The sequence below is a fragment of the Durio zibethinus genome, chromosome 6 (genome assembly GCF_047325235.1).
Source record: "Durio zibethinus cultivar Kanyao isolate XHJ-2024 chromosome 6, ASM4732523v1, whole genome shotgun sequence".
In the NCBI taxonomy this organism is placed as follows: domain Eukaryota; kingdom Viridiplantae; phylum Streptophyta; class Magnoliopsida; order Malvales; family Malvaceae; genus Durio; species Durio zibethinus.
This window is the reverse complement of record NC_143167.1, coordinates 29,887,792-29,958,407: the sequence shown is the minus strand read 5'-3', so window position 1 is coordinate 29,958,407 and position 70,616 is coordinate 29,887,792. Positions and strand designations below refer to the sequence as shown.

Sequence of the window (70,616 nt, the reverse complement as noted above, 5' to 3'; positions counted from 1 at the left end):
CTCTCAAAGAAAGGGGAGAAAGTTGGTTTCAAGCAAGGCTCTTTCGTTGAGGGAATCTTGAAGGGGTTAAATTTTGCTGAATCCCAGATTGTTAAATATCAGTCTCTGGAAGAACTTAATGATCTTTTTACCAAGGGAAGTGCCAATGGTGGTATCGCGGCTGCTTTGGACGAAATTCCTTATCTGAAGCTCTTTCTGGCGAAATATTGCGACAAATATACCACAGTCGAACCAACGTTTAAAACTGATGGCTTCGGTTTCGTGAGAATTTCCTCTCTCATTTTCAAATCTTTTCTCTACCTGCCGTATGCAATGTTTCTTTTTTGTTGATACTGTTCGCAATTTACAGGTGTTCCCTAGAGGTTCCCCTCTTGTGGCAGATGTTTCGAGGGCAATCCTTAATGTTACTGAGAGTGAGAAAATGAAGCAAATTGAAGATGCATGGTTCAAGAAGGAAAGTTGCCCTGATCCCAACACTTTGGTTTCTTCCAACAGTCTTGGTGTTGAGAGTTTTAGGGGCTTGTTCCTCATTGCTGGGGTCGCTTCACTATCAGCTCTTATCATATTTGCAGCAATGTTCTTGCATGAGCAAAGGCATGTCTTGTTGCGCTTCAATTCTGAAACTCCTATATGGAGAAGAATTCAAATAATTTCACGAATCTTCGATCAGAGAGACCTTAACTCCCATACTTTTAGAACAAGTGAACTCGGTGACAAAAGCGGAAATGATAATGTTCATACTATAGGCGTTGCAGGAGACTTCCCAAATACTAAATGCCCTCCAAGTCCATCAAGCTACTCAAACCAGACACAGCCAGACTTTGTGTTATTCGTAGATCAAGGAAGAGCAGCTGAAAATGGTGATCTAACTACAACAACTGTAGCATCTCTTGACATAATCCCATTTCCCGAAAGACGTTCTATTGAGCTTGATAACAAAAATGAACCCAGAGAACAATGGGTGTAGATATTCAAACTTCTTTTGCTTTTGATAAATGTATTTTATTATCCAACAAGGAGAAAAAAATTCTGCTACTGAAAAAAACTATACAACCAATGGAAGCTAATGTGCCCTCTCAATTGCTACAAAACAACCTAGTTGCAGGTGTACCAGGAAAATTAAAAACAGACCATCTAATTTTTACATAAAAAATAATATATTGTTATGTTTTTAATCATTACAATTACACAATAAACTGACTGAACAGCAAACTGGAAGTCTAGGTTATTGAAATGTTGGTTGAAATATAAAGGAGATAAGATTTGGCAACTTACCCTGTTGATGGTTCAAAATCTGATTCAGCAATATTTGAAGTTTGAGCTCCCAAGTCAGCTAATGATCAGGTTTTGTTTGGGAATATTGTTCAGATTACCATACATTTGTCATGGATGAAGGGATTATAACTTAAAATTCTCTTTTCCAACAACCATTTTGAATGGAAGGCAAAAACTAAAACAGATAACAAAGGATATATATTGTTAATTTTAACTATTGGATATATTAAAATGTTATAATGCATGATATAGCCTGGCTTCTCGGTATTAATTTTAACTTTATGTGCCATTATTTAAATTTCTTTCCCCAGTGGGAGGAAAAAACAGGTTATTACATTAGAACATTCCATTAGCTTCATTCAAGAAATAATTATGCAGCTTCCAAAAGACCAAGAGAAGAATACTTCATGATTTCATTGACACCCAATTACATGAATTTTAAATTTTGCACTATCATGATGATATTTATCTTCACTTGCCTTAATGTCCTAACTGCCAGCTCATTCCAGAAACTTAATCTGACCTCGCAGAAAAAGTTATTGGAGGCAGCATAAAACAAATGAAATATAACTATAAAATCTAATGAGATGCTAATGGCTGAGAAGAAGATGATACATTGACAAAACTTTCCTGACATGCTGCCATTTTTCCATTCACATGCATTAATTTACAAGAGGTATCATGGCAAATATTGTTCAAGACACTCTTTTAGTTTTTGGAAAGTTACGGGTTTTGAAACAAATGAGTCCATACCATTTGCAAAACACTGATCAGCACTCTCTGACAATGCATTTGCAGTCATCTGCATTTGTACAAACAAATTTTGTTAGTGTATGCATACAGAGTAACATATAGCCATTACAATAATGAACTTAATGTTGTGATTGCAGCTTATAAAGAATAATCAGAATCTATATGATTTTTGTGATAAAATGTGCAGCATTTGTAAGGAAACTGAAATAGGAAGAGAGAGAATAAAGTATATAAATTCAATTTGAGGGCAGTAAAGTGATGGGCTCACCGCAATTATGGGAATCCGCTTTGTTGGAGGTTTATAATCTGGTTGCAATGAATCAGAAGAAGGCAAACGTTGCTCTATCCCAGCCTTTGTTGCTGCATCCCATTTACCAGTTTCTTCAAAGGAACGAATCAATCTTGTTGCTTGAAGGCCATCCATGACTGGCATGCAGACATCCTGCAAGAGAAATGTTGTAAATGGTTACCAATAAACTCAAGTCAGTAAAGCAGCTTTTAGAATTCAAATGCATACAAGATATTTCATCTTCTCGAAATATGGAGCTAGCTTTTCTTTATGTTTTCATCATCACAGAAACAAATCATAAGGTTTATTGAAGACAGTAAAATTTGAGCAAATTTTAACCCACTAAGAAGAAAGTCATATCTGCGGGAGGGGAGGAAAGAGAGGAAGGAATTGAAAGATCCTGAAAGAATTACCATCAGGACGAGATCATAACTACAGCATTGAACGGCACGGACAGCTTCAAAGCCATTGTTCACAACATCTATTGTGTGGCCTAACTGCTTCATCATTGACTGTGTCACCATTACATTAATCTTATTATCTTCCACAAGTAGGATCCTAGGCTTTGAGATAGAATTTGATAATTCTCGACTGCTGTTTAATGTGGACTGGGAACCAATATCAGATTTCTCCTGCCTCTTAGATGGGAGCTGGGGCTCACTTATCTTCATTTTCACATCCACCTCTCTGCTTGTCTGTGAGAGACTTGACACATCTCTGGTAGAAACTTTGTTCTGAGCGTTTGCTTCATTTTGATGATGCTTGTCTCTGCAAATTGCACTTTCGTCATCAGGGTCTGGGCTGTGACTAAATGAACTTTCGGGCTCAGATGATATCTCTACGGCTTCAGCCACAGAACAAGCATCCTCGACTAAATCCATCTCCTTGGTTCGACCATTATTCATGGGAAATGAATAACAATTATCTGAGAACCCATTAAGTTTCTGCGAATTTGCATAGCCAATATTTTGTGGTATTAATTTTTGGGTTCTGCTAGATCCATTAGAAGAAAATAAAGAGCCCAAAGTGTGTGGCTGGAATTGGAAAAAGCCAGCACTTGCATCATCATTTGTAGCACCACGATCAGCCATATCTGAGAGATCATCTTGGTCATCACAATGATCACATGATAAAGAAACCTTGTAAGGTAGGATAAACGTAAATGTAGAACCACAATGCACTCGGCTAGACACGGTAAGACGGCCGCCCATTAGCTCAACCTATAGCAAATGGATGGAATGTTAGGACTTAGGTTTAGTACCAGCAAGAGTATCATTCAAATCTCTGCAATTATTGGCAACTTATATTTCTCAAGTACAAGAAAAACATACATAAAAGTCATAGAATCACAATCTTCCCAACTTTTTAATGATCTAGAATTTACCATTGTTGAGGGTAATGTGCTGTAAGCAAATTTCCCCTTTCCATACAAAATCTTAGCTTATAAATGTTTCAGATATTTTGGCATGTTCGGAGCAACAATGTATTAAAAAGGAACTAGAATAAGTTGAAAGCACTGAAACAAACTATTTATATTCACAATTATATGATTTTCGGTCCATTAACCACAGAACTAGGATGGATAGTTAAATTAATATTGAGATTTATATCACAATTATCTGACCTGCCAGACTTATTCTTTAAGCAGAAGTAAGAGGAGAGAAGGCAATTAAGCTACAAGCCACTTTAGATTAATCCTTCTTTGGCAGTATCAAATGCAGAAAGAAAATTCAAAACCAAATAAAACGTTATTATTGATGGAAGGGAGACTTCACCAGTTGTTTACAAATTGCAAGGCCCAGTCCTGTCCCACCATACTTTCGGGCATGATCAGCACTGACTTGCATGTACTTTTTAAAAAGAGTGGGTAAAGCATTTTCTGTCACAGTAAGGCAGGAAAATGTATCAAGTACTCCGCATCCTGAATCAACTTATATGTCTAATAAAATCTCAGATTTCTTGTGATAATGTAATGATTAAAAACAAGAATACGTATGTACCTGGTATTCCAATTCCAGTGTCATATACATCACAGTGTATCCACACTGTTGTTTCAGGTAACTCTGCTTGCTCCTCAATTCCATCTATTGTTCCATTCATGGCTGGAGTAACAGGTTCACTAAGTGAATGGTTTTGACAAGAACCTTCATGTTTCTTACCATGAAATCCTTTCTGATCACTGCTCGTTTGAGGTGTTGATGTACATGTCTCTTCTTTCGCTACATTAGTAGTAGATTGATTAGCAGTTGATCCATCAGATCCATGCTGAGATCCTTCTTTTGCGAAAGGGGGCTCCGGTACTACATAAAGTTTTACTCCTACCTTCCCTTCATGTGTAAACTTGATCGCATTGCTGAAGAAAGAAAAAGGTTTTAACCAACATACGAGAAATGAAAGTGATAAATAGTAAAAAATTCAAAAAGCTTTTCTCAGCAGAATTGTTAGAACCAGTAATTTCCAAAAGACTAAAACTACTTTCACACTTGCAGTAACGCATGTTATTTAATTCTCTGAACGATTCCTGACTAATGCTGCTAGTGCAACCTGTCTATTCCAAAAAATATTTTGATGATAATCTACAGAAATGAAACAGAAGTCGCGACTTTTCATAATTCAATACCTGATCAAGTTGGTGAGAATTTGTCGAATTCTCAGCACATCTCCAATAACCTGAAATCAATATATAAAGTTCCAACGAGTAGGAGAGGATGAAGAAAGGAACTTTAATGTGTAAATATAATACTGGATGGAAATGCGTCACAAAAGTCTCACCTCAATAGGAACATCATCTGCCACATTTCCTTCCAACGTAAGAATCTTTTGCAATGATGCTGCAGCTGTCTGAAGAACATGCTTTACCACCTCTCTTGGTCGGAATTTTGTAGTTTCCAACTTCATAACACCTAAAGAAACAGAGAAAAGAATATAAATTTAGAACTTCCAACAAATGAGAATGATAACCTGTCTATGATTGAGCAGAATATGAAAAATGATGTGATAGTGAATCAGAAACAGAATTTTCTAAACATGCTTTACAAGATCATTTTAAGACCAGATCTCTCACACATGTAGCTATATATACTACACTAAGTTCAACTTCTGATTCTTGTGTAATATTAGTATTATTATCATTCTCAAGAGTTGTGATGACAAAAACAATCAGCTCTAAGAAATTAATATACACAGTTGAAAATTGAAAACTAACATGAGGATAAGCTTTTCATGCAATTTGGGAGTAAAATCCAAACCTGATTCAACCTTTGAAAGATCAAGGATATCATTTATAAGTTGCAGGACCAAATCTCCTGAAGATAGCATGACATCTAACAATTGTCTTTGCTCTTGGTCAAGTTTTGTTGTGGCCAGGATCTCAGCCATGCTAACAACCCCAGATAGAGGGGATCTTATCTCGTGAGACATGGTTGCCAGCATCTGTTTTGCACGCATTGTCTCCTCTAGAGAAAGTGTAAAAGGGCAAGGCAGAGTTACTTCAGTGCTTTAAAAGGCAGCTAAAGAGAAATTCACAAATATTCAGTCGTCACAGAGTAAATGAAACCTGTTATGTGTATCGTTTTATTCAGTTCAGTTTCCTTTGCCTTTTGTACCGCAATCTCCTCCCGAAGCTTTGCCATCTTTTCCCTTTTCCTTACCTATTGTGCAATCAGAAACATAAATACCCATTCTTATCCATCTCAATTAATAGCTAGACAGCCAATATGAACAAAATGAATATACCTGATCTGTTATATCCATGCCCATATAATTTATACCAATAGTCTCCCCAGACTTGCTAAAAACAGGTTCCACGTATATCAAAAATGTCTTTGACCCAAATAGTTCTGTCTCAAATGTGATTTCCCTCTTAGCAGGTAAGCCTTTTTCCATCACTTCTTTTTTAAAATCCTGAGACTCCTTAACACCAGATCCAGTAAAAATTTCCACATCTGTTTTTCCTAAAATGTCCTGAAATAAGAACCCATTAAGTTTCTTATGTTACTTACTATAAATACAGGACTGCAGAAAGTGAGGGAGGAAGGCACAAAGGAAACAAAATTTTAATGAGGACAAAATAGGTGCTCGCAACCAACACTTCAACAAAAGATTATAAAACCTTGAATAAGAACTTCTGGTACAATAAATTACCTCCTCTTGTAAACTTGGAAAATGGTTATAAATAAAGCGATAACGTAGCTCTTTATCCTGAAAGTTGATCAAAGAAGTAGTTTCATTAGTTAAAAGATTATACAATATCTCATCGTACTCCAGCTAATTGTGGAATTTGTACTCGTTTGATATCTAGTTATAGGCAAAAGAAAAGCTAAAAATTGAGGATTTGAGTACTAGCTCAAGTCAGCATATGTGGATTCTTGGCTTAAATGATGCATCTGATGATTTCTCATTCAGCTCACAAGATAACATATTGAACAACTTTTAAATTGACATTACTCAACAACTTATGCAACGAATTAAGAATGTTAACGGAACACCGTTCAAAGTATAGGCTTAGATCACTAAAAGTTTATTTGTGAGGCACTAAATCTTCGTTACCTGATGACCAAAAACAACGGGTGCATTTTGAAGTACAAAATGTAAGAAATTATCTGCTCTTTTAAGAATCTGCGACAACTCTTCGACTGGTGAGGACTGTTTTTCCAGATTTTTTATGCTTTCCTGCAACTTTTCCTTAAGTAGCTGCTCTCTCTGCATGCTTGCTTCCAACATTTTCTCCAAATGCATGGCTAGCTGTTTCCAGTATACGACAGTGTCATATTCAGCATCAATTTCAACTCTTTTACTTGGAACCACAACATCATTTTTCCTACAAGGAACTTCTTGCCATATATCATAAACATCATCCAGTATGGAAACTGGGCGTTTATCACGTCCATATCTTTCCTCCTCAAAACGATGTTCCTCCAATATCTCCAATTTCTTAAGCCAAGATTCTTGCCTTTGCCTGCTTAGATTGTCAAGTTCTTCTCTAAGAAGACGAACAGCATTTGCTTGCTTATATTCCCAGTGTTTTGCAAGGTATGCTAACTGAGACGAGCCTTTGTCAGTATAACTAGTTAGCTCTAAAAGATGCTGGAAATCAAGTATACTTGGCTCCTCTACAATTGTAACCTCCTCCAACATATCTTGGTCACCTCTTGGCTTTTCTACATTAAACTGCTTTCCTGCTTCATGTTCAATATCTTCAGGCCACATTGAAGACAGGACTTCAATTTCCATGTCCTCAATTTGATCGGTCTCCATCTCACAAACCATGGAAGTTACTTAATTGCTACCTGTTTGAATTGTTCAGAACATAAATTACCATCAAAAGATCACCAAACTGCCCTGCAATACTCCCTTGTATACTTCTAGTATATCCAGTTATGTGTATAACGCATATTTTAATCAGAACAGAACCTGCAGGAGAATTTTAATTTAAGAATGTTATATTATATATCCATATTATGTTATAAGAAAGAAAAATAAAGCACCGAACTTTAGCCTTGAAAAGAAACGAATTGATTCTTTGATTTGTCCAGGCTTATTACTTCATTTCAAATCAAATGTTATTTGACAGAGAATTACATTATAAAGATGCGCAGTTCTTGGAACAGAGAAAGTTGTTAATAATAGCAAACCATGGGAAACAAAGAGAAAAAAATAAGATAGAAATGTTCACTAATGGGGAAAATCATCAATTGAAAAAGAAATGAACTGTGGAAATCTCTTTATTCTACGGAAGTCAAAAAATTCCAAAAGTTGATTGAGTTTTATATATTAAGAGATGAAAAGAAAAGTTTTTTTTTTTAGAATGTGATATCATTCAATTGAGGCTAACATCAATGAAAGTTCATATTTTTTAAGCCAATTGAATGATAGCCTCAATTAAAAAATATGAACTTTCATTGATGTTAGCCTCAATTGAATGATATTACATTCTAAAAAAAAATGTAAAAGGGATTCAAGAGAATGAAGATGGGATAAAAATGAGATCCATTGAACAGAACAAGCGAAAAACAGGACCAATAATAAAAAGGTGAAATCCAACCAATAACCACGATTTAACAACACATTAAACGTATTTGGTTTGAATGAAATTTAATCAGTCAATCAATTAAGATTAAGCAAACACAAACAAACACATTAGTAAGCTAACCTTTGAGATTGAACCACAACCAATCCTGCAAAGAACAGAATCTTCAGAAGAAGAAGAAGAAGAAGAAGCAAAAGGTTGGCAACAACAGCCAAAACTCAAAACACTCTTCACTGTAGATCTGAGGAATGTCTTTCTCTTCAACTATTGAGTCAATAGCCCTCAAATGCTAGTGAGAAACTCTTTTTTAATAAAAAAAAAAAAAGCCTGAAGCAGCTAAGTATTGAAAGGATAGAGAAAAACGAGAAGAGTTATTTTAAGAGAGAGGAAGGAGAGCATGTGATTGAAAAGAAAAACAAAAATGTGGGATAGAAGGGGAAGCTCAAGATGCCATGTGCGATCGGAGGTCAAAAACATTAGACAATTCTCTCATTCTTGGCATTTTTTCCTTCTTAATTACTTAGTATTTTATTTCTATGCCTTTGCCTCTCTTTGCTTTTTTTTTTTAGGTTATGTTCAAAGTTTCTTCTGCAAAAAAAAAAAAAAACCACTCAACATTGAACTGATTATCGTTGTTTGAGTGTTATTTGCGACTTCTCTTCTTCTTCTCTCCCTCGGGGAGAAAAAAAAAATCACTAAAATCAGAAAAATAAGTAACTTTGAGAGACAGACAGGGAGAGTTATTTTAAAACGAAGGAGGCCCGCCCTTTACTAGTCCTAGGTGACGTGTTGGGACGGCGTGTGGCTATGACGCGCAAAGGTGGTGACGATGATTATTCAATCTAGTAACTAATAGTAGTACATTTCTTTTTTGCTGTCTCGCAGCAGCACTGGGTATTTATTGGTTAGCCACCCATGCCATACTAAACTAAACTTTAGGAAAGCAAATGGAAATGGGATGGTGTGGAGAATCTTAGTATTTATAACCTTTTAGATTTAAACCTAGATTAGTTTTATTGCTTTGGGTTAGATCACCTTTATGGTTGGCTTTGTTATGATCTATGGTTTAAACAAATGTTTTCCTTTCTTTATGGTGTAATTAATTATTTGATCAACTAAAGTATAGCATGACTTTAACGGTTAAGCTTTGTTTATTAGGAAAGACGAAAAGGGATGAAGGTTAAAATTTTGATAATTTAATGATTAAGTTACAAAATTAAAAAAAAAAATTATAAACTTTTTTTATTAAATTAACAAATTTTTTATTCTCATTTTTTCCATCCTTTATATCAAACAAAACTCTAGTAAGACGGGCCATTCTCAACATTTCTTTTGTCTATTAGGTTCATGGTGCAGACTATGCAATAACTCATAAAAATTCATGAATAATTGATAGGTTCGACCATTGATGCAATAAAGCTACCCGAAAAAAAAAAGGGGGGGGGGGGTTTAATTCAGACAGTAAACTGCTATGATGTTTATTGGTTCATGATTTTCTGTGTAGGAGAAAGATGCATTGGTATCATGAGTTTGAACTGAATATTTAAGGTAAGTTTGATTGGTGAAAAATGAAATAAACCAATTATGCAATAAATAATTATAATCATGTTTAAGATTCCCTCATGAGTGGGTATGTGACTATAAGTAAAATAATAATGGTAGGATATTAGTTTTAGTGGCCATTTGTGTCGAAAGAAAAGGAAAAAAAACAAAAAACAAAAACAAAGGCAAAGAATTCAACATAATTTATGTGAAGTTGTGAACAGAACTGTTGATGGACAAGAAGTGGTATAACTTGGCCTGAATGCTCATAGTTTATGCAACTAAACAACTAAGCCCTTCCAACTTAATTTCATTTTTTTTTCTTCTCTTCGGAGACATTGTCTGGTAGTATACAGCAGCAGCTCCACGTGTGACAGCCTGCTGACCCACCCATAGGATGCAGCAGCAGCTCCCCATGGCAGGAGGTCAACAGTTAATGTAGGAGCAATTAACAAGGGAATCGGGTTCCATGAATTGGGTTCAAATTCATTATATTCTTTAGCATTGGCCTTCAAATAATCATGATTTTTATCATTCAAACTTTAAACAGCAAGCTACCTGTTTGGTGGGTGGGAGACTGGAGTGGGGGAGGAAGAATGGGAAGGGCGGTTTGCCAGCACATTTCCTACAGTTATTTATTTTATTAGGCCATATATAGCCTTTTACAATCAAACGCCAATCTAATTTCACTACAAATTAAGTTGCTTTCACTTCACATTATATTTAATTTAAGGCGACGGCACTAGAATATCGCAAGGTGATAGTAGATAAATATATCTTATAAATTAAGGAGAAAACCAAAAAAAAAAAAAATAAATAATAAAAACTTATTTACGCAAGATTTAGCCATCGATGTCTTTGTATACCGTTGTAAGTTGCAAACTAATAATTCAACGTTTTATGGTGAGACGACAAGAATTTGTAATGCATTAATGATTAGCTTTGGCAGAGCAAATTAAATAAATAAAAGGAGAGCGAAAGCGACGTACGGCACAACTCTTAAACCTGTGGCTAGCAATAAAAAACGTCTCTCCATTTTTTTGGACTTATATATATAGCATTAAAATTTGTAACTAATAAACGTATTTATATAAAACGCAGACAAGGAAAATGTTGTAGTGATTATGATACTTTTTAAGGGAATATATTACTTATAATTATTATAATATAATTAATCGATTTAATATTATATAAAATTTACAAAATATTACGTAAAATTCATATTTTTAAATATGAATCTTTATATATTGTCAGTTTTCAATTTTAATGTATAAACATATTCATATTATACTAGTATTAAATATTAGTAATATATGATTTATGAGATTGCGAATTATAAAATCAGTGCCCTGTAATTTTTATAATTAATACTCAAAAAATGTTTAATTAGAATTAAAAATAACTGGAAAACCCAAGTTATTGAAAATTAAATCTTTTTAATGATAATTACCAATCATAAATATCTAACGTCTAACATAATACTAATTTTATCTGTAGACTTCTATCTTGGTGACATGGCTGTTTTAAAACATATTTTTATTAATGTTCTTGTTTTTATTTTAAAACACATAAATCTATCTATACATGAAATCATATAATATTAATTATTCATAATTTTAATCATTTAATCATTTATGATATCAATGAACTTAATTAACCATGGATATATTTAACTATTCATGAATTCAAAAATTCATGGATTGATGGATTCTTGAACTCAATTAATAGTAGATGAATATATTTTTGTATTTTGTATCATTTAAATTTTGAGTCTAAATTCGTATATTTATTAACTAATCATAAATTAAATCTAAATTAAATGAATCTAATTATTCACTAATTTAATCATTAATAAATCTATGATATCTACGAACCCAATTAATTATAAATTAATATACTTAAAATGTATTTAATACATATAATTATGATAGAATAAAATAATATGATATTATGAGTATGATTAGATTAAATAATATTATTCTATATTATAAATACTATTAGATTAAATAATATTATTTTATCTTATATTTTATATGTATAAAGATTATAGTAATTTAATTTATTGATTACTCAAAATTATTTTTTCTTAAAATTTATATAATTAAAATTATTAATGTAATTTTTAAAAGTATAATAAGGCATATAAGTTTAATCGAATGAATTAAAAATAATTTTATTCATTTTAAGAGAATTGAATTATCATATACCCAAAAGATGATTAATTTTTTTAAATACAAATTAAATATAATATATAATGATTATCATTTATCTTACCAATTATTTTATGTTTCAAATATAATCTTAATATTCAATATAATTTAAATTTAACATATTTATTAGATAAATAAATATCTGATAATAAAATCAACGCATTAAAAAAATAATATCCCTCTCCAAATAAAAGCAAGGTCAGCTGCTTATCAACCCAATAAAAACTGAACGTGAGATATAATTAAGTACTGTAATGTTGGAATATAAAGAAAGAGGAGTAATTGGAGGAGACAGAATCCTTAATACACGGATTAGTTGAATCATAAACAAAATTTGATTAACGCGATACAGTCCATTTCACTACAAAATGTTTTATAATTGATATGTTTGGAGGATTTATTATTAGTTAGTGCAGATGATTACAGATATTATGTATTAAATTCAATTTTATGCGATTGAAAACTATATACGTTTTTGGCAGTGTGTAAGAGCTTTGAGTTCATCCATGTGCCCCCCGCCCCCACCCACCCAGCTGCAATTAGAAAATGCCCTGGCTCATAGTTATATGTAGCTTTGTCGTTATTTATATAGTTTTTCAAGGCTTAGCTAAAGTTTTGTTGCCACTTGTTCCTTTACTATAGGCTTAAAAATCATCATTAGAAATTTCTCGTCCCCAAGGCATCTATAAGTCATACTTCATTTGTTTCATAGGATAGGAAATCACTTAACTAGTTTATTTTTACATGTTTTTGCATACTACTATGAAATTTGATTTTTTTACCTGTAAAAAGACATAGTCCTTAAGGAAGAAAAGATGAGATTTTAGTTTTTTTTATATAATTTTTAAATTTTTTATCATTAAATTAAAATTTTAAAGTTTTTTATCATTAAAATAAAGATGGAAGATCTGAAATTTAAAATTTGAGTGTAATTTTTTTATGTATATTTTAAGTACGCAAAATCAATATTTAAGAATCGAATATGCACCAAACAAACAAAAAAAAAAAAGAATTAGGAAAATTTAAAATGTGTAATTTTTTATATGCTTAATTTTAATTGGTTGGTGAAAGGAATGGCCCGAGTAATGCATCGTGGATATCCTTTTTTCTGCCACGTGCCAGTTAGCTAGTGGTAAGCAGTATCAAAACAGATGGACGTATTAATTGGACCTTGTTAATTTCCCGAAGTTGAAAACAACATTTTCCTAGACAGGACGGCCCAAGCAGGTGGGCTTACGTGGAGTACGGGGCTCACATGCTTCGCTGGAAGTAATTACTCTGCTTCAGCTAAAACTAAACTAATCCATTATCTTAAATATCGTTCAATCATACATACCGCTCTGCAAACAGCAATATTTTGCTTGAAGGTTGTGTGCGATGCAAACAGCAGGCTGTAGAATTTTAGCCATCGGCAAAGAACCCAAATGCTACTTTTCCTCAATTCGATCTACAGTTGAAAGCCTTGATTGAAGCAGGTGAGGACAAAAGGAGATGCTTGTAATTACATATCCGTACAAGCACAAATCTAAGAGGGAGAAAATATGCGGGAAAATCAATATCAAAATAAAAAACAAACCAAACACAAAAACCCACAAACCCCGAAGGACATCCCTACGGACCTTAGATTTTTCATTTTTCACCGGACAACTTCGGGACAAGTTTTGTTTTGATTGCCTATGGCTTACACTTTCGCATCTTCTACTGTTACAAAAATTGATCGCTTTCCCTATCTCAACTCTTTCATTTTGTTTACTTCTGTCTCTAAGAATCTTTGCACTTGTTTTTTTCTCTCTTCATTCTTATTATTTATACTTTATAGTAACATTAATCACAAATAAATTTCACTGATCGTGTGCATATAATCATTATTAAAGGAAGCTCCTTTATATTATTCACTCTTTTTGTTATAAAATGCATAAATTTAACTATAAACAATTACTAATGGTAATATAATATTCTGGTTGACGGTATTTTTCGGTGTTTTAACTAAGAGAAATAAATAAGATTGAGGAAAATGACAACTGTAACCTAAAATTAAAAAATACGATCAAAAAACGTCGAAATTGTTACTTCAGAGCATACTCCCATACTTAAGTTAGTATGTTACTTGAGGTGGGTTTTTCGGAACAAGACCAGGCAAATGGAAAAATGGTTTAGTGTGTCCTCCAAAGAAAGAGAGTCCTTCTCGGTTATCTTGTGTACCTAGGTTTTTTTCACCTTCTACGTAGATAAAGACAGTCGAGAAATGTTTGTGTAGAGCTTGAGAAGATTTATGTGAACGGATAAAAAATATATTTAATAATTTTAAATAAGTACGAATTATATTTAATAATTTTAATGTGACATTTAATGATATAGGGTAAATTGGTGGCCCATTTGTTAGTTTGGAAGTGATTTTTTTAGATAAGTGACGAGTCATTTTCTTAGAATAAATGATGTCTTTATTTAGGCATGCTTTATCTTGATAATTTGGGGATCTTAATGCATTAATTGAATTTCAGTTATTAATTGATTGATTTAGATGTAACATAATTACGTATTTAAATATAATATTAAGGATTATAATTTTATAATTAAAATAATATTAAACATTATGATGAGATTCCTTTCTTAATTAACGAGAATCTTTTGTATATAAATATAACATCTATATATAGTATTTTTCTCAAATTAATGGATTCAAAATCACTTATTTTCTAACATGATGTCATAGCATCTTCTTTTTGTTTATGTCCAAACCCTGCTTCTACATATCTAAATCTGTTAGTATTTCATTACAATATCTCTGCATTTCCTACTTGCCACTTATTCCGTCATAGCATCTCGGAATTTACTACTTGTCATGTGTTTCATTATGCCATTTTTGAATTTATTACTTATTTTGTTATGTCAGTCTCAAATTTATTATGTGTTACGTTACGTTAACATTTTCACTTCTCAATTTATTTTTATTTTTTTAATTTTGTTTAAAAAAATATCTTGATAACTTTTAAAATTCACATCTACAAATAAAATATTATATAATTATATAATTAACTTTAACATTAAAAATTATAATCCAGTTACAATACAATTATGATATTATATGAAATTTTTTTAAAAATTAATAAAAATACTTTGCATATAAACAATAAATTTTTATATAATATTTTATCAAACGAATAAATTAAAAAAAAAAATTTCTAACAACTAAGACGTGTACATGCGAACCAAAACAGCAAATGAAAGTCAAGAAAAAACATGTCAGCTGATCTTTATGTCAAATCATAAGCGATGAATTGATATATCTATATAACCTAATCCTTTGCTTTGGGGCATTATAATCGACTTCGATAAGTGTATCAAATGGCTTTAATGGGCAACACCACTCCGGGTTTTCTTGCCTACGGCCATAATCCTAGCGCCTCTCCTTGTTGGATTGGTTTTGACGAGACAAATAAGTTGCATGTCATTGTCATTTTATTCAAAGTAATTTTCCCCTTCCCCATGTACAAATACAGAGCCTTTGCAAAAAGATGAGTGACGACCTAAGCACAAACATCCTTGTCAAAAACATTCATGGAGCCATAGGCATTTTTCATCATCTCTTTCTTTATACGAGGGAAAAGAATTAGGTCTAAATAAAAGCTTGTCTTGCTTTCAAGGAAATGCTTGTTTTGAATTGGGTTCTACTATTGGATTATTATAGACAAAAAAAGAGGATGTCCCCCTCCATAATGCAACAAAAAAGAAATAGTACTTCTAACACTGTAACTATCAATCTGAAAATCTATTATAAAATAAAATGTAATGGAGCAATGTGGATGGAAAATGGAGAACGTTTTGTGACTTTGTGCTCTTCTCATCTTTTCCATCAATTATTGGTACCTTCCCCTTTTCATATGAAACAATTCTAAAATGAAAAACAAAATTAAGCAGGTTCCCTGAACCAAATTAATTAGGTTTGGGTGTTACCAATTATTACACCCAGAACGATATTAGTGTCTTCCACATGTGATTTCTTTGTATTTTATTATTATAATTCATATTTTGGCTTTAAAACTTCCGATACACTTAAGAAAATGTGTCCAAATGATAGCTTCGGACTTGGGTGGATGCTTAGAAGGCAATGGAGTGGGCTGCTTTTACGAAATTCAAAGCTTCAGCAACACATATGAGGAAACATAGCAAAGTTTAATTCCTCCGTTGTTTCTTCAAACCCAAGTGACCGACTCTTAAACAACTTTAATAACTTTGATTTCCATAAACTAAACTAGATTGTTTTTCTTTTGTGTTTGAGGTTTTCGGTTATTATGAATTAAATTTACATCATTAAAATTAATAATATTAATATTTTATTAACAGATCGTATAATTATTAACTTTGACATTTTTTAAATACAATTAGTTAATTAGATCCATGATGATTAGAATTTTGACAATATGATTTTTTTTTTTTTTGTTATTTTCGGGCTTTTGGTCCAACTTTCCAACACTTTCTCTTGTAAAACTACAAAATTTGGTAATTCTCCTAGGAAAGAATTTGCTGGGTGCATGTTCACGTCTCCTTTCAATGTTTCAATTGTATCTGAGACAAAAACAGGCTGTTGCTAGGTGCCTGAGATCAAATATAGCTGGTTCCCAAGAAGGATATTAGTATTACTGTTAGACATGTGGTAGCCATGTGAGCACTTGACACATGAAAGTGGGTCGGTTACATTTTATCCTGATTTTAATTGTCCTACCGAATAAATAAAACCTAATTAGAGTGTTAGAAAAACAATATTTTGGTCAATGCCTCTGCCAAAACGTCTGTAATTAAACAAACCAAAAGGCCAATAAAAAGACATTTTCTTGCAAATGCATTTAACTTGTGCATTAGAAATCCCAACCTCCCCTATTTTTCAATTTGCCCTCCCCCCTTTAACCAGGCCACGAAAAATTTATTTAATCGTGCCATATAAAATATTATATTTTATATAAAAATTATGTCATAATTTATATTGACACATAAATATAAATTATAATTTTTTTTATTTTATTAAATTTATTTATAATTTTTTAAAAATTTTAATCATATTATCTTTATTTTTTATTTGATTATTTTCATATCTTATCTCCTCAAATATAATTTAGAGCTTTGTTTGTGGGAACGCAGACAGAAGTTTCATTACTCAACTTCAGGATTGTCATATAACCAAGCCCAGATGTTTTTTCTCTGGGTCGGGTCAATATGTCATTAGGTGATAGTGAAGCCCACGAGTTGTGGTCTTGTTGTTGTTTCTATTTGCTAGCCTTGGCTGGCTCGACAAGAATTGCACGGTATTTTCTTTACCTATTTTCAATTCCAAGAATATTCTGTGCGAGGAAAACTGTTCTGGCAATTATCACAATAATCTTTATAAGAATATTCCAAGTAACTATTGAAGTATTTGAAGAATCGCTTTGTTGACTAAAAGGAAACGATATATAAAGGGTATTGGAATCGGCTGCCTTTATTTTTTTTTTTTTAGTGGGAAAATAATAAAATGTTGTATCAGTTTTTTCTGCTGTCAGCTGTTGCACTAAGTTGTTAAAAATCTCAGCTACTAACAACAGCAGCATTAAGACTATTGTTTCATGATAATTAATGAGATATTTATGATTTAATTTGACAAACATATAGTCAAACTTATAGACATTGCAATGAATGCAATTTAATATAAGCATGGAGTAAGGCATGATCTCACCCTAAGAAAAAATGATATTAATCGATATAAATCTAAATCGTTTGCTCCTTAAAAGGTTAAAAGAGTCCAAAGTCATTTTGGCACTTCTCCATCCCATGATCAAGTTTTTATGCGATATTTAGTGCAAACATAGATGACTAAAAAATAACTCAACATTCTAAAGTTATAGAATGTTTTTTATTCCCTAAAAGTTAGAACAGAGTCCATTTATCATTTAATAATTTAAAATTTACAATCGTATTTTATTATTTAATAATTAATAAAGTACTATTATTAGTAATTATTTCAGTGTATTTGTATTGTCTTATCAATTTATTTTTTTAATTTTATCAATATTCAAATATTTAATTGAAAATTTTATAAATTTGATTTGACATTTAAAACTATGAAATTTTGATTTTTTATAATTAAAATTAAATTTTTGATATTTTATTAACAAATTACATATTATTAATAAAAAATTATATTTTTCATATATGCCCCTTAAATCTTATTTTTATGATACATATCTATTTTTAGAAATTATTGAAAAAAAAAAGAAAAATATTGAATTTGAGTTAAGCTAAATTTTAAACACATGAAGCTCTTTAACTAATTAGTACTTATTACTGTATTATTTAAAAAGATTTATATATATATATATATATATATAGTGAGGCTAAAAAGATTTCGTTTTAGATGTATAGTAAATAGTAATAGTAAGAAAGTTTTTTATTCTTTATATTGCCCCCTTAAGGCTTAACCTTAACAAGCCAAGGGCAACTGCCCAGGGCCGAGGCTCAAAAAGCGGCGTGGAACTTGGCATTAACGGCTAAAAGAAAAATAAAATCGATTTGAACCGATTTTTTTATTTGAATATTAAATATATATATATATATATATATTAAGTTTAGATGGAATTTTAAATAAAAAATAAAAAATTAAATCGAATTATATATATTTTAATTTATATATATATTATATATTTTTAAAAAATAAAATAATAATTTTATATTAAAATATTTTTAATATATTAAAATAATATATAAAAATTAATAAATTAATAAATAAACAAATAAAATTTAATTTAATTCAATTAAAATTGAATAAAAATTTAACTTCAATTTTTAAATTTTCTTAATATTAAAATTTTTTTTAATATATTAAAATTTTATATTAAAATAATATATAAAAATTAAAAATTAATAAATAAACAAATAAAATTTAATTTAATTCAATTCAATTAAAATCGAATAAAATTTTAAATTCAAATTTTAAATTTTCTTAATATTATATAATAGTAAAAAAAATTAAATCAATTTGATCCACATTCAACTATGTAACTCCCATCAAACATAAATAAAGAAGGTCAGGGCCAAGGGCCTCACTCTTCCTCGCAGGCTGTGTTGCGTGAGTGACGACTTTGTTTCTTTTAAGTAAAAAATAATATTCCTCTGCATAGCCAGAAGTCCTCACGCCACTTCCTTTTTAGAAACTAATAGACGTAAAACACCAGTCCTGCTAATTGTTCCTTCTTTTTTTTTTTTTTTTCTTATAATTAAAATAAAGAAGGTTTTACTAATTTTGTATTTTGGGGGCTTGAGAGTATGAGTAATTAAAAATTAAAAAGAATTTCATAAAATTGGTGAAGGGGGAAAGTGTGAGGGAGAGTGGGGCCAAAAGGAAAATCGATGAAGAAAAACCCTAGAATCGGGATCGAGGAGGCTGTGTAGATGCATGTCGTTGGATTAACGTTGGATCTAAATTGGTTCCTGCAATTCATATTTACGCTATTTATATTCGCATTGGGGGCTCTTCACTTGCTCAAGAATACGGCGTCGAAATACTTCGAAGTCGACGCTAATTTTGACCGTGACCAAACAATGTCTTCCATCCCCGTGGACCCCGACCTCTCTCCTTGTGCCGTTTGCTCCAATACCGCCTCCAAGAAGTGCTCGCGTTGCAAATCTGTTCGTTATTGGTACGTTTGCATTTCTTTTGTGCGATCCTCCTCCTTGTTTGGCTCTTGCGGCGGTTATTACTGTTTTTCATGATTGCTTACCAAAAAAAAAAAGTTTCTTTTTTTGTTTATGTTATTAATTCTCGTTTAATCTTTCTAGTGATTAGCTGCTTTCCAAAATTTATCTTATGATTGAATTTTTTTGTTTTTATCTATTTAAGTTATGTTTTATTTTTCTTAATTTACCTCTCTCTCTCTCTTTATAAGTAATTTTGTTTGATTTTCCCCTATAAAAGAACTGTTGTGCTTAATCTAGGTTGAGTCCGGAGTTGTTCAACGCTGATAATGTCAATAAATTAGAAGCCCAGCAAGTTCAGTGTTGAAATTTTGATCACTCCATCAATCAATTATACAGAAAAATGCCACATTGTTAGTCTTGTTTGCATGATTTAACAAAAGCCTCTTAGTCTCAATGGCTCCTTGACTTTAAAATTTTCATTTGGTGTCCAATTCAAGAAAACAAAGAATGCTTGGTTAGCATGCTAGTGAACAATGATTTACTAACCTTTTAGTTAATGTACTGTCGGTTACATAAGGACATCTATTATTTGAACGCCTGATCTTACTAGGTTTGCCTTCTTTTTTCAGCTCCTCAGCTTGCCAAAAGTTGCACTGGAATGCCGGGCATAAGACAAAGTGCAAAGAAAATTCGGCACAAACTGCAAGCATAAAACTTTTTTCAGGAGTTGCTCTGGTTCCTGCCAGTGGAACCTCTAAGATTATCAAGAAGCCAAGAAAGGTGAATCTTTTGACCCTTTTTATAACCAATAGAAGTAAATTTGAAATTCATTGTCTATTTTTTTTCAGGTTCTTTTCCCATATGATGAGTTTGTAAAACTTTTCAACTGGGAGAAACCTGGATTCCCTCCGTGTGGACTCTTAAATTGTGGAAACAGGTTCATGTTTACCATGTTTATGTTCTTTTTCTTTTTAACTTTTTTTTTATTTGTTAGAACTTCTGATTAGAAAGATAAGTGTGTGTTCCTTTTTCAAATTTTTATTTATTTATTCCTGTTTGTCCTTTTTCTGCAGTTGCTTTGCCAATGTGGTTCTGCAGTGCCTTGTATCCACTCGTCCACTTGTTGCTTACTTGTTGGAGAAAGGCCACAGGAAAGAATGTAAATTGAGAAACTAGAACAGCTATGGTTTTCATCTCTAGGTTCTTGAACAGCATCTGACCTTTATGATTATTATTTCTATTTTCTAGGCAAACGTAATGATTGGTGCTTTCTGTGCGAATTTCAAATTCACGTTGAAAGATCAAGCCAAAATCCACATCCATTTTCTCCAATTAACATTCTCTCTAGGTTGCCTAATATTGGAGGTAACCTTGGTTATGGAAGACAGGAGGATGCTCATGAATTCATGAGGTTAGTATCACTTGTATTTGAATGTGTTTTCTTTTGGCAACTTCTTGAAATTAACTTGGGGGAATTGTGGATTTCTAGATTTATTTGTAATAGTTGTTGTCTTTTTTTTGCAGGTTCGCTATTGATACTATGCAATCTGTTTGCCTAGATGAATTTGGTGGAGAAAAAGCTGTTGATCGTGTCTCTCAAGAGACAACCCTTATTCAGCATATATTTGGTGGTCATCTACAATCTCAGGTGATGCATCTTATTGATTTAGAATAATTGACATTCCTTTTTTTCTATTAAAACTGTGGTGATTCACCATTGATAAATATACAGTATCTATGGGTTCTAGTAGTAAAAAATGTTCTGGAAATTTTTGTGTTTTTCAATTTGCTTCTTAATATAGCTGTTTCCCAAAGTAGAGTATCTATATGAATTAGAAACTCATAGTAAATAAGAGTGTTGCTCCTTAACTAAGTGAACATTTGTTAAGTAGTTGAACATCTGATTAAATAAAGGTGATTTCAGTTCATTTTGCCTTAATCTTTTATCTAAATCACCTTGCTTCGTGTTTTTCAATGTTTAAGTTTGTACTAGGATGCCTAATACTTTATCACCATGTTAAAACCTTTTAGGTGATTTGCACAAATTGCAATAAGATTTCAAATCAATATGAAAATATGATGGATTTAACTGTTGAAATTCATGGAGATGCTTCATCATTGGAGGAATGCCTTGATCAGTTCACTGTTAAAGAGTGGCTTCATGGGGAAAATATGTACAAATGTGACGGGTATGATTGCTTCTCCTCCACTTGGTCTCAAATAGTATCTAATTTAGTTTGCATGATTCTAAATTATCCAGCAATGAATTTTACCTAAATTTTATATATTTTTATTGTACTTTGGTGTTTAACTATTTGTTTCATCCTAGTTTTGGATCTAGTGTTGATTATGGTATTTTATTCCTCTTTTCAGCTGCAATGACTATGTCAAGGCATGGAAGCGCCTTACTATACGATGGGCTCCTAACATTCTTACCATTGCCTTAAAAAGATTTCAGGTCTTACATACATCAATAATACATGTGTATTTTGTTGCCATTCATCGACATGGCAGTGCATGCTTGTTGTCTTTTCCTTTTGCTGTTAAATCGGATCATTGAAGCTTTATCTTTTGATATATGAAATTTCTGTTGAAAATATTTGCAGAGTGGTCGATTTGGAAAACTCAACAAAAGAGTTATTTTTCCTGAAACATTGGATCTTACCCCTTACATGAGTGAAGATGGAGATGATACCAATCTATACAAACTTTATGCAGTTGTTGTCCATGTTGATATGCTGAATGCATCCTTTTTTGGTCATTATATTTGCTACACCAAAGATTTCTGTGGAAACTGGTATTTGATTGATGACCATAAGGTATTCTCTCTCTCTCTCTCTCTCTCACACACACACACACACACACACATGCGCATTTACCACCCATTTCCTTCTCTGATTGTGAGTGCCGTGCCTAATAAAAGAATCTCTCTGCAGAATTTTCTTTATGCCAAGCCCTCTGTCATCCCCATTCAATCATCATTAGAAGATGGGGTAGACAAAAAAAATTTTCTAGTGCATTTGAATTCTCAGATTTTTTTCTCAAACTGTTCTGCCTCTTTTTCCAGGTTATGAGGGTTGAATTGGAAGACGTACTTTCTCAGGGAGCATATATGCTTTTATATAGCAGGTGCCTTTATCCTCCCTCGACAAGCACTGGCACTTAAAACCTGTTATCTCTTTCCCTTTCTCCTGCTTTAAAGCTTTAATCTACTTTACATCCATGGATTATTTTGTAAAGGACTTGTAACCTGAAATTGATAGCTAGAGTGCCCATTCAAGTTATAAAAAATTACAGGAGTTTGTCACTAACTAATCAGAAAAAGTATATAGGTTCTGCCCCATAAATCTCAAAGGTTTGATGTGAATTAACGTGTTGAGATAACATTGCAGTTATTATGAGATTTTAACTCCTGTTTATCCTTTTTGTCATTCAGTACCTGTAACTGAATATTTATGGATTCTGATCCTTTGTTTTGTCATGAATATATTATGGTATGCTCAATAGGTAAAACAGAGCCGTAGATGGTTTTTGGTTTTTACACAGATCCCTAGGTTTATTTTTTATTTTTTGTTGTTAAAACATGCATCTCATGTGGGTGCATTTATGGGACCAAGTAAGACATTGCATATGAATATTCTTGTCCTGTTCTTTGGCCCTGCGAAGAAATGAATAAATACTTTGGGAGGAATTCCTCTTTCTTTTAATATCTTTGCAGGTGTTTTATATCGGTGACCTTATAGGGGTCCTGTTTTCCTGTTTGTGTGCAGGGTTTCTGCACGCCCATCATGTCTTAGAACCTCTGGAACTCAGGGGAAGGATGAACAGAAATCAATGAAAGCTGAAGAAGAGCGTTGTCCAAAGGATCAAATTGCAAGTGTAGCTGGAAAAGAGTCTGGTAATTCTCCTGGTTGTTCTGTGTCCCTGTCATTCAACGGTCGATTGCATTCTGAAATTCCTAGACATGAAGTTGAGTCATCTACTGGAATAAATACTTGTGCTGTTAATGGACATGAGGATGTTGATGTGGTTAAGTTCAAGTCAAATTCATCTCTTTATAAGGAGGTTTCCTTTTATGAAAACGAATCATGTTTCCAGATTGATTCAGAAGCTACTAGAATAAATGGTGAAGATATGGATAAGGTTCATTCTATAGCTGTGAGAGAAAATCCAGTGAATGTGGACCGGAGTAGTAGTCTGCCATGTTCTTCTGATATAAAGGAGGTTTCCAGCTCTGATAAAGATCTGTTTGTTGCAGCCACTTCTGAAGCTGTAATGGAAGCAGAAAGTGTGAAGATGGTTGAAGCAAAGCAATATTTATCGGTTTCAAAAGACATAAAAAGCTGTGAGCAAGATTTGCAAGTAGCAATTAATTATGTAATGGAAGATTCAGATGACACATCTCCAGCCAGAACCCCTGGTTTGAAACGTGAATTGTCCTTGCACGGTTCAGAACTTGAGGGAGGGAATGGGGTCAAGAGAGCTGAAATAGCAGATGGCAGTTCGCAATAATGGGCTGCATGTTCCCGCTAATTATTTTGTTCATATTTTTTGATCATCCTCCCATCATTAAAAGAAATGGATGAAGTTGGGCTATTTATCTGATCTGGGGTTTCATTATTTACAGAAATCTTAGATTCTATTGTACCAATTTTAGATGGCCCATAATCATTTAGCTTTTTCCTTACCTAGAGTAAAATAAAATCCTTAGTCTCTAATAAGGGTACTTCTAATCTAATTTCTCTAAATAGGATACTTAATGTCATGTTATTTATTTTTCAATCCCGTTGCAAAAAAATTCCCATTGTTCCCCTTCTCCCCAAGTATTATCCGTGCAATCAACTAGAACTCTCTTTTGATCTGGATCCAAGATAAACTGACAATAAACCCAAAATAAGGCATATGTTGATCAGGAATTGAATGTACAGGAAGATATGCATGGCCCTCACTTTTCTTCCTTTAACCCTTCATTCTTAAACCAGAAGGTGAACAACTTTTTTTTTTTTTTTCACAAAGAGAGAGTAGCTGGGGAGCACAGAGACAAAGGAATTTTCAGAGCCATGGTGGCTTTGCAAAAATTTCCACTGCTCCTTAACTATTCCAAAAAATAAAGCTTGTTTAACTTTCATCCTCCTGCTTACTCCTTTTTGACAGTGTTATCAATGTCCATATCCACTACTCCATGCTCTCCATGTTTCCTTTTTCCCATCATCATCTCTCCTCCTTGTATGGTCCAACGACCCAACATTTTCTATTTTGTTCTTTGCTGTTGCCTCCAAAGTCCCACCACATAACTCTCTTTTTCCTAATCTTATTGTAGTGTTTAACCTGTTATCCATCCCATGAATCATCCTTGTATGTTCTTTTACTCTTAGATTATCATTAGCATTTCTAGAAGTTTGGTAGGCGTGTAAACCGATTGTGATCTCAGAACTGGAAGCCCCTTAGTGACTTTTTACTGTTTCGGTTACTTTAATCATTTTGAAAAAAAATAAATGACATGGAATAAAATATCCCATTTAAGGAAATAAGATTAAAAGTACCCTTATCAGGGGATAAATATTTTATTTTACACTGGTGAAGGAAAACACTCCATAATCATTTTAGGTTGACATAATGGAAGAATATGTTTACAATTATTAGCAGGAATTCCTTTGCTAATAACATTAGCTTAGCTCTTGAATTATTTGGTAGTCTTGTGCCGCCACTACTCCTGACATGTGTTGCAAAATATTTGAGCTATTATTCGATGTGTTCAACTTTGGCAATAGCCTGTGCCATTTCACTTGTAACGAACTAGTTAACTTTGTCAATAGTAACACATTAACACTGTTATTTTTGGATGTTGAAGTATGTGCACAAGCCGGAACACAGCTTAGCTTTTATGCTATTTTGCACTCGCCTCTTAAAGCCCTCGGCTCGATGTCTCAAGCACGAGTTGCTTTTCCAATGTGTAGAAACTATGAAGAGACCTTCGAAGGATTCCACGCCTCACTCCAATCCAAGTCCTCCAAACCTAATCAGGTTGAACACCAGGACCAAGGAACACCTGCACCACGGACGGAATAAGCTGTGCCAATGGTTGTCGAGAAAAAAAAAAAGAAAAAAAAAGCACTTGGGAATTTACAAGCCGGATATGCAGAGCAGGGCTTGGGAGGAAGGCGTTGACAGTTGGTAGATTTGGTGCTTTTCAGTGGGCATTAACTATTACTTTATTTACTAACTATAACAAAGGCTTCTGACAACGCAAGGCCAACTGCATTAAGGTAGATTGCCAGATCACAAAGGCATACCGAGCCGATCTTCAAGTGAAAAGGAATTTGGAAGGGTTCTAAGAACACCCAATGTCATGATTCTTAACGAACACTGAACTTTGTTAACTATGTGGAGTGTGAAACGCAGGGGCATGTTGTTTTGCTTTATTCCATAATCAGTCTTGATGTATAATCTGGTCTCTAAGTAAGTTGTAGCAGTAACATTATTATACATTAGCCTCATAAATTCTACACCTGATTCATAGTAATAGTATTAGTGTATCCATTACCAAAAAAATAAATAATATTTTTTTTAGTAAGAAAAAATTCGAAAGTAGATAAATTATTTAATCTTTTAGATCAAAATAAGATATGTTATATTTGATAATTTAAGATAAATAATTATAAATTATGTATTTAAGATGACTCCAATAAATGATTGTAAAACTTGAATTTAAGATTTTTTTATAAAAAAAAGAATTTTAATCTATTAAAATAACTACTTATTAATTAAAAAAAAATTAGCATTAGCTAATTGTAGTATCAGTCTAGCTTTTAATTTGTTGTCAGGAGGCAGCGTAGGGATAAGGTTTTATATTTTACATGGTCCATTGCAAGTGGAATACATATGAGATCGAGCCAACGAAACATATTTATTACTAGCTGAAAGGTGCAACAACGAAAAAACCAAAGCTCCATTAAGTGATGCAATGGATCCAAGCAGGGGAGGGAGCATCCCAGGTGATCCTGATGGCGATGTCTTTGTTCCCAATCCCATTTTCTCTCAGTCCACCCGTTCATTCTAAACCAAATCTCCCTTATTTTTCCCTTTTTTTTTTGTTGCCCCTTGCTTGACGGTTTATTATATATTACTTTATTATTGGATATCCAATCTCCACACTCCTAACTACAGTTGTTAACCATCTCCATCAACCCTTCGAAGCCCCTTTTCACTCGATCCAACATTACTCTTCCTTTCAAACAAACAAAAAACCCCCTCCGGTGACTATGTAATTCAATCCTTTCTGCTATCAGGTGATTTGCTTTCCGATTTATACGTTGATTCCCATTTCTATTTTGGTTTTTCTTTTTTGCCGCCGATTTGAGTTAGCTTCACAGGCCCAATTGTTCTTTGATTTGCAGGTTTTTTTATTTTTAGTACTAAAATTTTTGAGGTGGGATTTGGAATCTGTTGATTTGGCTATGTGATTAGATTTGGATTGGGTGCTGGTCAAATTGTTTTTATTTTGCAAACGTGGGAAATCTCGGATCTCTTTCAGTCATGGACACTCGCAGCGATGCAGAAAGCAGTTCTCTTTTAAGGTTAATTTTGCCTTTGTACTTGTTCTGACACCAAGATGATTTTGCCTGTTAGAGTACCATTTATTTTGCCCACCAATTACTGTTCTTCCCTTTTTTTCTTTTTTCCTTTTTTTAAGAGAGAGAGAGAGAGAGAGAAACTTTGAGGCAAATAATAGAGGAAGTGAACAAGCATTATTAAATCAAATCAGAAAGCTGAAGCTCTGTTTGCAATGTAGTTTGTTCTCAGCCTTGTCGTATGGGATCGCTTCGATGGCTATGGTTTTTATCAATAAAGCAATTCTTATGCAGTATGCACACTCCATGACCCTGCTTACCGTGCAGGTATTGCTTTTTTTTTTTTTTCCTGTAAAAAAAATGGGCTATGTAAAATTTCAATTTATCAAAAAGGAATTTATTTGGTACTATGATTGTGTTAGCAATTGGCAACTGCCTTGCTCATTCACTTTGGCCGGCAAATGGGTTACACAAAAGCTAAAGGGATTGATATTACCACAGCTAAAAGGCTTCTCCCTGTTTCTCTATTTTACAATGCAAATGTGGCATTTGCTCTTGCAAGCTTGAAAGGCGTTAATATTCCTATGTATATTGCTATAAAGAGGCTCACACCACTTTCTGTGCTCATTGCTGGTTTCTTTTCTGGAAAGGAAAAGCCTACAACTCAGGTTTGTGTTGTCATTCCTACGTATATTGGTCTCCTGTTGATGTGATTTTGCATTTGCCTCTTAAGCTTGGTTCTCTTATAGGGATTGTTAAGGGTATTAATTGAAGTTTATACCACAATATTGCGTCAATTGCTTTCGATTAATAATGTGCATTGCTTACAAAATATAATATTTGTGCTATTTTACAATTCAACTATTAAGACGGTTCGCATTGCATGATGTTTATCATATATCATCAACTGCCCTCTTTGCCTCAACAAAATCAGAGCTGAACTAAAGGTTTCAAAGACACTTGACCTTCTGATAATTTGTTTCATTGTCAATGAATTCATAATTCTGTTGTCTCATATTCAAGGGGTTTGTTTTCCCATACTTTGTAAGAAGCTCAAATTTTTTCTTTATGGCCCCATATATTTCTTGTTAATTTTTGTTTTTCAGTTACTACACATGGTACTCTGTCTCAAATCATTCTAAATTTATCATTCCTTTTTCACCTCAGATTCTCTGGTTTCTTATAGTTCCCAAGTCCTGAATATTATTAACTTAGCCATTGCTGAATTGCTCTATGTTTATCGAGCCTAGAAGACATATTTGGTAAAGGAAGCTGGTGGTTAGAATTTAGATTTGCAACCATTGTCCTTTTGAAGGGCTTTCTTGTACATTTGTTTATGCCCAACAGAATGTTTATCATATCAAATATATTGAAGTTGATTTTGAAGATTCTCAGCCATTACTTGCTTCTTTATCAAGTTTCAGGTGACTCTTTCAGTACTTTTGATTGGTGCTGGAGTTATTGTAGCTGCAATGGGAGATTTTTCTTTTGACCTTTTCGGATACAGCATGGCCCTAACTTCTGTGTTTTTCCAGGTTGGATCTTAAATATATCTCTGCTTATGAATGTGCATTGCAATTTGAGGTTCACCATTAGTGCCCTGCATAGAGTTTGCTTTCTCATATTGGAGTTTAATCTAAAATGCAGACCATGTACCTTGTGTTGGTAGAGAAGTCTGGTGTAGAGGATGGGCTTTCTTCAGTAGAGATAATGTTCTATAACAGTTTTCTTTCTCTTCCATTTTTGCTGTTTCTCATCATAGCAACAGGAGAGTTCCCAAATTCTTTGTCATTATTATTTGCAAAGGTTTGGATCTTTGCCCATATTCTTTAAATTGTAATTCATTTGTGATTGTGTTAGAATGCAGTGACACTTCCATATGGTTAGGCCTGAATCAAAGGCACTACACGAAGCCATTTTTTTTTGTACAAGGCAATTTTTTTTATTTGCTAGAATATATAAACATACAAGTGTGTATGAGGATAATTATTCATATAAAATTTCCAATACATGTGGCCTCAAGACCTTCTTAATACCTATAGTTTAGATGAGATTAGAGTCGATTAAGGCTCTTAACCTATCAAGAAAAGCAAGATGCTTTAGATTGCATAAACATTCTACACCCTTGGTGTTCAGAGTTCCTTGTATTTATATAAGTTTCATCTTGGCACTTCATTTCATTTATTCACTTTTGTTTTTGTTAAAAACCACTTCAATTTCCATTAGGACGGTTTATGAATTTTGATGTATTGCTGCTTGTATTCTCTATTGTGGTTGCACATTGACCGTAAGGTAGTTTTCCATCCTCCCTACCTTCCTCTCTTCATTTTACTAGTTTATGTCCTATGGAGCTTTATCCCCCATCTTTTCTAGAGGATGTCAGAACAAATTCGTTTCATTATCATATTACCAGATAAAATTAAATATTGCACTTAGTTGAATCCGAGCTAGGGGAAATATTTGATTGTCAAATTTGTGAATTCATCCTTTTTGAATTTGTTTCATAAGTTTGATTTATAACATCAATAGTATTTGTTTGCAGAGCAATTCTTTCTCATTTTTGGTGATCCTACTTCTTTCGTTGGTAATGGGCATTGCTCTTAACTACACCATGTTTTTGTGTACCATAGTTAACTCTGCTCTGACTACAACCATTGTTGGAGTACTGAAAGGTGTAGGGTCCACGGTAAGTAACTTTGCTGCATAAGATTAAGAAGTTAAGGGATGAAAGGGTGGATATTTGGATCAGATTTCTTTTCAAAACTATTGTTCAAGGATTTTAAATCCCACCTTTTCTTCCTGTCTTCCTGGAATTGGACGCAACATGCCTCAAATCTTCTTTACAAATGTAAAATTTTAGATTGCATGAGGACTGAAGTTTTTCTTTTTTCACTTCTTCTCAGACACTTGGTTTTGTTTTACTCGGTGGTGTGCAAGTACATGCTTTGAACGTCACCGGATTGATTGTTAACACGGCTGGTGGAGTGTGGTATTCGTATGCCAAATATCAGCAAAAGAAGAATAAACCACAGAAACTGATGTTGGATCTTGAAGCTCATCGAAAATAAACCAGACTCTGAAGGATTCTGCATTGGTTTCTTTTTCAAGTTTCCCATCGTGTGTGCCATTCATCAAGTGATTATTTGAGGACTGTGTATCCATCTATATCATTCTTTGAGCAGCTTCACCTTTACAATACAAGAGGGGCAAAGAAGAGTAATTAATTTAGGGGATGTAGAGTGAACATTGTCTATGAATGATACATTTATATTGATAAAACGGGACCATCGCACATCTCCATGGATGGTGAAAAGTACTTTTCAAGATAACAACAAGAAGATTTTAAAAATTAGGAATAATTTTCTAAAAAATGAAGGTAATTCAACTGAAACTCCAAACTAGTGGTGGCAGCAGGCATGGCAAGTACCGTCCTAAACAAGGAAAAAATCTAGATATATTTGAGAAGAAAATTGTAGCCATGGAGGAAGGGCATCAACCCCAATAATTGTAGTACTACTCCTTTAATGAACTATTATAGTCGGAAGTACTACTTTAGCTGGAACTGCACATGTATATGTTATCCTGATTTTAGGAAGGAAGATTAGCCCACAAGGATAAACGTTCCATACACCTTTAGGGCTTCAGTTTACTGCTCTGCTTCACTGACAATTTTCTCAGTATAACAAACATGCAGGCATGCATGGATCCTTAAGTTTCTTGTGTCAAATAACTCAATCTACCATTTTATTTTTGGTGTCGCTTTCTAAACGTTTGGTTTTATCGCAAAAAGTGACCCAAAAATAATGTTTATTTACTACAACTAATATGTGTATATTTTCAATTAGATTGACGCATTTTGTCCTTCAATGTTTGGCTTAAATTGCTTGATCAAGGCCTACTGTAGATACAACTAAATATTTAGATCGACAAGATTACAATTATATATATATATTGTTTAGATAATCAGTGACGAGAATTATAGAAATAAGATTTTTTTTTTCAAAAAATGAATGAATTTTACATTGAATTACGCATATAAAACGCCTTTAATTAAAAATTTTAATTTGAATATATAATCGTTAGATGAAAAAGTGATCAAGTTGAGACTTTCATTTATCTCATCTCATACATAATAGTTTGGTAGAGAGGAGGTGATTGATCCATCAACCAAAATTTTAAATAAGTTTAAAGTTGTAGTTATAAAGAGGGGTTTTTAATAGAGATGTCCAAATTAAAATCACAACCTAGCTAGCTAGCTAGCTAGTTCTCTTGATTTATGAATTTCGACCGACAAAAAAAAAGAAAAGAAAATGAGATGGAGTTGTTATTTAACATATAGCAAGTAGGGTATTGCGTGGGTGTGGCTGTCTTCTTTGATTCCAATTCAATTTCTCTCTCTTAATTTGCATCATTCTTTGCTTCCAAATTCAATGCTTAACCATCTCAAAAAGGAAATTCCTCCATCCTACGGAGCACTTGATAGCCACTACCCTTTTTTATAGTTTTAGTTGATGTGAACTTTGGAATGTGAAATTTATAGAACGAGAGACTAAAAAAGAAAGAAAGAGAGGATATTTTTAGTTATATTTATCCTAACATCAATTTGACTTTTACATGTACAAAATATTAATCAATATTCTTTTATGGATTGAATCAACAATATATATTTTAAAAAATAATTAGCAATATTTATTATTTTATGGATTTTATATTAAAAAGTATATCAATTTCCATGATCACTAGGCAAGGTATCTCTTTTCACGTCATTTGGAAATCAATTTCCATACCTCTCAAATCTACATTTGCATGAAATTCCATCTACATATTGTTTCATGAATTGCGGCCCGAAACATCAAATTTTTGGTGTGTATAATATATATTGTAGCAGTCTTGTGGATTTGAAATGTATATATCATATGTATACATATGTATATAAATTGCCTAGTGATCATATATATACATATGTATATATATAAATATATATATAAATGTATATATCAATTAATGTATATAGACATTAATTATTGCATTTAATATAAAATTATTACTATAAATATAGATAAAATAAATCTCATTTTCAGTACTTATTAATTTGGGAATCATTCTACTACAACAATTTTATTTTTTTATTTTACATATAAAAAAATTCAAAGGAGAGAAGGTTTGAAAAAAAAATTTTTTTTACTAAATGAAAATATCAACAATCATTAGATCAAATCTTAATGGATAACGATTTTAATTTTACATATTCAATCAAATTTATCTACATTCTTGATTAACACTAACAAGTAGATATCTGATATGAATAAATAAATAAATTATAAGGTTTTGATAAATTGAAAGCATCCAAATTCCATATCCTCCTAAATCCGAGTGGGGAGTGTGCAACTGCCCATCACTCAATAGTAAAAAATCACAAAGGAGAGGGCCCAAAGCACTGTCTTTTTCTTTTTCTTTTTTTTCTAACTTTATCATTTACAAAAATTAAATTATACCAAGACGAGTTAAAGAACAAAGCAATATTCTTATAACCTTATTGCACACAACCGACATTAGACGTGGAACATTACCATTATCTTCTCCCAAAAAGTCAAAAAGTTTAATTTTACCAAACAACAATTGAGAACTTTTAGAATTATTAAATTTTTTACTAGATTTTCTTTTTTTTTTTCTAATTATTACAATTAACAAAATTATCGTAATTTACCATATTGACAAATAATTAACTTGTAAGCTTTTAAGTCGATTATTTTTTGAATTGATTGACATGTAATTAAAATTAATATTTAAAAATTATGAATTAAAAAAAATTTAAATACATGATATCTTGTTCAATTATGTATGTAGTAAAATAAGGGGTTTTAACGGTAGAATTGAAAAAAAAAAATTGTAGGCTGTAGTACCAGTAGTTTCTTTTGTTACTCTCTGGGGTAAAATGTTTGATTCTGGGTTATTTTTTGCTATAATTTACTCATCCTTTGTCTCGTATAACCCAATTACATGCTGCGGTTTAAATGAACATTTCCATGCCTTTTTTTTTTTTTCCGTTTCTATTATCTAATTTTATCATTTTAAATCAAATGTCAATGTTATCTCTATAACCTCTATTTAAATTCACTTTACGCGTTACAAATTTCAATTTTAGTAAAAAACTATTTCTTTCTGATAAATAATGTAGTAGTAGTAGTATTTTATTATACTACTACTTTAATAGTACTAGATTTTTAGTTATGTAACTTGTGTTACAAATTTACAATTGATGGATCATGTTTGGCTCCTTAGTTTCTCCACTTTCTTTGCTCCCCTTTTTTCAGCAGTTTTATAAACAATTTGGTCAGCATCTGAAACCATCTGAAACCATCTGAAACCTTCTGTTTCTAGTTTTTTTTTTTTTTTTTTTTGCAACTAATAATAGAGTGTTTGTTTAGTTTTTAGTCAAACTGGAGAGTGTGGTTTTGGTGATGAAGTGAAGTCCAATTTAAGTATTTAGTTAATGCTTCTTTCGTTAAGAAGGTTTAGCAGATTCTATGCTGATGTATAATAAGCTAAAACATAAGCACCGAACCGGAGACAGCAGTAAATTCTGGGTGGGAAGTTAAAAATAGAGGGGTCAGCTTGTTTGGATTATTAGACAAGAACAAAAAACCACATGGTATGGTGTTTGGGTTCTTACAGCTGCAGATACCTTTCCTCATAATGTTGTTTTTACATGATGGGTGTGACTTATAGACTGCCCTTTCCTATTACAAACAATCTCCTACACTCCTTTTTCTTCGGTTCTTCTCCCTTTGCTACATTTTCCCTACAATGGAGACCCTTTGGCTGGCTTCTTTCACCTTTTGATTTGGGGCTCCTATTTTTGGGTAATTGGTTATATGATTGGTCTTGTTCATTACTTGATTTCTGAGATCTGAGTTTTGAACAATAGTTGTTGGGATTTTGTTTCTGTTTCTGGTTTATTTTGGCTATTTATTGTCTGTTGAAGTAAAAGAGTAAGACCCACCGTGCAGAAAATGGCTCCAGGACTCGATTTCTCAAATTGGTGGGCAAAGGATACGAGGAAAGGGACACCAGTGGTAGTAAAAATAGAGAACCCAAACTACTCAGTGGTAGAAATTGACGGCCCAGATGCTGCATTCAGGCCTGTGGAAAAGAGCAGAGGAAAAAATGCAAAGCAACTGACTTGGGTTTTACTTCTCAAGGCTCATCGTGCTGTCGGTTGTGTTGCTTCGATTGCTACACTACTCTGGGCATTGCTTGGAACCATAAAGAGAAGGTTGATCTTTAGGCAAGATGTTGCTATGGCTAGTGAAAAGTTGGGGAAAGGAAAACTGCTCTTCGCAGTCATTAAAGTCTTCCTGGTGACTTCCTTAACAATTCTTGCTTTTGAGGTTGTTGCATATTTAAAGGGTTGGCATTATTTTCAAAATCCCAGTTTGCATATTCCGAGGACTAGTGATATCCAGGGATTGCTCCACTTGGTTTATGTTACTTGGTTGTCGTTTCGGGCCGATTACGTTGCACCACCAATTCAAGCGTTGTCTAAGTTTTGTGTAGCTCTATTCCTTATCCAATCTGCAGATCGTATGATACTTAGCTTAGCCTGCTTTTGGATTAAATACAAGAAGATTAAGCCGACAATTGAGGGGGATCCATTCAAGTCAGATGATGTCGAGGGATCAGGTTACGAGTACCCCATGGTTCTCGTTCAAATCCCAATGTGTAACGAGAGGGAGGTAATAAACTGAACTCCCTCGTCCGGTTTTTCTTTTTTAAAAGCGTTTGTTTTCTTTCTTTTTTTTTTTTTTTCTTGGTCTTATTTACATAGATATATATTGGCTCCTAGGGGGTTAGACTGTAGATTTCAGCCACTGGGATTTAGGACTTACATGGAAAATGTTGTGAAACATCGGAATGCCCAGTACCTGGCTGTTTCTTTTTCTGCTGAATGCTCTAATGGTAAAAGAATGCAAGGAAACATAAATAAAGTTCCTAATAGAATTTGATCTTTAATATGTAGGATCCGAAAAAAATAATAACGTATTTGTTAGATGCTTAAAGAATAATGGACAATATCAATGGATGTAAGTTAAATACTTTTGTCGTTGGTACGAGAATTATTGAACAGCTATTGTAAAAAGAATTTTGACGAAATTATGTTGCAATTCTCCTAACTATTATTTTAGCCTATGTTACAAATAGGATAGTAAAAAAGGTCCTTGTGATAGATAATACTTAGATAGCAGCCAAGGACATCCAAGAGTGGAATCTAGTAATATTAGGCATATTGTGTTGATTTTTCCTGATGTTGATAGCTTTCTTCATTGACCTCACACAGGTATACGGGCAGTCTATCTTTGCTGTCTGCCAACTTGATTGGCCAAAGGATCGATTATTGATTCAGGTTCTTGATGATTCTGATGATGAAAGCATCCAGTGTTTAATTAAAGCGGAGGTTGCTACATGGAACCAAAGGGGTATCAATATAATTTATCATCATCGCTTAGTAAGAACTGGTTACAAGGCTGGGAATCTGAAGTCTGCAATGAGCTGCGAGTATGTACAGGCCTATGAGTTTGTAGCAATATTTGATGCTGATTTCCAACCTAATCCAGATTTTCTAAAGCAAACAGTGCCACATTTCAAGGTGAAGAGAAACAAACCAGAATCATTTTGGTAGGTTCCTTGCCTATGATCAGCTTATCAGGCTCTTACCTTGTATGTCTCCCTTGATTTGCAGGACAATCCTGAGTTAGGGTTAGTTCAGGCTAGATGGACTTTTGTGAACAAGGATGAGAATTTGTTGACTCGTCTCCAGAACATTAATTTATGTTTCCACTTTGAAGTTGAACAGCAAGTTAATGGTGTATTTTTGAATTTCTTTGGTTTTAATGGAACTGCTGGTGTTTGGAGAATTAAAGCTCTTGAGGAATCTGGAGGCTGGCTTGAAAGAACAACTGTAGAGGACATGGACATAGCTGTTCGTGCACATCTCAATGGTTGGAAATTCATCTTCCTTAATGATGTAAAGGTACCTTCATTTTATGCTATTTTAATTTCCTTTTGCTTGAATTGACTTTCATTTAATTTTCTGTCTTCTTATTTTCACCATTGCTTGTCATACTTCCACCAATTTGGCAAAACTGATTACTGATTTAATGTAGATCAAAAGTAAGATACATACATGATTTAAACTATATGTTGCACTTAGTTAATATGGATCAGTCTGTTTATCAGTAAAAATTTCAGTTAAAGAATCTTAGCTACAAGTGATCGAAATTAAGCGCATAACCCCCTGGTGAAAAATGAAATGAAAACGAAGGTATATAGTTAAAGATTTTGTGATGGAACAATCAGGAATGTCCTGACAATAGCCAGTTACCATGTAAAATTTTTAGGTCCTTTGTGAAGTCCCAGAGTCTTATGAAGCATACAGGAAGCAACAACATCGATGGCATTCAGGCCCTATGCACCTCTTCCGCTTATGCATTCCAGCAATCATAACTTCCAAGGTACAGTGTTACACAACTTCCAATCTTTGGCGGTTATGGTTTATTTACAGTATACTGAAGTACCTTTAATGCTGTAATTCTGCAGATAGCAATATGGAAGAAAGCAAATTTAATACTGCTATTCTTTTTATTGAGGAAACTTATCCTTCCCTTCTATTCCTTCACATTGTTTTGCGTAATTCTTCCTCTAACCATGTTCATACCAGAGGCTGAGCTTCCTGTTTGGGTGATTTGTTATGTACCTGTTTTTATGTCATTCCTCAACATTCTTCCAGCCCCCAAATCATTCCCTTTCATTGTTCCTTACCTTCTATTTGAGAACACCATGTCTGTGACCAAATTCAATGCAATGGTATCTGGATTATTCAAGCTGGGTAGCTCCTACGAGTGGGTTGTCACCAAGAAGGCTGGGAGGTTATCAGAATCTGACTTACTGGCTGCTGCTGAGAGGGAATCAAAGACAACAAACCAGCTGCAAATCCAGAGAGGAGCTTCAGAAAGTGAGCATACTGAATTAAACCGATTAAAGGAACAAAGAGAGGCGGCTCCTACAACTGTTAAGAGGGTCAATAAGATATACAGGAAAGAACTCGCTCTGGCATTCCTCCTACTCACAGCTTCGGTAAGGAGCCTGTTATCGGCACAAGGAGTGCATTTCTACTTCCTCCTCTTCCAAGGGGTGACTTTTCTCCTAGTCGGTCTAGATTTAATTGGAGAGCAGATGAGCTAATGCTGCATGGGAAGCTTGAGAAAAGCATAAGTTGCCTAAACTCAGCCAACATTCTTCCTTTCCACTGACAAAAGCTGGTTTTTGGCTGTGCAGTTTATTTTTTTTCCTCGGCAAATGGTAAAGGGTACCATCCAGTTCAATAACCAAAGTTTCAATTTCTATATCAGCTTTGAGATGCCCAGTAACAGGTTTTATTCATCAATAACTCTACTTTCTGTCCTCAGTTTTTATTTACAATTTATATCTTTATTTTTTCACATTGGAGAGTGGTCATTCTGTTCCTCCTTAGGCATCGAACCATTGTTTGTTGTTATAGGTAGGATTTGTGTTTCACTTTTCATACTTCACCCTGATTCTTGCTTGGGTGCGGTTTGGCACTAAAGATTCAAGTCATATTGTATTTGTAAAGTTCGAAAGCTTGAGTATGGCAAAAGTATGGGCTTGCTTGATGCCTTTCTGGCTCTCAGATCCCAAATTTACGATATGTAAAACATCCATCTTTTGCATTGTGTTCTGTCTAATATAACAAATAATTGCCCTCTTCTTCTAAATGTTTGTTGCCTCTAGGTTAAAATTTGTTCATATTTGGCGTGTGCACACGATGCACTTGTGTGAATGTGATTCAATGATGTTAAGTGTCGGTAAGTAAAGGAGATGAACTAAACGTGGTGGACCGGTGCGGTGGCGGCGGTTTTTAAGTTCATGTGCATGTCACATTCCCATTGAAAGGTTGACATGGCTGGGGCCAGGAGATCTTCAGTGGGCAGATGCTGATTCTGGTTCTTTGCAAATGCTGTGGTAATGAGTTGTGTTCCCAGGAGCTTGAGACAAAAGTGATCCTTTCTTTGACTTTTCTTTCATGGTCCACTCCAATAAGATTTTCTGATATAAAAAGGCCCCTAGCAACTTTGTTGTAGCGCTACCGTTCATCTGATTTTATTTTTGGACAAGGCAGGCCACGCCAAGGGTTTGTGTTTGAGGGCAAGATCACTCAACATTTGGGGAAGCAGCCATGTGGTAGTTGTTAATCACACTAATGGCATTTTTTTTTTCTTAATTAGTTTAAATCCATCAAAATAATATGTTCGATTTTGAAATGGAAATTTATACTGTCAAACTGGTTGCCTTCCATATTCATCCTAATAGTTATGAGCTCAATTAATGGTAAAATTTGCATCCATTATTACATTTCAATCAATGTCTATAACATGAGACCTTCCAAGACGTTTCTCTAGTTTGATCAGGCAAGGGGTGCAATTACCTGATTGAATAGCATCAACAGATTAAGGAAAATCCGCTCATCCCTGCGATAAATTTGCTGGCAATGAAGAAAAAGTTAAGGCTGCAAAGGAATCATGGCCAAAAAAGCCTGCTAAACTTTTGAATTCTATCATATATTAACTTTCCCTGTTTGAAATTGCTGATGGTAGTATTATGACATTTAAATTGTACTACATAATGACTTGTTAGAACAATTGTGTTACATAAAGACTGTAGGCTAAAAAACATAACACTCATCGTACTTCACATAGACCAGTTGCTTCCTCCAACGGGCTTTTCAACTATTATGAGCCATGTATGTTCAACCATATGCAATGGGGATTTTCCATCAACTACCATTACAGATAAGGGTTGGAAAACTACTCATCATCTGGCTCTGCTGAGAAATCTGGCTCTTCGGGCTTTTGCAACTTGGGCATTTCAACAGCCTTCATCCTCTGAGCTCCTCGCCGTGTATTTGCTGCAAACCTTGAAGCTAGTATTGTGACACCTAAATTCTGTTTTACTTGGGAAGAATTTGAAGATGCAAGAGTCTGTTTTTCCTCTCGTTCCGTTTCATCAGCAACTTGCTCGTCAGGAGTATATGAGAAGGATTCCATCATGCTAAGGTTCCTGGCCATCCTTCTCTTCGTGTGTCGACGCCAAGCTGCTTGAATGAAGCAGGCACCCCATGTCCTCCAATGGTAAGAATGATAACGAAAGGTGTGTTGCAGCTTTTTGCTATGAAGACGTCGAAACTGATTGGCCACGAATTTGAGATCTTCTGCTCTTAATGCAAAGGCTTCAACTTCAACCAGAGCTCTTACTGTTCTTGTGGAGGAAGGCAAGTTCACAGAAGATTTTGGAAGCAGTGCCCATGAAAGTAGCTCCTCACCACAAAAGTCACCTGGTCTCAGATTAATTGAATTGAAGAAACCTGTCCGGCCTCCATTTGTAGTTGAACTCTCTAGCCTCCCTCTGATTATAAAAAGCATCTCTGTGACAGGGTCACCTTCTCGAACTATGTAGGTTCCTTGAGTACTTAAGGAGGACACTAAGCGCTCACATATGGCATCTAGTAGCTGATCATCCATCTGTGAGAAAAAGGGGACCTGAAATTGCAATAAAGTCTCGGTCTGATTAGTGGAAAATAATATTTGGAATATTATGATGCATTTAACTGAAAAAAATTGCTTTTAACTCTTTTATTGCATGCCATTAAGATGCATGCCCGAGTGAGCATCAATCAACATGAAAGCATGGAACTAAAACAACTGAGGATAACCTCCTAAGGTAACAGAAACGGTGTAGCCTGCACCCAGCTTTTGACCGGCAGCTACTTCTAGCATTCTCTCTTGAGGAAACATTGAGAAATTAGTTCACAAGGTATTTAATTATATCAGCTAGAAGAAGACACTTTGACTCTGGCAACAAATGGCAAAACAACTAATTTCTGTATTCCATCTGGCATGTAGATGCAAAATTTGCAGCTCTGGACACAAACATTTCTACACAAAATTAAAAGGGTATTTTTCGATGAATTGATAGGAGGCTCAACCTTAATATTTTATATTTACAATTAACAAAGGAATATATAGGGAAGAAGAACATGCGGGTAGTAAGAACTATAGGACTAAATCTAACTGACAGTGCAAGAAAAACTTACACGCCGGACAAGGTCCAAGCATAGATGACATTGGATATCTCGACGGAGATCTGGAGGTAAGGCTCGTAAGATTGATTCTTCATCCACACCTCGAGTTGCAAACCACTTGTACTGAACAAAACGCTGAACACGTTCTCGCAGATCTTGAGGGAGTTGGCGATGTCTCATCCACTCCTCAGTGTCTCGCCGCTTGAGCCTCCACTCCTCCAGTCTTACAGTGATAGATTGTAGGTAGGTCTGCAAACCATAGCAACATAGTTATTGAATATACGGTCAAGGCCTACACAAGTCATAAGAAGTCAGAAAATCCATATTGCTATTTCTTATTTGATACTATTCATTACATCAGGTATATTTCAGTTTAGAAATTTGAATGCAGATAGCTGTGTCATGCAGATTTAAATGAGTTAATGATCAAGGCCTAAGCAAGTTATAAAATTAAAACATGAAAATTCTTACTGCTATTCCCCATTTGATGTTAATAAATTACATCAGATAGATTTCAGTTCAAGAATTTGAAAGCATGATCAGAGCTCTGTCATGAGGATGTAATGAATTTATAATCAGAACCTAAGCAAGTTATAAGAAGTTGAGAATCCTTATTGCCACTGAGAGCACACAGTTTCTGCTATAATTTAAAACAGGTAAAGCATCAGGAGACGTGCCTTTAAAAAAAATCAGGAGATATGAAAATAAGCTTACCAGAGGTAATGCATTCTAATCCTATGAAAGAAAACTTCTAAACACGATTATAGGTCTAATGGTAGGTGTGAGAAAATACTTATTTACAGCTGATTGTAATCTTGTAATCTGTATATTTATATTTGTATCTCTAGAATTAAGTATTTGTATCCCTAGAATTAAGGAAGATTTAGTTTCCTAGTTTAACCCCTAGTTAGTTGTATATAAACTTAAGATTCTTGTATAATTCAATATAAGCAGTTTTTCAATATACATTTAGTTTCCACATGGTATCAGAGCTTTAGGCTCTTCTTGGGAAGTAAAATTTTCAGCCTTCATTGCTGACTTTTTTAGGCCTTCATTGTCGAATCCTGTTTAGGCCTTCATTGCCGAACCCTTTCAAAGAAAGATATCACTACCACCCAATTTGAGAAAATGTTAACTGGGAAAATCACTAGAGTACTTCAGATGTCTCAGAAACAAGGAGAGTTCAACAGGGAAGAGATTGAAAAGCTGAGAAACTTATTGAAAATCCTTGAAAAGCCTACTATGGTATGTTCTTTGGGTAAAGTTTCTAGTTCAGGTAAAGCTTCTGGTTCTCATGGATTAAATGTCTCGGCTAAGCCTATTACGAGTTCTTGGGTCATTGACTCAGGAGCCACAGACCACATGACACATTCCTCACAAAAGTTTAGTACATATAACCTGTGTCCTAGTAATAAGAAAATTGTTGTTGCTGATGGTTCACTTACCACAGTGGCAGGATTAGGAGATGTTCAAGTTAATCCATCGTTTGTTCTCAAAAATGTTCTTCATGTTCCCGGATTGTCTATTAATCTGATATCTATACAAAAACTTACCAGAGATATGAATTGCAAAGTAACTTTTTATCCCTCTTATTGTGAATTTCAGGACCAGAGTTCGGGAAAGATGATTGGACTTGCTAAGGAGAAGGATGGACTATACTATCTTAAGACATCAAATAACACAAGTAGTATCAAAAATAGTTTACCTTTGTCATTTCTTTCTGAAAAATCTTCCAATAAAGACAAAATTTGGCTTTATCATTTTCGTCTTGGACATCCTTCTTTTGGAACCTTGAGAAACATGTTTCCTTCTTTGTTCAAAGGATTAAATGTTAAAGATTTTCATTGTGATATTTGTGAATTTGCAAAACATAGACGTGTCTTTTTCAATCAGTAACAAAAGAAGTTCTACTCCCTTTTACTTGATTCATAGTGACATTTGGGGTCCCTCTACAATTCCTAATATTTCTGGTGCGAGATGGTTTGTTTCATTCATAGATGATTGTACTAGAGTCTCTTGGATTTTTTTACTTAAATCCAAATCAGATGTGAATAGTGTGTTTTTAAGCTTCCAAAACATGATCCAAACTCAATTTGGAGTGAGAATCAAGAGATTTAGGTCTGATAATGCAAGAGACTACTTCAACCAGAGTCTATCCATCTATTTCCAAAAAGAGGGGATTATTCATGAGTCATCTTGTGTTAATACTCCACAGCAAAATGGAGTGGCAGAGAGGAAAAACAATCATTTACTAGCCACAACCCGAGCCTTTCTTTTTCAAGCAAATGTACCTAAATCTTATTGGGGGGAAGCTGTTCTCACTGCCACACACATTATAAATAGGTTACCTTCAAGAGTTTTGGGATTTAAAACTCCTATGAAATTACTTTCACAATTTTATCCCAACCTCAATACCACAAACAATCTCACACCTAGGATATTTGGTTGTACATCATTTGTTCATGTTCACAGTCATAACAGGGGAAAGTTAGATCCAAGAGCGATTAAGTGTATTTTTAAGGGGTATTCTTCAACTCAAAAAGGATATAAGTGCTATCATCCTCCTACCAAAAAATTCTATGTGTCTGCAGATGTCACTTTTGAAGAAAATAAACCATTTTTTACTCAACCTTATCTTCAGGGGGAGACTTCATTCATGGAAGATAAGGATAAAGACTTCTTTTTGCTTGATTTGCCTCCTTCTTCAACATTTACACCCATTAATTCTTCTGAGTCGAAACCTGTTTCTGCTGAGCCCAAGTCAAACACTAAATTTGAGTCTGAACCCATTCCAAATACGGAAGATGTGACAAAGGATAATATTGTTCTTGATTCTATGAAGGAATTACAGGTGTACTCAAGAAGGAAAGTTCCAGATCCTGAACCAGTGCTAGTCCAAGAACCTGATCCTAACTCTGGAAATGAGGTAACTACAGTTTTTGACTCTGTTTCTCAAAATGAGCATGAATCTCCTAAAACTATAACTAGTGATTATGATTTGCCTATTGCCATTAGGAAAGGAACCAGAGAATGTACCAAGCATCCACTATACCCAATATCTAATTTTGTGTCATTTGAAAAATTCTCACCATCCCACAAAAATTTTCTTGTGAGCCTAAACACTATTTCTGTTCCAACTACATTATCTGAGGCATTATCCAATGAGAAATGGAGGCAAGCCATGAAAATAGAAATGGAGGCCTTAGAGAAAAATCAGACATGGGAACTGGTAGAGTTGCCTAAAGGAAAAAATTCAGTGGGGTGTAAATGGGTTTTCACTGTAAAATACAAGGCAGATGGTACTGTTGAAAGGTATAAAGCCAGGTTAGTGGCTAAGGGCTACACTCAAACCTATGGAGTGGATTACCAGGAAACCTTTGCTCCAGTTGCCAAGATGAATACAGTTAGGATTTTGTTATCATTGGCTGCAAATTACAATTGGCAGCTTCAACAATTTGATGTAAAGAATGCTTTTCTACATGGTGATTTGGAAGAAGAAATATATATGAAGGTTCCACCGGGATTTGGAGGTCATTTAGAAGCAAACAAAGTATGCAGGCTAAAAAAGGCTTTATATGGCCTTAAACAGTCTCCTAGAGCTTGGTTCGGGAGATTTGCCAAAGTGATGCTAGCAATGGGATATAAACAGAGTCAAGGAGATCAAACATTGTTTATCAAGCACTCTGATTCAGGGAAAGTCACAGTTCTATTAGTGTATGTTGATGATATAATTGTAACTGGAGATGATGAAAAAGAGAGAGAATCTCTAAAACAGTGTTTGGCTAGAGAATTTGAGATAAAAGAGCTAGGGAGATTGAAGTACTTCCTAGGAATTGAAGTAGCTCACTCACGGCATGGTATTTTTATCTCACAACAGAAATATGTGATGGATCTTCTGAAGGAAACTGGGAAGCTTGCATGTAAACCTGCAAATACCCCTATAGATCCTAATCATAAAATTGGAGAAGCTAATGAAGATGCTGCTGTAAATAGAGAGATGTACCAAAGATTAGTTGGAAGACTCATTTATCTCTCACATACTAGACCTGATATAGCATATGCTGTGAGTGTGGTAAGTCAATTTATGCATAGTCCTAAAGAAGTGCACCTACAGGCTGTCTACCGTATATTGCACTATTTGAAGGCCAATCCTGGGAGAGGTATCTTATTCAAAAGAAATTCGGGGTTAGTTCTAGAAGCATATACAGATGCTAATTATGCAGGTTCAGTAACGAATAAAAGATTCACCTCAGGCTACTGTACTTTCTTAGGTGGTAATCTTGTGACTTGGAGGAGTAAAAAACAGAATGTGGTGGCAAGATCAAGTGCTGAAGCAGAGTTCAGAGCAATGGCTCAAGGAATTTGTGAACTACTATGGTTAAAGATTATCTTAGAAGACTTGAAGATCAAGTGGGATGGACCAATGAGACTCTACTGTGATAACAAGTCTGCAATAAGTATTGCACACAATCCTGTACAACATGACAGAACAAAACACATTGAAGTAGACCGGCATTTCATAAAGGAGAAACTAGACAGTGGGTTGATTTGTACACCTTATGTATCAACCAAGGGTCAACTTGCAGATGTGTTGACTAAAGGTCTCAGCAATGCAACATTTCAAGGAATTATTTACAAGCTGGGAATGGAAAACACCTATTCACCAGCTTGAGGGGGAGTGTGGGAAAATACTTATTTACAGCTGATTGTAATCTTGTAATCTGTATATTTATATTTGTATCTCTAGAATTAAGTATTTGTATCCCTAGAATTAAGGAAGATTTAGTTTCCTAGTTTAACCCCTAGTTAGTTGTATATAAACTTAAGATTCTTGTATAATTCAATATAAGCAGTTTTTCAATATACATTTAGTTTCCACAGTAGGGAAACCATAGGTTCAACCCATTAAGAAAACAAACATCAATAGAATGTCAAAAGCAGCAAGAATTGTATACAGGGCTTCAGCAATACCTGCATATTTCCAATTAAATGGGCAAACAGAACCAGACCCAAGATGGCAATCAGTATGGCAAACAAGGTTTCCCCCATAAATGTGCTTGTGTTTAATGACTGTCCATAGGAGCTGAAAATTCAGAAAGCAGAGTTACACATCAAAATTTTCCATAATTAAGTTAGTTGACAATGTAATCTTTTTACTGGTTATCCAAATAAATCAGGAAATATCACTTTATTTCATAGTAAAAAAATGGAACGTAGAATTATCAACATAAATACAATTAAATATTACATAAACCTTTATAGCAGAAATAAAGGTATAAAGGTATTCCTGTTGTATAAATGTTCATGACGCATACCTCAAATTCTGCAAACCCCACCATAGACAATATAAATATTTTTTAAGGAAGCCTGAGGAGAATACTTGCTTTGTCAAAGCAATTTCAAAAATCCCATAGTCAAAACTAATATTATTGTTGGGATCACAGTTGCTGAACACGACAGTACTGTTTTCCCATTTATGGCGTCCAACATCATTCAATGTGCCACAGTCAAGGTAATGAGGATTGCATATCAGAGGGCCAGTCTCCTTTCTGCATTCAGATTTCCAACATGTTGCATGTCGTTCAATTGACAGTAAATACCATGATGCCCCTAATACCTACAAGAAATGAAACTGAATTATTTGTATGTCTATATAAAGTTGGCAAGATACGATAAAAAATGGGAAACAATGGTAGCCGCTGACTGATAACAAACGAAATTCAAGTAAGAAACTATTACATACATGGCTAGCTAACATGTAAAGTAAGAGATTGTATGCAGCCCCAGCCCAGGCAGTCTTTGTGACAACTCCATTGGCTTTGATAATCTGAGAGCTTAAAGGGAAGATCAAATACAATCGGGGAACATACTGGAGCAGAACAATCAACACGAGTGCATTATTTGTATGATCAGCATGGGAGCTTCTAATTGCTGGTATAATGAACCATATCACCATCTGCCAAAAAATGGAAAAGTAATAAACTGATGTTAATCTGTTTAGCTTGAGCACATGACAGTCTACTAAACATATTTTCTTAAACAAAAAAAAAAAAAAAAAAAACTTGTTCCAGTTTTTCTTCATTTATCAAAATTCAAGACTAAACATTGAATCTTTGAAAGAAAAATAAAACCTTATCAAATTTCTCAGCTGCTGCTTGCAGCATTTACATTAATCTCATCTGCTTTACATGATTTCAAATTGTACTTTCAATCTTTGAGTTCTATTTAAGACAGCCTCACAGAAACAAGATGACCATTAATAATCACTTGCAGTCTTTGACCTCAAAGGCCTTCGTTTAATTATAGGAGAACCCAATTAAAACCATTTGATTTAATTGAACATGAATCCAACGTTATAAAGCAGTAAAGGAAAATTACGGAGAAAGTACCTGAGGAAGAGGGAGTGCAGCCACTAGATCTATGAAGAAATCTGATTTCAAATACCGCATGGCAATCATATCTGGGTCAGTGACAAGTTCACCCCTCCCAAATACTCTGGAGGTAGGCGACACATAAGCTGTCCGGAACTTGATGATTATATGCAATATGTAAAATGCATCAGCAAGTGTCCGGAAGCATGTCACAACAATTCCTAAATTCAAATCAGTATCCATACAAGATGTAGTGTCTTTGTTGATTACTGAAGGCAGGTAGAAAAACAATGGATCAACAAATAGAGCTACTAAGCACCAGATGAGAAAAATCCTGTTCCATTGCAAGAAAATTTCACTACTAGGATCTAGAATTCTCTCCCTCCATGGCTCATGATCCTCTGGAAAAACCTTAAATTTTCCAAATTTGGGAATTGTGCTACTATCATTTCTATCACTAACACCTCCTTCAGTTTTCAACCAAGGGGCTGTTGCTTTGTATACTGGCAGTGGCTTCTCTAGATGAGTACTGCCATTGTTGTTGAACCTGAGAATTCAAAAAGGTCCCATCGATGGAATTTCAAGAAAAATGAAATAAAAAACAGGGGATGTTGCCGAGATTACCTCACTAGTTTCTCTTTTTTGGATTCCATCCTTGTTATCTTTGTCATATAAGTAAAGTAAAAACAAGCATAGGCAGAGAAATGGGTTCAGCTCCACTGCAACAAAAAGTATCTGAAAATCCCATCTTTAAGAAAGTCTTTCTTACTTATAGGGAAAAAAAAAAAGAAGAAAAAGAAAAAGAAGGATCTTTATTCGTTGCTAATATCGACCAATATAGTAAAATACCAACAAAAAAAGCTCTTTTTTTCCTCAACTGATAAAAAGAAAAAGAAGCTTGACGTAATTAGATGCAAGATTTTGGGGACAGAAAGAGAAGAGAGAAAGAGGGATGCAGTCTCAAATAGGGGTAGGGGGATGAGTATCTCTTGTCTTATGTGTTTTGACTTCCCGTCAATAACAACAACAAAAAGAAACGTAGCAATAAAATAAATGAAAAACAGCTCACAGTGAAGTGAGTTACTGTTTTTTTTACAATATTGTTTTATTTTAAATCCAAAGTCATGAACTTTGGAAGAAAGGAAGGATTCAATCCGAAAGGACGTGAAAGCCAAGACTTTGTAGGCGGCAACCAAGAGAGGAAGATATTTTAGCAGATTCGGCGGAATTGTTTTTTTTCTTCGTTTTTATAGTACTACCTAATTTAAAACACGTTGAGGCAGTTCGTGTTGTGATGTGTAGTGCTTCCATGACTTTGATTTCCGGTGGTTTGAAGAACGGGTGAGTGATGATGCATAATGCTTTGCTCCTGTGACTCTCTTCTTAAGCCTTTAAGGAGACAGGCACGATTCATTATTGCAAGTTTAGAACAGTAGTTTTTGGTCCCACGGTTGTGAGGCCGTTGTCCAACCAGTTACTGCCTCATTGCACCCACATTGGTGGAGGCCTGCCAAAATATTCGAGTAAATTTCATCTTTAATCATTGAATTTGTACTCAAATTTATTCAGGTCATTAAATTTTAATTTATTTTAATTAGACTATTAAAGTTTGATTTTTTGTTCAATAACAAATCTTCATATTGTTTGGTTGAATTTAATATTTAAAATTTATCTAATTTTTATTTTGTATAAAATTTATTAAAATAATCAAATTTAATGCACTTTATAAATTTTAGTGATTTTATAATAACCAATTAAAATTTAGTGACATATTTGCAAATTGGATGAAAAAGATACTAAGTTTTCGTAAAATTATGTAACAATGAATTTTACTTGCCTTATTATTACATATAATAAGTACGGACACGTTCAACCAGGCTGGATTCAAAGGTAAAGGGAGGTCATTTTGTTATAGACGAAAATGCTTACGTATGGCTCAGTGAGATCCCTGGGGAGGGAAATTGGGAACGAGAGTGGGATGCTTTTATTTGGCTACAACATCACTTTCTTTCTCTACCGACCTAATAATAAATTCTCTAACGAATACTGACACCAATACGCTCGTACCAATACCATACAAACATAATAAGCCGCCATCCATACCAAGATATATACTTCTGTTTTTCAGAATAACGCTTCAAATTTAATATTCATATTTTCCCGGCTTCACTAACGATAGTAAATAAGTTTAAAACATAGAAACTATAAGAGTTACGAATTAATACGATGTTAAAAATATAAACAATGAGAATATTAACGATTAAATAAGTAAATAATTTGTTTCATCTCTTGAACTTCGATCGTTTAAGAATGAAAGAATCAAAAGTTAAAAAAAAAAAGAAAAAGGGACAGCTAGCCCACCCTCATCTATAATGGAGAAAAATGTCTTCGGTGCAATTGAAAATTTCAGCATCCATAAGAAAAATCACATAGCATTAACCAAGTGGAGGCTGACACACCCCCCACAACACTTTTTTCTAACGTATCATAAGTTTTACCACTTGTCATCAGATCCAATTCATTGGAGATTAAATTTAGAGGCGACCCTTGGTTGACTATGAACATTGCAATCATCCTTCCAACGATGTATGGAAAACTTCGAAAAAAAAAAATCACCGGGAACAAATTAAAGTGTACCCTCATTTGACAATTACCATATGCATTGCAATTTGCAATGTTGCATACAATAAAAATCAGAAAATTTTATTAAATTCAACAAGATTTCACTTGTTGGACTTTTTACCGTGTTCAAAAAGATTAATGTATAGGGCCTGCCAATCTATATGATCCAATCCCCGAAAAACTAATATGGTAATATGGAAAACTTATCCTACTCTTATTTCAGAGTAAAACACATTCCACGGACCCAAGACATGACGGAACGTGCCAGCAACATAACCATCACACCTGTAGCAAACCAAAAGACTAAAGACCCCCAACGAAGATTAATCTTCCTAAGCAAGAACCATAAACAGGTAGACAAGCTCGTGCTGTTAACACACAAACACAGAACCCTTCAAATTTTGGCAGGTTAAACATCCTCCAGTTGAGACCAAGGAGAACTGGCAATTCACTTCACCTATGCTTGTTTTGCAGCCTACCAAGAGACCCAAATATCTAGCCGGGTGAGCGAATCATGATTTACTTGCGGGGATATTTCAGAGATCAAGAAGTTCTGCAGCTAAAAGCCAACCATCCCGGTAAACCCCTCGTATTATGTACCACAAGGACACCCTCCACAACCCCCCTCCCACCCACCAAGGAAAAAAAAAAAAGAAAAAAGGAAAGAAATTTCTCAAATGATCAAAGAAAAAAACAAATTCTTTTTATCACGATAATCATCAGGATCTGGATGCAGACATTAGGAAAAAAAAGAGAGTTCAGCACCCCAACTTTCCAACCCACTAGAAGTAGGAGACTCCAAATTTATTCTTGCTTGTCAAGCTGAATGACCAAAAACAAGTTGAAGAGAAGTAAAACACCCTTGCATCTTTCTAAATCTTTTGTTGTCACTTTTAAAAGGTTGCAAATATATTAGATATGTAAATTACCAATCCCACCCTTGTAAGGACCCCAAAACATCAACTTCTGTAGAACAGATATATGTACCTGCCAGAAGCATTTGACGCAGCTCCTCAATCCTTTTAAGCTAAAGTAAAGAAATGCCACTAGAGTTTGAGGAAGGTGCATCACAGCTGGAGGTTCATTCAAACAGTAGCAACAAGAGATGATGCCAAATGGGACCCAAAATGATCAAGTATTGAAGATCCCATAGCCGGGCAGCAAAGAAGTAAACCCCATAGTAGTGTAGAAGCAGAAAAGCAATGAGGCAGACCCAGAAGACACCTCAACACAAAAAGAAAAGTATGAATTTTTTAGCAGAGTTCATAGAATAATTTCTTAATAAATTTATAGAGGTCATCTTAAGCTTCTCTTTCCCTACGCAGAAAAAGGGGCTATTTAGCATAGATTAAGCAAAGAAAACCATCATAGAAATAAAGAAAAACAGAAAGGAACTTATCCAAATCCGAGAGGCTGAGGGCATAGCCCAATTTAAAATAGTAGCACCGAAGTCCAAACAAACTAAACACACTAAATCCCAGTCTCCTCACATAGAAGTTACATACTTGTGGAAATTAGCTCCTGCTCTGTCGGCGTTCCCTTGCACCATTTCTGCACCAAATTCAGAAGCAATATTTCAGACTTATATACCATAATCCAAAACCGCACCACACAATTAAATTAAGATAACCACAGCTTTAAGCATGATGCACTTGCTTATTTATCAGTGAAAAAGATTGCAATAAAAAAGCCTTTCCAGCTACTAGCATAAAGTTCAGGAAACTTCACCCATTAGCATATGGCAATTCCTCACGACCACGGTATGGTGGAGACTTGCTGTAGCTACGCCCACGAGGAGATAGACTGCGACGCCTTGGAGATCGTGCACGAGGACTGTAACTTCTGCTTCAAATTGGCAAGTGTCATCCAATCATATAAAGAGTTCAACAATCATAAAGATAAGACAATTTTGGCTTAGGAGGCCTTACCTGCGTCCATAGCTTGGGCTCCTACGGTATCTAGGGCTGCGGCTGCGACGTCTTCCTGAACCACCACGCATGCGACATTCTCGAGCAAAATGACCAGGCTCGCCACACTCATAGCACTTCAAATCAGAACCGCCAGAACGTCCCCGACCACCTCCACCTCCACCTCCACGTCCACCTCTGCCTCTAGAATTATGTGAAAGCTCAACTCTCCAGCCATTCTTGCCTGATCCAAATACATGACTCATAAAGCTGGTAAAGGATGTGAATTTCAAATGATAACCTATGCTTATTAAAGATGCCATTAAGAAAAAGAAATTAGAAGCTTCCTGTTTAGATGGGCGAAAGAGGCAAAGACTATGACCCTGCCATCATGTTTTACAGATTTTTGAACTAACATAAAAAAACTAAACAGGAAAAATGTCAAAAAAACAAAAACAGACTGTACAGGATTATAAAATAACGAGCAAGTAAATTAAAAATAGAGGGTCCCTTGTTTTGACACATGTTACTAACAATTATGGAAATAACTTGTAGCACAATTGTGATCAAACAGCGTACACAAACTTCCTCCACAATTGTCTAAATGTAGCTGTAGACAGTGCAAAAGTACATTTTTCATAAAGCTCATCTGCAGAAGTAGGAAACCAAAAGAGGCATACCAAAATCATGATTTTCATTATAAATCTTTCTAATTAATAAAGAAAGAGTAGTCTGATAACTATGTACTAGTTCCTAACCAAGGCGTTATCCATTTTTTTTTAACAAAAAGGGCCAATTTGGCATCTTTCATTTCCAATGAGAAAGGAATCACAACTAACCAGAAAGACCATTAAGGAATCAACTAGTGTCATTATCAGACATAAGAGGATATAGTTGGAATACCATCTAATTCACGAATTGCATCTTCAGCATCTCTGTGATCATCAAAGTCAATGAAAGCATAACCTGGCGGCCTTCGAGCAACCCATACACTGAAAAAAAAAAAAAAACATTTATCAAATAAAAAAGACAACATTAGACGGAATAACAACAATAAAACAATGCTTAAAAGCTGCATATTACAGACAATTATCGTGTATCATGTAGCAGTTCAAAAGAAGACAAAATTTAAGGCACAACAACCAATATTATACCTTCGAATAACTCCAAAGACACGAAACTCATCTTCAAGATCCCGCTCCGAAACTCGTGGGTCAAGGTTACCCACGTACACACGAGACATTTTCTTTTGGATTCAAAAGAAACCTATCAAATAATTCTTACGTTATTCAAGTTTCAGTTCAACACCAAAATTAAAAAAACAAAAAAAAAAAAAGTTGTAAGAAAGAAAAGAAACAGAGAAATTAAATCAAAATTGAAAAAAAATAGAAAAGAAAGGAGACCGTATGGATATACAGATATTCTCTAGTAAAAAATTAACAACAAAAATTGAAGGTAAAATAAATTTCAGTTCCTAATTGTATTTAGAAAAGGAAGGGTAACATAGAGAGAGAGATCTGAAGCCTGAACCCGGTTAGTCGCGTAGAGAAGGAAAGAGAGAGGCCCTAACAGTAGCAGCAGCTGCTTCCGCTTTTAGGTTTTTCGGGGGAATTAGGGCTTTCGGTTTTGATATATAAAAGAGTAAATTAATAAATGGCAAAAATTAATCGGTCAGAACATACGAAGTTTTGGTATTCCAAGACTGCCCTTGCTTCACCGTCTTTCTTCCGGACTCAATCCAAAAAACAAAAGGAATACCAATTAGGCTGTAGCATTATTGAGCCATGAAGCCCATTAAGCCCATCAAGGAATAACAACATTTGGATCCATTACAGACTCCAAGGTGGTTAGTTGATGAAAGAACAGGCCTCGTGCTCCAAATTGCTCAACCCAATTCGGAAGGTCAAATATGCCCCTTCCCCTCCTTGATTAAGGCCTAATCGTGTCAGCTTCTAACGTCAACCATTCATCATTCTTATTAACTTGAGTGGATTGAAAGTTACTGTCAAAGTCAAGGATAGGAATCCGAAAAAGGGACCACGCAAAGTGCAGACATGGGAAAGGAAACCATCGCCCTACCTACGGCCCAACCCCTATAAGCAATTAAGACCGCTTTGCCCTTTTAAATGCATACCTAATAAATTAATTTTTAAGACACTAACGATCATTTTTTTAAATATTATCTCATAGTATTGAACAATTTGTTAGAATTTATTTAATAATTATATATGAGATATGATATCAGAAAAAAATAAAATATCATTAATGTATATCAATACATTATTAATAATAAAAATAAATATTTTTATCATTACTTTTTGAAATAGTGAGAAAATAACTTTTAAACTAAAAGACATAATTGTTCATTAAAAATTACGTTGAGAGATATGTCTTATATATGTATACTTAATTACCAAAATTTTGTTTTTAGATCAAATTTAGATAGGATTTTTGCTTGTGACAGGTTTATAAATGTGAATACCAATTTTGACTAATTATTTTTTTATATAGTTTAATATTAATATTGATATTACTAATTTAAAATAAATAAAATAAAAATATTTGATTTCAACTCTGACAGCTGAAATCAAGCTGTCATAATAACATTTTTTCTTTTGACACTACCTAACTTAGCAGTCTGACATCTGGTGACCAAAAGTCACTGAACATGATCTAAATTTTTTACAAAAAAGATCTCAAGAGATCTGAAATTTAAATCTTAAAGGCTCTATAAATAAAGCCAAATTTTGCAAATCAAACAGAGAGAGAACAAGGGAGAAAATCTAAGGATTCTGCATAAACAAACAAATCACATTCCTCTTTGAGGAACCAGCAGAAAACAAAAAAAAAAATTTCAAAAAAAAAATCTCGAGAATAAAATTTGAGATCTAGGAAGTTTGAGATTTTTTTTTTGAAAAATTTTGGCTTGAAAAAGTGTTTAAAAAGCTAAGAGGATCGTTGGGGGAATTTTTGAAAATTTTTTAAAAAATTTTTTGATCACTGAAAATTGAAAAAGTTTGAATTTTTCAGTACCGAAATATGGAAAAGTTTAAATTTTTTGGTGATCGTTGAATTTTTTGGCCACCAAAATTTAAGGATCTTTGAATTTTTTAGGCACCGTTGAAGTTTTCAACTATCGGTGCACGACGGCAACAAACCAAAAATTGAGTTCCACAGCGATCAACATAGGGACTGAGTTTTTTAAAAAAAGAAGCTCTAGGTAAAGAGAGAAAGAAAAAAGGAGAAAATAAAGAAAAAAACCTGAAACAGGCCTTTTATAGGCCCTTCAAAACGACGTCGTTTTAAACGTCTGGATTGAACCTGACCCGCGTAGGATCCGCATGTTGACCCGACCCATTTCGCATGTTTTTTCTTTTCTTTTTCTTTTTCTTTTTATTTTTTATTTTGATTTTGATTTTTATTTTTTATGTTGATTTTTATATTTTTTTATTGTTATTATTATTATTATTATTGTTATTTTATATTATTACTGGTAATAATTTTAAAAAAATAAATAAATAAATAGAATAAAAAATGAAACTAAAATAAAATAAAGACCTAAAAAAATATAAATAAAAAATTTTAATAATTATTATTATTTAATGGAAATCAATTTTATTATAAGCAAAAATATTATTTAAATTTCACCGAAGTATTGGAATAATTTAAAAAATAATAATTTTTGCTAACAAAAATTATAAAAAAATGATAAATAAAATAAAAAAATAAATTGTTTAAATTAATCTTTTAAATGTAATTTTTAGAGAAAGCTAAAGGAGTTTAATTTTTTTTAATTATTGCAAGTAAAAATAATTTTTTGGATTTCACCATGGAGTTGGGATAATCCAAAATTATTTTTGCTAGAATAAATATTGATTTAAACAATATAAAACAATAATAAAAAATTAATAAAAAATGAAAATAATAATAATTGATATTTTGAATATTTAAAAATATAAAAAATTGAAAGAGTTCAATTTTCTTCAATATAAATAAGAGATTAATATTTAGATTTCACCGGTGAGTCGGGATAATCTAATTTTTTTTATAAAAAAATAAAAAATAATAAATAATACAAAATTTTAAAATAACTATAATATTTAGATTTCACTGAAGAGTCGGGATAATCTTAAAATTTGTTCAAAATTTTGGGAACTCACAAAAAAGTTGGGATGTTCTTAAAATCCATTTTAAAATAAATAATTAAAATATTTTATGATGAAGTTTCGAGAATTTTGTGAATGGTCAATTTTCTCAAAATATTTTTTAAATAATGATTTTCTATAAATTTCACCAAAGCGTTGGAGAATTTATAGAATACGGAATAATAATAATAATGTTAATTTTATAATAGAGAAAAATATTTTAAAATAAATTTTAGGAAATTAAACTTAAATAAAAAAAGACCTCATTATCAAAATTATAGAATTATGTATGTTTAAATGGTATCGTTCTTCGAACGGACGACGTGAGAGTGCTAATACATTTTTCACTCGTAACTGTACTTCTAGACTTAGTCCTGATTATGTAGACCTAAACTTCTTTTAGTAAGTTTTAATTAATTTTAAAATTTTTTACTAAAAGATGATATTTTATGTGACCAATCACACCCTATAAAAAGATTGGAAGCGATTCCCAAAATTTCACAAAGTCTAGCGATCGAGTCCCCCCAGACGAAAAATCATTATAATAGCTTAACGATTCTGCTGGGGACACTTGAGAGTCAAGCCAAATATTAAACATGCGTCATCCAAAATTTGATTTCATGGTCTTTTCGATATTTAATTTTAATTTCTTATCTCATCTTCGAATATTAAATTTTTTTTCATTTGGTTGTAATATGTTATTATTTTATATTATTGCTAATTATATTGTTAATTTTATTTGTTACATTCCATCACATGCGTGCACATTTGCATTAATGCACGAGCTCTATACTCGGGCTCTCAAATCTATCCCTTTTTATGAGGGAGTAGAGTACCTACGCTTGGGCTAGCGAATATTTTCACTCAAGTTGAACCCTTTCCGTCGACAGCCCGTTATGGGTGAAAATCGAAGGCCTTACTAGTTCAGAGTGAATGACAGTGAGGATAAATTTGAGAACCTTTTTAGCCTGTGTTAATTACTAAACCATGCATATAGTGAAACTTAAGAAACCAACCTTAGATAGGGCCATACCATTTTTGTAGATTATACCCTAAATTATGACACATAAGTGAATATTTATTTTAAGATGATTACTAACCTTATTTAGTTTTGCTCTTCTTTTGTTTCATGATCATGCATCATTATAAACACTTACATATGGGATGTGCTTATCAATATGCCAATATAAGTAAGAAGATTTTCAATCTTACTTTGAAAACACCATCATGATGTTCTCAGCTTCAAAGCCCACCATGTGTAAAAAGACCACTGTGGTGATAACTCTATTATTAAAAGCCTAAAGTAGAATAGGAGATTGTTTGAAAGAATTTGAACAAGAAATTTTTCCCGAAGAAATCAAATTGGGACTTCAACAAAATGACATCTCTGAGTTGGTCGAGATCTGGCGCCGTGTAACAACTTCTAGGAATATGGCTTTCGAAGAAAAATATGGTCATATTGCTTCACTGCTTGAGGTGTCTATGAAAAATCAGTTGATAAAAGCTTTAATTTAATTTTGAGACCCTGTATACAGATGTTTCATATTCAATGAAATAGATATGACCCCGACGACCAAAGAGTATACTAAGTTGTTATGGTTGCATCTCTCCAATCCAAATAAAATCTATTAACGAGGTCAAAAACTTGGATCTCAAAAGAAACTTACCTGTATGATGGAGGTTCTCACTTCGAATGTGAACTCATAATCCAAACAAAAGGAAAAAATGATTGCATCTCGTGGGAAATCTTATGTGGTTACATCATTAAACACTTAGAGGACGAACGAGGCATGAGAATGATAGCTTTGGCAATTTATGGCTTGATCATATTTTTAAAGGTCTTGAGGCACATTGAGATATCAGTGATTGACTTTCTTGAGCGTGTGGATAATAAAATCAATCATGTTATTTTTATACTAGCAGAAAACTTTAGATCATTAAATCATTGTCGAAAAAGAGGATAATGCTTTATAGGATGTGTACAGTTACTCTATATTTGGGTAAAAAAAGTCATCTTTAATATCCTGTGGATCCTACTTAAAGTAATAAAAGTAGGCCAATTGAAGAATGCTGCAATGTTGAGTGGCCAAAATCAAAGACTAAGGAAAAATGGGTATAGACTTTGCAAAATCTCACTAGTGCTCAAGTTATGTGGAAAGCTTCATGGATGCCACGAGAAGCCATGTTATACAAGTGTGGTGACAAGCCATGGGTGCCACTTTTAAGACCGTATGGAGGTATAAGCTATGCTTCGACACTAGTTCATCGATAATTAGGGTCAGAGCAATTTGTCCCAATGACTCATAAGCTTCAAGAATTGAAATTCTCTTTTGAGGAATCAAGATTTATGGGAAAGATAAAAGAGATTATTAGATAGTGGAAGCAGACTCAAAGAATAGATCATGAAAGATATATAGACAAAGCCACACTTGAATATCTAATATGAAGAAGTCAATGGGTCACAAGCAAAATTAGTCCTAAAAAAAATAGACTATACAGTAAAAAAGACACTCATTATGAAAAGATTTTTAAGGATATAAAGATTATAAAGCATAAATTTGAAGAAGAAAAAGAAATATAGGAGCTTGAAAAGCAGAAGCTTCAGCATGAGATTAATGAGTAGAAGACAAGACTGATAAGAGTGAAGCAAAATCTCGAAGGCTTGAAAGAGAACAAGAAAATATCTCTGAAAGCTGGCATAAGTCCATTGCCATAATGACTAAAGAGAACAAGAAAATATCTCTGAAAGCTGGCATAAGTCCATTGCCACAATGACTACAGAGCTTAAAAAATCTAAAAAAAATACAAAACATCTTTAGTCTAATTTATTATCTAAGAAAGAAGAGCTTAGTCAATCTGTGAAAAAAAAAAGGTACTACAAGGTTTCGTAGATAACTTGAAACAGCAAATGCATTATCAACGTGAAGCCATTCAAATTTTGAGAGAGAAACGAGATCAATTTGAACATAGAGCATAGTATTGGAAGAAAGAATATAAGTTGAAAGAATTTCAAGTCACTTACATAGTAGAACATATAAGAAAAGTCAACTTTAAAGCAAAAGACATGGTCCAATAAGCTAAACAAGTGAAAAAAAAAGTTTACCCAGGACAGCATAGCCAACGCTTGATTAATTTTCTAGAGAATGCTTATGAGTAGTACAAGCATGTAGAGCACTTCTTTTGAAAATTTTAATATTGTAATGAAAGAAGTATTTAGTAAAGATAATGTGAAGTTATGATATGGTGGTTCAAGTTTAGACTTAAAATCTTTTGTAAATATTGGATATATAATAAGCACATTCTTTGCATTCATGCGCACATTCTTTGCATTCATGCCTTCATGCATTATATGTATGTTTCATTTTTTTAAAAAAATGCATCGTGACTAAAAGAAAGAGACCTCAAAATAACAAATCTCAAAGAGTTTTTTTTAATTCAATCAGGTGTAAGGATAGTTAGGCCATCAAGAAAATATAGATCAGACCATTCGTTATTGTTACAATACTCGCTCACAACTTATAATCATGAAAAGCAAGCAAGCATCTAGAATAAAAAGGATAGAAAAAGCTTAATTTAATATACATGAGCAAATGATTAGGTCTCAATAAGAGTTGATAGAACAAATAACTAGGACTCAAGAAGAGACTCAGAAAAAAATGGTTGCAATGATAGATATGATGAGGAAAATGACCAAAAAAAAAGGGGTAACTGAAGAGGTAACTACTGAGAAAGAGCCTCAAGCCCAATAAAATACCAGTGATAAGGAAAATCCATTATATCCACCAAGGTTTACTCTATTCTATGCTCAAACCTCTCATCAAATGCATCCATAAATGACATAGCTTGAAAGGCAGCCACATGCTTAGTTTAATTAACCTCCATTCACGGTTCAATTACGTAGTCAAGAACATGTTAGTTTAAATATTGGGGTAAGTCATGTTGAACCCATTATGGTCCCAGATTTAGATGACCCAAAAGAATAAGAGAAACTAAAAAAAAGCATGCCCGAATAATCTGAGAATACAAAGGCACAACAAAAGTTAGATCTCTTGGAAGAAAGGCTGCGAACTGTTGAAGGTGTAAATATTTTTGGCATAATTGATGCCAATGAACTCAGTTTGGTTCCAGATTTGGTAATCCCATCAAAGTTTAAAGTATCAAAATTTGAAAAATATGATGGAACCAAATGCCCTCAAGCACATATCACTATGTTCTGTCAAAAAATGACTGGCATACAAACAATGACAAGTTGTTTATCTATTATTTTCAGAATAGTCTTACTGGATCTACTGTCATATAGTATATTCAATTAGACATGAGTCATATTCATTCAAGAAAAGATCTGGCTAAAAAATTTATTACTCAATATAAGCATGTCATAGACATGACTTTAAATAGACTGTCCTTATAAAATTTGAAAAAAAAAGCTAATGAAAATTTTAAAGAATATGCCCAGAGATGGTGAGATGTTGTAGCTCAAGTTTAACTTTTTTTCATCAAGAAAGAAATAACTATTTTGTTCATCAATACTATTCAAGCACCATCTATGACAAGTTCATTGGTTATGCCATGAAAAACTTTGCTGATATGGTGATTACGGGAGAGATAATAGAAAATGCCATTAAAAATGAAAAGATTGATGGAAGTGATGTTTTTGGATCAAAGAAAGGAGGACCATCCAAGAAAAAAAAAAAGCAAAAGTATAAGCTATCACTACTAAAAAACCAAAACCAAAACCTTTTATCCCATACCATTTATATCCTGTGTACGAACTTTCTTACCCAATCATTTCTAATATTTTCCAAAACCCATACCATTACCAACCAATGTAAACCCAAATACCTACTTTTCAAGCCAATGTTTACCCCTAAACACCTTCACCATGACCTTTCCTCAAATAATTACTACAGACTTTAATCGAAGAGAACCTCAAAATAATCAAGAGTAGCAATGATTTGATCTAATTCCTATGACATACATGGAATTACTCCCTTAGTTATTTCAAAAATATTTAGTGGCTCGACAGCTTATAGAGCCCTTGAAACCTCCATATCCAAAGTGGTATGATCATGAAGCTTCCTGCGACTATCATTGTGGAATTTAAGGCCACTCCCTTAAAATATTGTACGACTTTCAAACGTAAGGTGCAAAGCTTAATTGATAATGAAATTTTAAATTTCACAACTAAGGTGGATCAAGTATAGAGGCCAATCCATTACCTAATCATGGTGAAAGATCAATAAATGCTTTAAATAGTGAGATAACTCAGAATATTAAAAGAGAAGTAAATGAGATCAGAACCCCTATGGATGAAATATTTGCTACCCTTGTGAAAGTAAATATGATTCATCTAATACCTGAAAACTCAGATGATGAAAATTTTTCATATAATTCAGATCACACTTATGAATTTCATATGGAGATGGTTAGTCATTAGCTTCAAGATTGTAAAGCATTTCGACAAGAGTTACAGAGAATGATGGATTCTTTCTTGGTTGAATTTTATGAAGAATATAAAGAAAGTTCAGTGAATGTTGTGACGGAAGACTTGTAAAAAAAAGCCTTATCGAATGAATTTTGAGCCTGTTACCATATTCTATGAAGAGAAAATAAGTGTTACGATTAATAAGCCAGTTCATATGAATTTTAAGCCTGTCATGATTTTTTATGATAAAAAATTAAGTGCTAAAATTGATAAACCAGTTTGTACAACTATGCCAAAGGTGACAATTGAAGTCCTTAGCCCATTTCGTACAAATAAGATAAGGTAATCCCTTAAAAATATGATTGTAATATCATATCACAAGGTTTGGATAATAGTTCTATTTAATATGGCTCATGTGATGCAAGTATAGCAAACATAACTGGCATTGGGGGCATAACTCGAAATGGGCATTGCTATACACTAAAAGCACTTGAAAGAGCACGAAAGAAAAAGTAAATGAAGGGGAAAATAGTTTAAAAAAAAAAGATAAAGTACCTAACGATCAAGAGACTCACCCAGCCACAATCTTAAATCGAGAATGTAAAAATTTGATTACAAAAAAAGAGGCTTATGAGTTTTTAAAACTTATTAAACACAATAAATATAGTATGTAGAGCAATTAAATCACTTACCAGCTCAAATTTTTATGCTCTCATTATTATTATATTATGAGCCTTGTAAAAATGCTTTGCTCAAAGTACTCAACAAGGCTTATGTAGCTCACAATATATATGTGAAGAAACTTAATCGCATAGTAGAAAATATCATAGTGAGAAATTATATATCATTTAGTGATGATGAAATTTCACTTGGTGGTAGAAATGATGCTAAAGTCTTACATATCTCCACAAGATACAAGGATCATATACTGACAAAGATGCTCATTGATAATGGATCTTCTTTGAATGTCATGCTTATGACTACACTATCGAGATTGCCAGTTGATATGTCTTACATGAAAATGAGTCATATGATAGTGAGAGCTTTTGATAGGACTCATCATGAAGTGATAGGTGATATTGAGCTACCAATCCAAATTAGACCATGTATTTTTTATATAGTCTTTTAAGTCATGGATATCGTTCCTTCATATAGTTATCTTTTGGAAAGACCATTGATTCACATGACAGGAGCTGTTCTTTTCACTCTGCATCAGAAGGTAAAATTCATAATTAATGAAAAAATGATCATTGTTGCTGGTGAAGAAAACCTATTGGTGACTAAACCTTCTACCGTATTATATGTTAAAGTAGCTGAAAAAGCTCTAGAATATTCTTTCAGATTTTTTGAATTTGTTAATGCAACCTATATGGGTGAATGATCAAAAGTGCCTATTCTTTATCTATCCAAAGCTTTCAAAATGGCCCTTAAAGAAGTGGTAGGGAAAGGACAACAGGTGTGGACTAACTTGCAGGGGATATAACGACCATGGATGATGCCTAAGAAAGATGATAGGTTTGGGCTAGGGTACAAGCCAACTCAAAAAAGAAGAATGAAGTTCATAGAGAAAAAAAGAGAAAAAAATTGGCTCATTTTTTAGGGTAAAAAGTAGAAACTGAAGGCTTATCTTTTTTTCTCATTTATGAGACTTTTATCTCAGTTGGTTATATCTATCCAGATGTAGCAGGTAACATAGAAAAAGAGTTCACACCATCGTTGAAAGATATCTTCGTTGAATTTTTTATACAAATGTGGGTGAAAAAAAAAAAAACGAAGATCTAAGCTATCCATAGGTTTATCTTACTCTTCTTAGTGTAAAATTAAAAATTTGGCATATTGAAGAGCTACCTGTTGTTTTTAAATTTTCTCTAAAGTAATGTGTTGAACCTAATCTAAATGCTTTTGTTAAAAGCATTAAATATCTTATATGTGTTTGTTTGTTTATTTTTAATTGAATAAATGACAAATGTAGCATATTTGTCTATTTTTTTTACCTCTTTCATTTTAATTTCCTGCATTACTATACATCCTTCTACATTTTATCCATTTCACTTATTTTTAGGTATTTGAATAATGAATATGAAGATCATCATGACAATATTTTAGGATTTGATTTTAAAAATTTTATTTATATTGGTGAACTCGATGATGAAAAGAATGTGAAAGACTATGCAATATCCCTAAAATTATTGAGATTAGTGGAACAAGAAGAGAAGCAAATCATGCCTCATCAAGAAGTCACTGAAGTTATTAATTTGGAGGATGAAAAAACTAAAAAGAGGTTAAGATTGGCACTTCAATGTCATCAACAATAAAATAGAAGTTGATAAAGTTACTACATGAATATGTAGATTATTTGCTTAGTCGTATCAAGATATGCCCAGACTGGGTACTAAAATTGTAATGCATAAACTATCACTGAAGCCTGAGTGCAAACCAATTAAACAGAAACTGAGAAAGATGAAACATGAAATGTTGTTGAAAATAAAAAAAGAAGTGAAAAAGTAATTTGATGCGAGATTCTTAGAAGTGGTCAAATATCTTGAATGGGTGACGAATATAGTTTCAGTACCCAAAAAAGATGTAAAGTGAGAATGTGTGTTGATTATCAGGATCTGAATAAAGTAAATCCAAAAGATAATTTTTCATTGCCTCACATTGACACTCTAGTGGACAATACCACTAGGCATTCTTCGTTTTCATTCATTGATGGATTTTCAGGCTATAATCAAATTAAAATGGCACAAGAAGATATGGAAAAGATTATTTTTGTGACAATATGAAGAATATTTACTATAAAATTATGCCCTTCGATTTAAAAAATGCTGGGATAACTTATCAAAAAGTCATGATAACTCTATTCCATGATATGATGCACAAAAAATAGAGGTGTATATGGATGACATGATTGCCAAATCCCGTGAAGAAGAAAATTATGTGACTAATCTCAGAAAACTATTTAAGATATTAAGAAAGTTTCAGCTCAAGCTCAATCCAGCTAAATGCACTTTTGATGCAACCTTAGAAAAATTGCTAGAATTTATTGTCAGTAAAAAAGGAATAGAGGTGGATCCAGATAAGATATGTGCCATCCAATAGCTATCACCTTCATGCACGTAAAAAAAAGTAAGAAAATTTTTAGAGAGATTGAATTATATTGCTCGTTTCATTTCTCAACTTACAGCTAAATGTGATCCCATATTTAAGATTTTCAAAAACACGGATCAAAAGAATGGGATGAAGATTGTCAAATGACGTTTAAAAAAATCAAAAAATACTTATCAAACCCACCAGTATTAATGCTGCTTGTCCCTATAAGACCTCTTATCCTGTATTTGACAATGCATGAAAAATCAATAGGATGTGTTTTGGGATAACATGATGAAACAGAAAAGAAATAATAGGTTATTTATTGCCTGAGCAAAAAATTTACTAATTACGAGTCAAAGTATTCACCGTTGGAAAAGATGTGTTGTGCATTAGCTTGGACTGCTCGTTGGCTCAGATAATACATGTTGTATCATACTACTTGGTTTATTATGAAATTTGACCCAATAAAGTACATCTTTGAAAAGCCTTTATTGTCATGAAGAATAGTAAGATGGCAAGTGTTACTTTCTGAATATGACATTATATATGTGTCTCAAAAGATAATCAAAGAAAGTGCTATTGCTTAATTTTTTACAAAATACGCTCATGAAGATTATATGCCTGTGACATTTAATTTTTTAGATAAAGACTTAATGTCTGTGCTGCACATAAATAAAGAAAAGCATAATGAAAATATATGGAACATGTATTTTTATAGTGCATCAAGTGCTTTGGGGCATGGTATTGAAGTAGTTTTGATATCTCCAAAGGGGGATTACTACCTAATCACTGCGAAACTAAATTTTGATTACACCAATAATGTGGTAGATTATGAAACATGTGTTTTGGGCCTTCAAGCTGCTCTTGAAAGGAAGGTCCATACTTTAAAAGTTTATAGAGACTCTGCCTTGGTCATATACTAATTACGAGGGGAATGGGAAATCAAAGACTTAAAATTGATTTTATATCAAAAGTACATATCATAATTGATCAAAAATTTTAAGATATTTGGTTTCATCATTTACCTCAAAAAGAGAATCAGATGGCTGATGCATTGGCTACATTGGCAGCAATGTTTAAATTAAATTAAAATACTAAAATTTAACCCATCAAATTGAGCTTACGAGAGAAACCAGCTCACTATTCAAATGTTGATAAAAGAGTTGATGGAAAATCATGGCATTTTGACATATTACAATATGTTAAATATCAACAGTACCCAAAGCACATATCGAAAAATGATAAGAGAACTTTGAGAAGATTGGCAATGGATTTCTTTCTAGATGGAGAAATTTTATATAAGAGAAGTCAAAATCAAACACTATTGAGATGCGTAAATACTGCTGAAGCTAAAAAATTGCTAGAAGAAATTCACGGAGGTGTTACTCATGTAAATGATTACATGATGACTAAGTAAATAATGAGAGCATGATACTATTGGCTGACAATGAAAAAAGATTGCATCGACTATGCTAAAAAATATCATAAATGTCAAATTTATGCAGACAAGATTCAAGTTTCTCTAATGTCTTTGCATGTTATGTCAACATCTTGGCCTTTCTCTATGTGAAAAATAGATGTGATAGGGCCCATTACACCAAAAGCCTCAAATGGACATCTATTCATTTTAGTGGTGATTGATTATTTCACAAAGTAGGTAAAGACAACTTTATATGCTAATGTGACAAGAATTATGATTTACAAATTCATCAAGAATTATGATTTACAAATTCATCAAGAAAGAGATCATATATCGATATGGCCTTTCAAAAGGATTATTTCGAATAATGCTCTTAATTTGAATAATAAAATGATGATTGAGGTTTATGTCCAGTTTAAAATCAAACATCATAAATCAGTGCCTTATCGTCCAAAGATGAATGGGGCAGTTGAAACGATCAATAAAAACATAAAAAAAAATTATTAAAAAGATAACAGATATGTATAAAGATTGACATGAAAAGCTACCATTTACATTGCATGCTTATCAAACTTCAATTCGCACATCTACAGAAGCTACACCATTTTCATTGGTATATGATATGGAGACGGTGTTACCTATTGAAGTTAAAATTTCTTCCTTGTGCGTTCTCATTGAAGTTGAGTTAGAAGAAGCTAAGTGGGTTCGCGCTCGATATAAATAATTGAATCTCATTGAGAAAAAGAGATTAACTGCACTTTACCATGGCCAACTTATCAAAGAAGAATGATACGAGTTCATGACAAGAAAGTTCACCCATGATAATTTTGAAAGGGAGAATTAGTCTTGAAAAATATTCTTCCTAACCAACAAGATCCTCGAGAAAAATGGACTTCTAATTGAGAAGGCCCATATGTGGTGAAAAAAGTTTTTTTTGGTAGGGCACTGATCTTGGCGAGAATTGATGGAGATGATCTGCCAAATCCAGTCAATGCTAATACAGTAAAAAAGTATTATGCTTAAAAAAATAAAAAAAAATAAAATGAATTAAAAAGATATTTGAGTTGAAAACCTAAAAGGGTAGCTTAGATAAAAATAAAAGGGGGATAGTGAATGGAGTGGGTCAATCCTCAATATGTGCCAGAAAATCTCATTGGTTTTGGGCTTGCTTGGTTTGCTACATTTTTTAAAAAAGTCAAGGGTACCAATAAGAAGTTTTCATAAAAGAATCCATGATGAATTAGCTCATGATGATTTGAATATTTGTTATATGATTACTTGTTGTCCTTGTTTTATCCTTTTTTATAATGTATGAAACACTTCTCTCTTTTACCAAAATAAAATACCATGTTTATCCTTCCTTTTGTCCTTCTCATTAAAAAAAAATGTGTAATGTGTTATAATTGTTTGAAATTCAAAAGATGATGAAGGAATAATAATAACCATAAAAGACACACACATTATTTTGAAGGAGATTTAAAATGATAATCAAAATAGTAGGGAACAAAGGTTAATGAGAAAAGTGTCCTATAGGTCATAAAGTGGTTGACATGGAATATAGGATATGAAGAGAAATCTTTTTTATCTGAGCTTAATCAAGCTGGAATGATTGGGATTCAAGAGAAGAAGAAAGGAAACAAACTTTGAAAAGTTTTGAGGATTAAAGAAAAATAACAACGAGAAAAAGAGAGAAATAATATGGTCTTTTCATTTGCATAATAAGTGCATTTGCATCATGATCATCATTTATTGCATGGCATTGCAAAGAACATAAAAATGTCATTCACGATTCATGTGACATGACAGATGTATAGGTCTAGGACAATCCAAAACCAACAAAAGAAAAAGTCAAAAGTAAGAAAAATATGAACCTTCTGTTTAGAGAAATCTTTCAAATACCATTACCTCTCAGATTTTGAATTTAAAGTTTGTTGCCTTTGGTTAAATTAGACCTTTTAAATTTAAAGTTTGTTGTCTCTGGTTAGAGGAGCTTTTTAATTTTAAAAGCCTCAGATCAGAGGACTCTATCAAAATTAGGCATGATTTGTAAGACCAAATGGCATAATCTATAAGTCTTCTCAGCATTTTGAATTTAAAGTTTGTTGCCTTTGGTTAAATGAGCCTTTCAACATTTAAAGTTCGTTGCCTTTGGTTAAAGGAGCTTTTCAACATTTAAAGTTTGTTGCCTCTGGTTAGAAAAGCTTTTAACATTTAAAGTTCGTTGTCTCTAGTCAAAAGAGCTTTTAATATTTAAAGTTTATTGCCTTTGGTTAAAGAAGCTTTTCAACATTTAAAGTTTGTTGCCTCTGGTTAGAGGAGCTTTTAACATTTAAAGTTTGTTGCCTTTGGTTAATGAGCTTTCAACATTTAAAATTTATTACCTTTGATTAAATGAGTCTTTTGAATTTAAAATTTGTTGCCTCTAGTGAGAGGAGCCTGTTGAATTTAAAATTTTCACAACCTCTGTTTAAACGAGCCTTTCAAATTTTCTTTAAAAAAAAAATTTTATGTTCAACGTTTCATCTTTTGTATGTATTTTATTCGAACTATATTGGTGTCTTTTTGTCTTTGCTTTATTCTTGATTCTAAAAAATAAGCAAAGATGGACAGTTATAGACACAAATTTTAACTAATTATTTTTTTATATAGTTTAATATTGATATTGATATTGATATTATTTTTTTATATAGTTTACTATTGATATTGATATTGAAATCAAGCTACCAGAGTAACATTTTTTCTTTTTGACACTGCCTAACTTGGTAACCTGACATCCAGTGACCAAAAGTCATCGGATAGGATCTAAATTTTTCACAAAAGAAATCTTAAAAGATCTAAAATTTGAATCCCAGAGGCTCTATAAATAGAGCCAAATTTTACAAATCAAACAGAGAGAAAACAAGGGGGAAAATCTAGGGATTCTGCATAAACAAACAAATCACAGTCCTCTTTAAGAAACAAAAAAAAAGCTTGAGAATAAAATTTGAGATCTAGGAAGTTTGAGATTTTTTTTTGAAAAATTTGGGCTTGAAAAAGTGTTTAGAAAGCTAAAAGGATTGTTGGGGGAATTTTTGAGAATTTTTTAAAAAAATTTTAGGTCGTCGAAAACTGAAAAAGTTTGAATTTTTCGACGACCGTTGAATTTTTCAGCACCAGAATTTGAAAAAGTTTGAATTTTTCAGCCACCGAAATCTGAGGATATTTGAATTTTTTGACACCGTTGAAGTTTCTTGCCATTGGTGCACGGTGGCAGCCAACCGAAAATTGGGCTCCACAGTAACCGGCATAGGGGCTGGATTTTCTAGAGAAAGGAGCTCTGGGTAGAGAGAGAAAGGAGAAAGGAAAAAATAAAGAAAAAAATTAGAAACAGCATTTTATAGGCCCTTCAAAACAACGTCGTTTTGGACGTTTGAATCGAACTTGAGCCGTGTAGGATCTGTGCGTCAATTCAACCTGTTTCGCAGGTTTTTCTTTTTTTTTGTTTTGATTTTGATTTTGATTTTTTATGTTGATTTTTATGTTATTTTTTATGTTTTTTTAATGATGTTATTATTATTATTATTATTATTATTATTATTATTATTATTATTACTGGTAATAATTTTTAAAAACAAATAAATAAATAGAATAAAAAATAAAACTGAAATAAAATAAAGACCTAAAAAATATAAATAAAAAATTAATAATTATTATTATTTAATGAAAATAAATTTTATTATAAGCAAAAATATTATTTAAATTTCACTGAAGTATTGGAATAATTTTAAAAAATAATTTTTGCTAAAAAAGTAACAAATTATAAATAAATGATAAATAAAATAAAAAAATAAATTATTTAAATGAATCTTTTAAATGTAATTTTTAGAGAAAGCTAAATGAGTTTTTTTTTTTTTTAATTATTACAAATAAAAATAATTTTTTAGATTTCACCATGGAGTTGAGATAATCCAAAATTATTTTTGCTAGAATAAAGATTGATTTAAACAATATAAAATAATAATAACAAATTAATAAAAAATAATAATAATAATAATTGATATTTTGAATATTTAAAAATATAAAAAATTAAAAGAGTTCGATTTTCTTCAATACAAACAAGATATTAATATTTAGATTTCACCGGTGAGTTGAGATAATCTAAATTTTTTTTATAAAAAAATAATAAATAATACAAAATTTTAAAATAACCCTAATATTTAGATTTTACTAAAGAGTCGAGATAATCTTAAAATTTATTCAAAATTTTGGAACTCACCAAAGAGTTGGATGTTCTTAAAATCTTTTTTAAAATAAATAATTAAAATATCTTATGATGAAGTTTCGAGAATTTTGTGAATGGTCAATTTTCTTGAAATATTTTTTAAATAATGATTTTCTATAAATTTCACCAAAACATTAAAGAATTTATAGAATACGAAATAATAATAATAATGTTAATTTCGTAATAGAAAAAAATGTTTTAAAGTAAATTTTAGGAAATTAAACTTAAATAAAAAAAGATATCGTTATTAAAATTATAAGATTACGCATGTTTAAATGATATCGTTCTTCGAACGGGTGACGTGATAATACTAATACATTTTCATTCGTAATTGTACTTTCGGACCTAATCCTGATTACGTAGACCTAAATTTCTTTTAGTAAGTTTTAATTAATTTTAAAATTTTTTACTAAAAGATGATATTTTTGGTAATCAATCATACCTTATAAAAAAATTAATGGTGACTCTGAAAATTTTCAACAAATCTAACGATCGAATTTCTCCAGACGAAAAATTGTTACGATAGTAAATAAAAATTTTTTGTTTGAAAAAAAAAACTTATCATTAACAAAAAAAATATTAAGTAATTTATAATTAATCATCAATTTTAATTTTTTATGAATTTGTTCTTAACATTTGTTAACATAAAATATTTTACACATCTATGAAAAAAATTGATTTAATTATTCCTTGAATCTGAAGTTGTGAAACATTATTGATTTATTAACTTGAAGTGATATGAGTTCATATCTAAGTGGCTTACTTTTATTGAGTTGACGTTTTCATTTTTTTTTAGGGAAGGATAATAAAAAAACCATTCTTCATATGCCATTTTTATTTATTTAACCCACTACTACTAATAGAAAAATGTTTGTTAAATGTTTTT

General features: G+C 33.0%; 7 protein-coding genes across 14 annotated transcripts in view; 4 read left to right on the top strand and 3 right to left on the bottom strand.

The window, feature by feature from the left end:
• The window catches only part of LOC111285547 (glutamate receptor 2.7-like), a 4,343-nt gene extending 3,223 nt beyond the window's left edge, over positions 1-1,120 (top strand). Inside the window, exons 4-5 of the mRNA XM_022875041.2 lie at positions 1-261; positions 350-1,120. The exon at positions 1-261 is cut by the window's left edge and continues 146 nt beyond it. Coding sequence (XP_022730776.2) covers positions 1-261; positions 350-967 — 879 coding nt within the window. The 3' untranslated portion in view covers positions 968-1,120. The remainder of the gene's footprint in view (positions 262-349) is intronic.
• A 494-nt stretch (positions 1,121-1,614) lies between these two features.
• Positions 1,615-9,364, bottom strand: LOC111285857 (histidine kinase 5-like). The gene is made up of 13 exons (XM_089762688.1): positions 8,469-9,364; positions 6,866-7,729; positions 6,461-6,517; positions 6,053-6,280; positions 5,874-5,967; positions 5,566-5,772; positions 5,090-5,220; positions 4,938-4,987; positions 4,318-4,670; positions 4,093-4,196; positions 2,731-3,537; positions 2,297-2,470; positions 1,615-2,077 (listed from the first exon to the last, which is right to left on the bottom strand). Exons 2-13 carry the CDS (start codon positions 7,583-7,585, stop codon positions 1,955-1,957), a joined length of 3,048 nt encoding a protein of 1,015 aa, XP_089618814.1. The 5' UTR covers positions 7,586-7,729; positions 8,469-9,364; the 3' UTR covers positions 1,615-1,954.
• A 9,741-nt stretch (positions 9,365-19,105) lies between these two features.
• On the top strand, positions 19,106-24,579 carry UBP18 (ubiquitin-specific protease 18). Of its 2 annotated transcripts, XM_089762687.1 has the most exons (12): positions 19,182-19,764; positions 20,392-20,542; positions 20,611-20,699; positions 20,836-20,921; positions 21,011-21,173; positions 21,287-21,410; positions 21,794-21,951; positions 22,136-22,220; positions 22,369-22,581; positions 22,830-22,891; positions 23,533-23,660; positions 24,021-24,544. In XM_089762687.1, exons 1-12 carry the CDS (start codon positions 19,517-19,519, stop codon positions 24,272-24,274), a joined length of 1,761 nt encoding a protein of 586 aa, XP_089618813.1. In that variant the 5' UTR covers positions 19,182-19,516; the 3' UTR covers positions 24,275-24,544. The 2 variants fall into 2 exon arrangements, with proteins under 2 accessions (XP_022731320.2, XP_089618813.1); XM_022875585.2 differs by having other exon boundaries at positions 19,106-19,764; positions 23,533-24,579.
• Positions 24,580-26,553: 1,974 nt separating this feature from the next.
• Positions 26,554-30,612, top strand: UTR7 (UDP-N-acetylglucosamine (UAA) transporter family). Of its 6 annotated transcripts, none has more exons than XM_022875216.2 (8): positions 26,554-27,051; positions 27,160-27,339; positions 27,555-27,660; positions 27,756-28,001; positions 28,752-28,868; positions 28,981-29,139; positions 29,876-30,019; positions 30,237-30,612. In XM_022875216.2, exons 2-8 carry the CDS (start codon positions 27,299-27,301, stop codon positions 30,399-30,401), a joined length of 978 nt encoding a protein of 325 aa, XP_022730951.2. In that variant the 5' UTR covers positions 26,554-27,051; positions 27,160-27,298; the 3' UTR covers positions 30,402-30,612. The 6 variants fall into 6 exon arrangements, with proteins under 6 accessions (XP_022730951.2, XP_022730952.2, XP_089618810.1 ...); XM_022875217.2 differs by having other exon boundaries at positions 26,643-27,051; positions 28,758-28,868; XM_089762684.1 differs by having other exon boundaries at positions 26,678-27,051; positions 27,456-27,660; positions 28,758-28,868.
• A 2,939-nt stretch (positions 30,613-33,551) lies between these two features.
• Positions 33,552-38,126, top strand: LOC111286553 (putative xyloglucan glycosyltransferase 5). The gene is made up of 5 exons (XM_022876579.2): positions 33,552-35,069; positions 35,672-35,980; positions 36,074-36,364; positions 36,732-36,845; positions 36,931-38,126. The coding sequence occupies exons 1-5, from the start codon at positions 34,347-34,349 to the stop codon at positions 37,573-37,575; spliced, it is 2,082 nt and encodes a 693-aa protein (XP_022732314.2). The 5' UTR covers positions 33,552-34,346; the 3' UTR covers positions 37,576-38,126.
• Positions 38,127-38,931: 805 nt separating this feature from the next.
• CNGC14 (cyclic nucleotide-gated channel 14) lies at positions 38,932-50,603 on the bottom strand. Its single transcript, XM_022876580.2, has 8 exons — positions 50,470-50,603; positions 47,485-47,595; positions 46,879-47,407; positions 46,233-46,445; positions 45,805-46,106; positions 45,461-45,572; positions 40,502-40,738; positions 38,932-39,947 (listed from the first exon to the last, which is right to left on the bottom strand). Exons 2-8 carry the CDS (start codon positions 47,529-47,531, stop codon positions 39,216-39,218), a joined length of 2,172 nt encoding a protein of 723 aa, XP_022732315.1. The 5' UTR covers positions 47,532-47,595; positions 50,470-50,603; the 3' UTR covers positions 38,932-39,215.
• A 118-nt stretch (positions 50,604-50,721) lies between these two features.
• Positions 50,722-53,051, bottom strand: RSZ22 (serine/arginine-rich 22). Of its 2 annotated transcripts, none has more exons than XM_022875166.2 (6): positions 52,920-53,051; positions 52,544-52,655; positions 52,293-52,381; positions 51,411-51,633; positions 51,211-51,324; positions 50,722-51,033 (listed from the first exon to the last, which is right to left on the bottom strand). In XM_022875166.2, exons 2-6 carry the CDS (start codon positions 52,630-52,632, stop codon positions 50,997-50,999), a joined length of 552 nt encoding a protein of 183 aa, XP_022730901.2. In that variant the 5' UTR covers positions 52,633-52,655; positions 52,920-53,051; the 3' UTR covers positions 50,722-50,996. The 2 variants fall into 2 exon arrangements, with proteins under 2 accessions (XP_022730901.2, XP_022730903.2); XM_022875168.2 differs by lacking the exon at positions 52,920-53,051 and adding an exon at positions 52,793-52,841.
• Between the last annotated feature and the right edge of the window lie 17,565 nt (positions 53,052-70,616).

Coding starts and splice junctions, on each gene's coding strand:
- LOC111285857 (XM_089762688.1), bottom strand. CDS start 7,585: ATGGTTTGTGAGATGGAGACCGATCAAATTGAGGACATGGAAATTGAA. Junction 3,538..4,092: donor TTGCAATTTGTAAACAACTG/GTGAAGTCTCCC, acceptor CATTTGCTATAG/GTTGAGCTAATGGGCGGCCG. Junction 2,471..2,730: donor GTTATGATCTCGTCCTGATG/GTAATTCTTTCA, acceptor TTTCTCTTGCAG/GATGTCTGCATGCCAGTCAT.
- UBP18 (XM_022875585.2), top strand. CDS start 19,517: ATGCATGTCGTTGGATTAACGTTGGATCTAAATTGGTTCCTGCAATTC. Junction 20,543..20,610: donor TTATCAAGAAGCCAAGAAAG/GTGAATCTTTTG, acceptor ATTTTTTTTCAG/GTTCTTTTCCCATATGATGA. Junction 22,892..23,532: donor TATATGCTTTTATATAGCAG/GTGCCTTTATCC, acceptor GTTTGTGTGCAG/GGTTTCTGCACGCCCATCAT.
- UTR7 (XM_089762683.1), top strand. CDS start 27,299: ATGGACACTCGCAGCGATGCAGAAAGCAGTTCTCTTTTAAG. Junction 27,340..27,455: donor GAAAGCAGTTCTCTTTTAAG/GTTAATTTTGCC, acceptor CCTTTTTTTAAG/AGAGAGAGAGAGAGAGAGAA. Junction 29,140..29,875: donor TGTCATTATTATTTGCAAAG/GTTTGGATCTTT, acceptor ATTTGTTTGCAG/AGCAATTCTTTCTCATTTTT.
- LOC111286553 (XM_022876579.2), top strand. CDS start 34,347: ATGGCTCCAGGACTCGATTTCTCAAATTGGTGGGCAAAGGATACGAGG. Junction 36,365..36,731: donor TCTTCCTTAATGATGTAAAG/GTACCTTCATTT, acceptor TAAAATTTTTAG/GTCCTTTGTGAAGTCCCAGA. Junction 36,846..36,930: donor CAGCAATCATAACTTCCAAG/GTACAGTGTTAC, acceptor GTAATTCTGCAG/ATAGCAATATGGAAGAAAGC.
- CNGC14 (XM_022876580.2), bottom strand. CDS start 47,531: ATGACAAAGATAACAAGGATGGAATCCAAAAAAGAGAAACTAGTGAG. Junction 47,408..47,484: donor AAAAAAGAGAAACTAGTGAG/GTAATCTCGGCA, acceptor TTGAATTCTCAG/GTTCAACAACAATGGCAGTA. Junction 46,446..46,878: donor CTGCACTCCCTCTTCCTCAG/GTACTTTCTCCG, acceptor ATTTTTTGGCAG/ATGGTGATATGGTTCATTAT.
- RSZ22 (XM_022875166.2), bottom strand. CDS start 52,632: ATGTCTCGTGTGTACGTGGGTAACCTTGACCCACGAGTTTCGGAGCGG. Junction 52,382..52,543: donor GTCTTTGGAGTTATTCGAAG/GTATAATATTGG, acceptor TTTTTTTTTCAG/TGTATGGGTTGCTCGAAGGC. Junction 51,634..52,292: donor TGCAATTCGTGAATTAGATG/GTATTCCAACTA, acceptor TATTTGGATCAG/GCAAGAATGGCTGGAGAGTT.